Below are 55,999 nucleotides of genomic sequence, written 5' to 3' on the forward strand. Positions count from 1 at the left end.
TATGTAAAGGGCAGATAGTATAGGAATAAAGAATGAGTCAGCCATGAGTCCTGGTCTTTGGGTGCTTACATTTTGATACCATGAGAAATTACTGGTGTTTTTCAAATCTAAGAACAGACATTGGCAGAGTAAAGATAACTGAAGCTCAGGGAATGACCAACATTAACATTCGGAGGCGACTGCTAAGGGTAAGTCTGGTGCCAACCAAGAAGAAGCCTTCCCTTAAAGAGGAAATCCAGCTAAAGATCGTGAAGAATAACTGGATGACTCACCGTCAAAATAGGAAGCTCTCTCTGGTAGGGAAGATGGTGGCATCTAGGTGGCAGAAACCACGAAGATCCCGCTCAAACATTTACCACAGCTTCACCCTTGCTCCTTGGGCTACAGTGTGTGGAGTGGAGGACGTACCTGTTCACTAGACAGGGCTGGACATAAGCAGTGCAGCATTGTGGTAGGAGATCCCAGGCTCCGGGAGGCACTGCCTCACCCTGAACAAAAGCTCTCTCGTGCAGAAGCTCTGCAAACTTGGGCATGTATAAAAGTGGAGGTAATAGCAATCCCTCTTCCACGGAGCTGTAAAATACATAGGGCAATGTTTGGCTCATAAGGAGCACTCACAAAACGTTAGCTATTTTTACTGTCCTTCTATCATTGACTTTAATTATTTGTATATTTGAACTGAAAAATCCCCAGTGAATTTTAGAAGGAAGAGAAGATGCTCACATTTCACTTGGCTATCAAATAAGAGTATAAATCATACATCTTGCATTTTATGAAAACTTTGTTCATAAGACGATAGTTCTTCCATCAGCCGGAGGCTGGCTTCTCTGAACTGTCATATCATTGTCCCCTACAGCGGAACTCCAAATGGATCATGATGTTTCCCATTTGTGTACTTTACCACCAGACTTTAAGAGGAGCATAGAGGGATTCTACTAAAGCCACCAAGTTACATTTTCTTTTACTTTACCAGACCATGGCTCCTATCAGAATTCATGATCCATGTTTGGTATATAAATGTTACTCTAACTTAGAAAATAGATATTTCTTTATTAAGGCAAATGTTGACTTAATCCATGTGTTTCTTTCCTATCTAAAAAAATAAAAAAATACATTTAAAAAATATATGCATTAAAAATTATTTACACAAAGAATTTATAACCAAGTGCTATATCTAGCTTTACTGCAAAAAAGTTCTGATTTTAAATTTTGCAGCTAGTCTTATTTTTTTTTCAGTGACTGGTTCTGTCATACACAAAAAAAGGATCTCTCATTTTCCATAGGCTTTGATCAGGAAAGCAATGGCTCTCCTACTGGCAACACTTAAACAGCCAAGATTAATTTCAAAGACATAAATTCAAAAATAGCAAGACAACTCTTTTGATTTCTTGAAAGTGCTGTCAAAGACAATACAAGATTTTCATCCCGTATATTTTTTTACGTTGATAATACAGTATGTTTCCTTTTTTTGTTAATTCAATACTTCCGTTGCAAAGAGTAAGAATCATTCTAGACGACTCAGATGTTATCACTTAAAAGATTTTCAGGCAATCTCTTAATATAAACATGTTTTGGCACAACAGTTTTAAAAATTATGACTAGTGAATAAGTATTTTCAGAATGGTATTATTTCTATTTGTTTATTTATGTTTACATATCAAACATTGTAACTTACCAGCAAATGCTAGGGTCTTCCTTTGCCATGCTTTCTATAAGATGCGTTAGGTAGGAAGAACATATCAGTAAATGGGGGAGATACTTCCCAAGTTGACTGATGAGATAACTAAGTTGAATAGTCAAGGAATTTCACACCAATATCTCAAGTTCATTCCATACCATCGGCAGCCATCTGAAATGTTTGGGGCTTGTTGGTGGGTGAAGCACAGGAATGGGTTTGAGATACGCCATAGGAAGGTGGGGAGTATGGTGAACATGGCATTGGCTTTGGAGCCAGGAAGACTGGGCCCCAAATCTTGACTCTGCCTCACTGGCCCTGTGCCTTCTGAGCCTCAGTTTATTCACCTGAAAAACCATCATATTAATACCAACCTCACAGAGTCATTAGGAGCATTAGAACATTATAGATGCTCAGTAACTGGCAGTTCTTATGAGGTGGATAATTTTGGTATATTCACGTACAGATGTAATTAGATAGTGTTTTCAGTGTATTTATGTGTAGTGTATGGATATTTTAAAAGGCACGTTAGCAGTCCTTACCCTACGAGGTTGCTACAGGGATTTCAGAAAGGCTGGCACATTCTCCTGTTCCATAAAATTTTCTGTGGTACCAAAGCACACTGGAGAGACCATCACTCTCTGTGCATCTGTGTGCATAGTCAACATATTATCATCAATAATGAAGAGCAGAGCACTTGACTAGAAGTAGGGAGACCTAGGATTTCGTCCTGGCTCCTTCTCAAAAGAGCTCTATGACCTCAGGTCAGTTGCCTTCTCTCTCTGGGCCTCAGTTTCCTAGTTTGGAGATGAGGAAGTCACCTGGAAATCTTCTAGTTCTAAAACTGTATTAGGTACCCGAATCTCTGACTTTCCAACTTAGGCAGAGGTTCAAGAGGAAGAAAACTGGTAGAGATGACTAATGTTACCACTAACTGTTCATCTCATGTCTGAAAAAGTGTGATATTGACCGGATTTTTGCACATTCTCTTAAAAGCTAAGATTAAAGTAGATCAGATCAAGTTCCTTTCCTTGTGACCAAGATGATAGGGAAATGCTGCAAATGTTTCCCTAATCCTAGCAATAGGTGTACACTACGTACAGAATACAATTTTGTCTGTTTACAGTCCTAACCAAGGCCTTACATATGCATTGGGGTTTGGGGTATAGTTTGTGGTCATGGATTCACTGAGGGCACCATGATCTTTGGTAAGTGCTATTTTGCTGTGGTGAATCCCTTCCTATAATCAAACCATTAAATAAATCTAGGTTTAAATGGTCCAACTTCTAAATCTAACCAACCATGGAATGGGCCACATTGGAAGGAAGAGAGCTCTCAGCCTGGAGCTCTCTAGGAAGGAGTTCAATGAGCACTTTGTTAGGTGTGTTATGTCAGTGACTCAGATAAGGAGTGATCTCTAAAGACCTTCTCAACTCCAAAATTTTATGATTCTTCTGGTCCTATTGACTCTTACCAGGCTAATTCTGGGAATGTATGTGATGGGTTTTACCTTCATATTTATATTTAAAAAAAAAGAAGGAAATGAGTGGATCAACCCTGTTGAGGAAGAGAAAAAAGTCAAATCTATACATAGGCTAGTTGAGTTAATTTTAATGCTAATGACACCAATATTCCAGGATTCTGAGCCATGGGGTTCTGGGTAATAAATTTTGATTAAATGTGGGTGGCAGCACTGTGAAAAAAAAGTTCAGTAGAGGTGACTGGCATGCCCAAACTTGGACTTGGCAAACAGGAGGGGGCAAGATCACCTTGCCCGTATTTGTTATGGTACCTGACAATTACCTTCCTGCTCACTTTTCCCTGCATCCTCTGAGAATTCCTAGACCTGACTTGGTGTGTACCCAGCTCAGTGCCCATGGCTCAAAGGATTGTTCTGTAATTTAATCCAGTCCTTCTCCTTTTGGCCTGCTGCCTGCTCCAACTCAGAAGTTAAAAGGTTGCACTTCCTTAAAATGTAGTATTTCCCAACCAAACCTGCATTAATCAACCGATTAGTATAATTACACAGGCACTGCTCGAGGCTAAACACTGGCTAATGATCGCTGGCTTTGTCTTATTCCAGGCTGGTCTTTCTTAATCCAGCTGAGAACTGACCACTTGAAAGGAGGTGCATGGGAAGATCTGAAATGCAGCTGGGACAACACCGTGTCAAACTGTCATAGTCATATGAAGGGAAGCCTTTGCGGCATCTGTCCAGATCGGGTAAGTTGGTGGAGTGGTTTGAACTATGGGGTGTGAAGAGTGACTCAGAATTTAAAGAATGGCATAGTAAAGGAGCTACTGAAGAGGTTTCCTGCCCTAACTCTCCTCTCGGGCTCTTTCAAAGGTTCTGTACCCCCCCCACCCCCTCCTTTTACTGGTTCCCACCACTCAGGTAGGTTTGTGTTGATTGGCCAGGTTGGGTTAAGGAGTAGTACTATCAACATTGGTAGGCACAGCAGCTTGGTCTGTGTGGATCCAAAGGGTTCAGAATCTTTTCAGGACTCACCCTGGCTCCAGGCAGGAGAGCGCAAGGCCAGGGAGATAGGCATCCCTAGAATGATTGTACCTGAAAGGCCAGGTTCATGTTTGCTGCGGTAGGGCAGGATGTGAAGGCCTGGCTCACTCCAGCGTTCTCTCTGAAGAACCACAAATGGGTGGTAACACCATTAGTTGGAAAGTAAGGCTTATGTTTCCGCTCCTGTCTGTTCCTGTCTGGGATTGCTGTGATCTTCTTTGTTTGAAGAAAACTATTTGGCTCTAAACTAAAATATAAGTCTCCATAACCAGGCTCCTTCCCAAGAATACAGGCATCTCTCTCTTTCTGCCTTATCTCCTCTCCCTTCACCTCTGTCTTCCTTTTGGTTGTTTAGATTATGGTACATTTTCAAGCAGGGGACTTACATGTTTCATGAACATTTTGCCAGAGAAGCCTGCATAGAAGGGTTTTGAATCTGCTAGTGAAAGAAGGGAAGCGATACCAGCCCTTGGGTGAGTGGTGACTTCACTGAAGTGTGTTCTGGTACTTACAGTGTGGCTGGGATTTTTCACTCCAAGAAGAGGATTAAATAATAGAGCTTTCCAGGAAAAGAGAGACTTTTATTTTTTATTTATTTATTTTTGCTTATTCTAACTTCTTTATCCAATCCATTCAGAAATACAAGCCTTTGATACCCAGAAACCAATTTCATTTTGTGGAGAAGGCTAATGCTATTGAAAACTACCACTAAAACTATAAGGAATGCAAATAATAATATCCAGACATTTTTATAGCCACTGTGTTGATCCTATGAATGACACAGTAGGGTTTGAGAGGACAGGTATAGATAATATCCCAGTTTTTCATGGAGGAAAGCAGGGCCAGGAAGAGAAATGCCTTGTCCAGGGTCTGATACCTGATAGACAGAAGCACCAAAACAGAGCCACTTTTCTGACTTGAGGCTCAGCATGTTTTTTTCTACACCTTGCTGCCTCTTCCCACATAGTAATCTTTTAAGATTAAGTTTTTAGGCTCGAGAGTTGGGTCCATGGAGTTACTAAAAGGACTAACAAAATGAAGCTTTGAAAAGATTATATTCTCATCCTTCTTTCTCTGCACAGTGTCTGAGTATCAAGGAAAAGGATTATTTGTTAAGACTGCTTTGAAAATTTGCTGGCCCATGAGTACCTGACTAATGCCAGGAGTAAAATCCTGTGTATCAAAACCACACTTTTTTTGGCTTTTCTTGGCTCCTTACTTATCTTAGCTGAGTGGCCAGCTATGTGTGAGTTTACTGGTAGGAAGGCTTTCTGGGAGCAACGACTGGTTATGAGGTTTCTGTTGAGATCCAGGTAGCAACTTTAGGCAAGTACACATCTGTTACCAGCGAGAGGGTGGGAGATAGAACACACATCAAGCTGACTGGCTCTGCCCAAAAGCTTTGTCTTGCAGAGTCTAGACTGATCACCACCTACCTGGATCACCTCTGGAATACTGGGAGAAAATATAACGGTTGTTGTCAGAAACTGGGTCTACGACTGTGGGAAGTCCAGGATCTTGAAGAAAACTAACCAATTTAATGTTTTCCTTCCTACCAAATAAGAATGGATTTAAGGGGCCTTCCTCCCCTCTCTCCTCCTCTCCCACTCATTGTCAGCATCATAAAATCAGCCATGGCTGAGACCTAAGAGAGATCAAGGTATGGTGGATGGCATACTCAGCTGGGATTGCGCAGTCCCTGTTTCTCTCCAGGCTTCATGTGGTCTCAGACGAATGATTTGACTTTGTGGGTTTTAGCTTCTCCATTTATCAAATGGAGAGTTGAACTGCATGGTCTTCGATACTCCCAGGCCTGACATTCTTCGATTCTCTCTAGAATATCAGATTCTGGTCTAAACCTGCTTGACCAAGAATGCCAAAAGATGCCCAAGCTTCTTGTCTTTGATTTGCCTCTGTCTTACCAGAATTGCCATGATGACATGAACAGGGGAGCTGCCTCTCTACCCCATGGTATTTAGAGGTCTCACTGTGATCACCCAGCTTCCCCCCCAATCCCAGTCCTTCCCTCTGCCAATGACCTTAAGCTACGGCAAATGAAGCACACAGACACAACAGGAAACCCCTGATGTGGAGGGCTCTTATTTTAGAGAGGAGAAAAGGGAGACAGGGAGGGTAAGACCCAGTCAGTCCCTGAGATGGGCCTGCATTCTGTGTGTGTGTGTGTCTCTGTGTGTGTGTGTGTGTGTGTGTATTAAGCTCTCACTTGAATAATATCTTCTTTCAGGATTCTCAGAGTCCAGAGGATTAAGTTTACTAACTTAAATCCAGTGATTATCTACCCTGTGTTCCTATTCTATGTCCATTCTAACTCTTCCACCCTGCCTCTTTCCCATAATTAGCTTTATAACTAAAGTTTTTTAGAGAAAAAAGCTGTTAGGTAAAGTAAGAAATAAACGAGCAATAAATATTAACAAATAATGTCTGATTTGAATATGAGTGTAGTGTACAAAATGAGAAACAAACAAATAAATGAAAGTAAAAACAAAACCTCTTGTGATCCCATCACTCAGAAATATCCACTGTGAACATTTTGGTGAGTTTCCTTCCAGTCCTTTTTTTATACATATGCATGCATGTTTACTATCAATATTTTGTCATTGGTATTTCAAATGGGTTTTAGGACTTATCATCACTACATATGCTTTTGTCTTCTATCAGTTGTGAAAGATCTAATTCCTGTAATTCCATATCAATTTGGTGGCTCTCCTTCCTAGTTGAACCCTGTTTGATACAGAATATGTTGCCAAAACTCCTAAAACATGTCAGGTCTGAATTTTAGAACTGACTTCCCCACCTGGACATACTCCAGAGAAGAATTTTAAGGCATTGGACAGTATGTTCCAAAGAGCTCCAGGGTTTTTTAAAAGTCACCCATTGGCTATTACATTTAACATTTATTGAACATCTGCTGTATGTGTCTGCCATTATGGTAAATGGCTTACATGTACTACATTACTTAATCCTAACTCCCTGGGGGTAAGGATATACTTGTTTCCATTTTATAGATGAGGAAACTGGAGCTTAGGAAAGCTACACAGCCCAAAGTTGCAGAGCTAGTAAGTGGTAGAGTCATGCTTCAAACCCAGGCAGTTTGGTTCCAGAGTCCCTGCTCTGGGCTCAAATTTAAGTTACTCACTAACACACCAAGCTGGAGACACCTCACCTGTTGGTAGAAGGGCAGGGTCTTGGAGCCCTGGTGACGAAGGCAGCAGGTATGCTGGAGTGAGCACTGGACTACGAGTCAAACAGACCTGAGCTCCAAGCCTACTCTTCCGACATACCAGCCATGTGACCCTGGATATGTCACTGTCCTGTCTGAGCATCAGTGTTCTCCTCTATAAAAGGGAGATAATAGTATCAGTCTTAAAGGTTGTGGTGAGGATTAAGAATGACAACATCTAAAAGCACCTGGCATGTTTCCAAGCATATAGTAAATGCTCATATATTTAGTTGAATCTGAATCTGAGCATAAAGTTTCAAGTTGAGACCTGGTTTTTAGTCTTAGATCAAACACACTTGGTGTGTGATTTTGAACAAAGATTCTGGGACCTTTCTAGGCCCAAGTTCCTCATCTATCTAAGAGGTGGTTGGACTAGATGATCTCTATAACCCTGTCTAGGAGCTGGGCCTTTAGAGACAGGAATGGGGCAGACGGTGTCTTTCCTTCTCCTATCAGTCTGAAACAAGGCCAAGATTCTCTGAGTACAGTGTGTTTTCCGTTGGCTCCCCTGCCCTGTGCATGTTCTTGACTAGAGCCATGTACTTGGAGCTTTCTGAAATGTCTAAGGTCTGATTAAAATCACAAATATTTCTTAGAAAAAAGGGGTGAGGTTGTGACTGTGGGCTGTATTAGCCCTTCTAGGAAAGCAGGGTCACAGCTTTATAGGTCTCTCAATAATGAGAGAAAATAGCTCCTTGACTTGCTCCAAAGAATACTGTTGGGAAATCACAAAGCCAGATGATTCTTTGGGTCTCTTGTACTGGATCATTTAATGATTCAGTTGGACGACAACCACTTGGGTTTTAACTGAAGGGCTCCTAGAAGCTAAGCCCTGTGGGGAGTGGTAAACTGACAGGAGTCTCACTCTAAAGATGCCTCCTGTCTGCCTCCATCAAGGAAACATCAACCAAGACCTGAAGAGCACAGACACATCTTGTTAGGATCCCACAGAAAGGGTAATTAAGGTTTTTTTTTTTCCTATTTCCCTGACCATGTCTCATTCACCTTGGCAGGTGCCCTCTCCTCTCCCAAACCTCTAAATGAGGAGTGTCCCAAGGCTCAGCTATTGGACTTCTTCTTGCTCTGTGCTCACTTCCCTGGGGAATCTTATTCAGTTTCACAGTTTTAATAAAATCTTAACACTGACAACTCCTGGATTTCTATCTCTAGCTTAGATTTCTCTCTGGGACACCAGCCTCAGAAATCTAGCTCCCACTCAGGCACCACATTCTGACTGTCTGTTTGGCTGCTCTAACTGAGCCATCCAAATTAGAGTTCCTGATGTGCCCCGAACTCCTTCAAATCTGCTCCACCTGCAGTCTTTCCTTTTTGGGTAAATAACAATTCCATCTGTTATAGTTGCTCAGACCAAAGAAAATGAAGCCGGGCTTGATTTCTGTTTCTCCACAACCCACATCCAGACTACCAGTAACATTATTGACTCTGCCTTAAAAATTATATACAGAATACTCCTCACCATTTCCTAGTCCAAGCCATCACCTCCCTCCAAGATTATTATAATAACTCCCTAAACGCTTTCGATGCTCCTACCTTGCCTATCTGAACAGAGTGGCTAGAGGGATTCTGTGAAAATAAACTTTGGATCCTGTCCAGGCTGTCAATAGTTTTCCATCTCGTCCAGAGGAATAGAAAGTGCTTCCAGAGCTCAATGGGGTTTATATAACATACCTCCTTTCCTCCCTGTCCTCCTCTCTCACTGCTCTGCCCTCCTTCCCTCTGCTGTAGTGGCACCTGCAAGAGGGCCAGCCTGCAGGTGTACAGCCCCCTTGCTGTTCCTCACGCAATGGGCATGCTCCAGCTCGGGGCCTTGGTGCTCACAGTTCCCTCTGTCTGGTACCTCTTACCCCAGCTATCCAAATGGTTCTCTTCTTCATCTTTTCTCAGTCTTTCGTGTCACCCACCTAGTGGCGCCTTCCCCAGAACCCTATCTCATACCACACCCTGCCCAAAACATGCCCTGTCACTCTTCCCTGCTTTTTCCCTTTCTAGCATTTATTATCGTCAAATCTATTGCATATTTACTATCGAGTGTATTGTCTGTTTCTCCCTCCTGTTTTGGAAGAAACTCCAAAGGACAGGGGGGCACAGTCCCTGGCATTCAGTAAATATTAGTCGAAGAAATGGGTAGGGTGGCTGGCCAAAGGCTTTATGGAGGAACCTGAGTTTGAGTGACCCTCTGAATCACAGGAGGATCTGAGTGACCAGAGGCTGAGAAAGGGGTGCTCAGGAGAGGAAGGATACTGGGCAGAGCCTGAGTGGAGCCCCGTGGGACGGATAGGACCAGACTAACTGACTCATTCTTTATCAGCCTTTACCTATCTGGTTTTATTTCTTCCAGAGCACCTAGTGTCTGTCTTTAAATAGGTAGCAAAAATCCCATGGCTGTTTGGTATAATAGAAAGTTCATGGATGGAATTCAGAGTCATAGACCTAAATCTAGAAGCATGACCTTGGACTAGCCACTTGACCCCTCTAAACCTCTGCTTGCTCATCTGTCAAAGAAGGAAAACAACAATGGCTTGTGTTCTCACGGCGGAGAGGGGGGCTGTTGTAAAGATCAAATGAGGTAACGGATAGAAAGTGCTTCACACTTTGAAAGCTGGACCATGTAGTAGGGATTAGTGAAATGCATGAGTATATCACTGAAATAGGCACTCAGACTCACATATAGATTATCTACCTCAGTGACGAGGAAAGGAGGAGAAGGAGTTCCAAATTGGTGACTAATTCAGAAACACTTCAACTGGATTTTCGAATACGGGAGGGACATGGGAGGAGGGTTTGGAAGATGTGCCTTCCTGAGCTCATGGCTCATGTCCAAATGAGATGCTATGTGTTCCCTGTGCACCAGGCTCTGGAGATTACGTCTCCTTTCATCCTTACATACCTTTGTGAGTTGGGTATTATTACCACCTTCTTTAGAGATAAGAAAGCTGAGGTTCAGAGAAGTTAAGTAACTTGCTCAGGGTCACATATGTATTTGGTGTCAGAATCCAAAGAAACCAGCTTTGTTTTAAGAGTTTCTTTGTTCTTTCCATAAGCTGCCTTTTCAGAGACCTTAATGCAATGAATCGAGCAGCTGACAGTGCTGCCTCTGTGGCCTGAATTTGGGCAAGTAAATAACACACAAGTCTAAAACATCAGGCGCCCACACAGATAACAGACTCTAAGCTATTAAACATAATTCAAAAAGTGAAAAGGAAAGTCCATGTGCCAAGTATGAATCCAAACTCTTTTCTAGGCCACTGTCTTGTGCTGTGAATGGTTTCTCAAGGCAGTACATGGTAACCATTTAGAAGAAACCAGGATTTTGAGCTAAACTTTCAGTAAGAGCAGAAGAATAATATAGCTGGGGAACAATGCCCACAGGTCTTGCTAAGCATCAGAATTTAAAAGAAAAAAAGCAGTGGTGTAAGAAATGACATGACTAGCATCCCAGTCTAGATTGTATTTATTTGTTTGCTTATTTATTGGAGTATAGTTGACACACAATGTTACATTAGTTTCAGGTGTAAGACATAGTGATTGGACAAATCTAGATGTCATGCTATGCTCACCACAAGTGTACCTACCACCTGTCACCATACAACGCTATCCCAGTACCTTTGACTATATTCCCTATGCTGTACTTTTCATCCCCATGACTTACTCATTTCCTAACTGGAAGCCTGTAACTCCCACTCCCCTGCACCCTTTTGCTCATCTCCCCAACCCCCTCCCTTCCAGCAACCATCTGTTTGTTCTCTGTGTTACTAGGTCTGTTTCTGCTTTTTGTTTGTTTGCTTATTCATTTGTTTTGATTTTAGATTTCACATAGAAGTGAAATCATAAGGTATTTGATTTTCTTTGTCTGACTTATTTCACTTAGCATAATACCCTCTAGGTCCATCCATGTTCTCGCAAATAGCAAGATCTCATTCATTTTCATGACTGAGTAATAATCCAGTGTGTGTGTGTGTGTGTGTGTGTGCGCGCGTGTTTGTGTGTGTGTGTGGGTGGGTGGGTGTGTGGGTGTATCACATCTTCTTTATCCATTCATCTATCAGTGGATACTTGGGTTGCTTCCATATCTTGTCTATTGTAAATAAAGCTACAATAAACATAGGAGTGCCTATATATTTTTGAATTAGTGTTTTCATTTTCTTTGGGCAAATCCCCAGTAGTGGAATTACTGTATCATATGGTAATTCTGGTTTTTTTTTTTTTTTCATTTTTAAAAATTCAATATAATTAACATACAGCGTTATATTAATTTCAAGTGTACAATAGAATGATTCAACAATTCTTTACATTACTCGGTTCTCATCACTATAAGTGTACTCTTAATCCCCTTCCCCTATTTCCCCCATCTTCTCACCCACCTCCCCTCTGATGACCATCAGTTTTTTCTCTATGTTTAAGAGTCTGTTTTTCTGTTTGTCTCTTTTTGTTGTTGTTTGTTTTGTTTCTTGAATTCCACATATGTGAGAGATCATATGGTATTTGTCTTTCTCTGACTGACTTATTTCACTTCTCATCATATCCTCTGCAGTCATTCATGTTACTGCAAATGGCAAGATTTCATTTTTTTTATGGCTAAGTAATATTCTGTTATCTATCTATCTATCTATCTATCTATCTAGATTAATAATTTGGTAGGGGGGGACCTCCATACAGTTTTCCACAGTGGCTGCACCAGTTTGCATTCTCACCAATAGTGCAAGAGGGTTCCTTTTTCTCCACATCCTTGCCAATACCTGCTATTTTTTGTCTTTTTGATTCTAGCCATTCTGACAGGTATGATTTCATTATAGTTTTAATTTGCATTTCCTTGATGATGAGTGATGTTGAGCATCTTTTCATATGTCTTTGACCATCTGTATGTCTTCTTTGGAAAGATGTCTATTTAACTGGATTTTTTTTTTTTTTTGGTGTTAAGTTATATAAGTTCTTTATATATTTTGGATATTAATCCCATATCGGTCATTTGCAAATATCTTCTCCCATTCAGTAGGTTGTCTTTTCATTTTGTTGATGGTTTCCTTCACTGTTCAAAGGCTTTTTATTTTACTCTAGTCTCAATAGTTTATTTTTGCTTTTGTTCCCCCTGCCTGAGGATACATCTAGAAAAATGTTGCTAAGGCTGATGTCAAAGAAATTACTGCCAATGTTTTTTTCTAGGAGTTTTATGGTTTCCTTCTCACATTTAGGTCTTCAATCCACTTTGAGTTTATTTTTGGTTATGGTGTTAGAAAGTGGTCCAGTTTCGTTCTTTTACATGGAGCTGTCTAGTTTTCCCAGCACTATTTGTTGAGAGACTCTTCCCCATTGTGTATTCTTGCCTCCTTTGTTGTAGATTAACTGACCGTATAGGTGTGGGTTTATTTCTCCCGTCTAGATTTTAACTGGTAATACTTATGCAGCAACTCATCTGTTGTCTGCCACATAATGAGATTTAATCAATGTTCACTGAATATACTCAGGTATCTCTATATGTATGTATAACATGCACAGTAACAGGTATGGTTTTGGTAATTATGTATATAAATTTATTTGGATCAATGGTGATATACAGGTGGATGGATACTGGACCCACAAGTTGAAGAAATGCAAAAAAAAAAAAAAAAAAGCCTATAACATGCTGATAGAATACTTGCTTTAAACATTTATGTACCAGAAAGTTTACTGAGCACCTACTGGGTGCTGATGGAAGGAAATGGGAAGCATATCTCTTTGCATTGGTCTCAGCCATAAGAAAAATATACAATTTTAAATAAGTGATTTTTGTAGATGAGAACTACTTGGATTTGGAGGCAAAGAAGAGCCATTGTCCCTTTGGTGTAAAGCACCAAGAGTGTTAGGAGTGAAAGAGGCCTAGGTCATCCTGTGCACTTAGCCTTTTTAGGTTGCAAGATTGAACTGCATAAAGGAAGGTTACACAGCGATTCATAGACATACTTTTAAAAAAATAAAAATATAAACAACCCCTTCCCTAGCCACCTAGAAACCCTGAAAAATGGGTCTTTGCAAGGCAGAAAACTTGGTGGGATGGTGTAAGGCCAAGAGCATGGGCTTTGGATTTCACTCAACCAGGATGTGAATCCCCCTCATCTACTTATTAGCTTTTTGACCTCAGGAGGCTATTTCCATTCAGAACCTCTGGCCCTTGCTTTAGGAGATGAAGACACCTGCCTATGTCTCCCATTAGTACAAAATAAGGTTACGTTGTAAGGGGCTCAGCAGAGTAGCTGGCTCACAGAAGTTCTCAGTAGCTCTTTCCTCCCCGCACCCGCAAACACTCCATCAGCCTCGAACTTCCTCGACACCCCTGGGCAAAGGCACTTACTGCCTTCTCCCTTTCCCTAGTCTACCGCATTCTGGTGTTGGCCAGATGATCTCTAAGGTTCTGTTCAATGATACTATCTAGTTCTATTTTTTACCATATGGCTGGGCTAGCCGGACAGTACATCAAACAGCCTACTTTCTATACATTTTATATTAATGAGCCATTGACTGGGCTTTATGACATTCAATCCTCAAAAGAATACCTTGTAGTAGCAGTAGCTTTTTCCCTTTCTATAAAGGAGCAAACCAAGGCAAGAGGCATAGGGAGAAATCATACTAGACCTCCGGTCTGGCATCCAGCTTGCAGAGAGACTCTTTTGAAAGGGTTGACAACAACATTACAAAACAAAGCCCTTTATTATAACCCCGTCCTTGAAAATCAAGTGGAAACTTCCCAATTTTCACTCCATCCATTCTCCTTCCTCCTGCCCTGAAAGCTTTAGTCATCTTCTCTCTTTTTTGCTGTCCCTTTTAAATGTTGCCATTCTAGGCTAAGATCGTGGCCCTCGTAAGAGTTAATCCAAACCGGAAGGCAACAGGACTGAACACAGAGTCTTCCATACCTGGTTCTCAGACTGAACATGCACAAACAAAGAGGATGCCTGGGAATCCAGCCTTTCCGCCCAAGGCTATGGCCCAGGCTGTGAATTTTAACTGGCTCTTGCCTGATTGTCTTTCTTTGGCATTTAACATAACTTGTCTCTGGATCCCTGGTAAAGCCGATCTCTTTCTCTAGCCTCTGATTTATATTCCCCCCAGAGGGGCTAGAATTATGCCTTACACAGCGGATGTGCACTGAGCTGGAGATCATGCTGCCAGCCAGGTCAGTCGCAGATTACATCAAGCCTTTCCATGATTGCATTGAATTGCTGGCCAGCCTGCAGTGTCTGGTCAGCCTTCTTCCCAGCCTTTCCCTCCTAGATTCACAAAGCCCAGTTTCAACTAATTCTTAATAATGCAATTAAATTTTTGGAAACCAAAGCTGAGTTTCATATTTAAATGTTGACTTTCAGCACACAGGAAAGGTTGGCCAAAAGCAGGAGTGACTGAAGATTTTGGCAAGGAGATTAATTGGGATTTTCCATTCTCAGTAAAGCTGCATGTGTTAACCCATAGGTAATACTCTGTCCTCAGGGGTTCCCAGGGACCAAAGAGTAGGCAAGGCATGAAACTGAAAACCAACACGCCTCATAGGAAATTGTTCTCCAAAAAGAAGAAGAAAAAAAAAAAAAAAGTCCAGTAGAGGCAGACTTGAACTGTTTCCTCTTTTTTTGAAATGTAACAACACCTACCTCTCAGGGCTGTTGTGGGGATGAAATTAGAACATATATGAACGGGTTAGCACAGGGCCTTGCTCAGAGTAGGAGCAATGAATGTATTTATTTGCTAATACTTCAATCCAGGAAAAGGCACTTGTCTGCAGTTAAATGACCAGGTTTTGAACCTCAAGCTATAACTACCAGCCCAGCTGGTGCCTTCCCATTCTGGGTCCCCATTTACCTGTCTTTCTAATTAGAATAATAATCATGACTTCACAGGGTCATGAGGAGAAGCACATTAAGGAATGGCTGAAGAACTTCTTTGTAAACTAGACAGCTTTCTAGACAAAATAAAGTACTGTTAGGTGTACACCTTATCTCTGTGCCATTCTTTCAACTCTTCTCTGTCTGGAGTACACTCGTTCCCCACACCTCCTCTCCTTAACCTGCCATAACCCCTTCCTAACCTAACCCTTGTGGAAGTTTTACTCTTCATTCGTAAGGCAGTAGAGCATAATGGCTAAGGGCAAAGACTTAAATCACCAGGGTTCCAATCCCAACTCTGCTGTTTGTTAGCTGTTTGATCTTAAGTAAGTTACTTAACCTTTCTGTGCTTCAGATTCCTGTCTGTAAAGCGAGGATAACAATAGCATCCCTTTTACAACGTTGGATTAAGTAAATTCACAAGTGTAAAATACTTAAAGCAGTACATACTAAGGACCATATATATGTTAGCTTTTATTATTTCAAAGCTATGCTTATAATTTTAACATTTATTTCAAGAATATGTTCATTCTTTCACATTCTTATTTTATTTTTTTTAAGATTTATTTATTTATTTATTTATTTTTAGAGAGAGAGAGAGAGGGAGAACAGGGGGAGGGGCAGAAGGAGAGAATTTCAATCAGATTCTGAGCTGAGCGGGGCTGAGCGGGGAGTCTGACTTGGGGCTCGATTCCATGACCCTAAGATCCTGACCTGAGCCAAAATCAAGAGTCAGACACTTAAGTGACTGAGCCACCCAGGCGCCCCGACATTATTTTATTATGATGTTCAAATTCTACCCCTCCAAGAAACTTTCCTAGATCTCTTGGCTTGAAGCAATCATGTTCCCATATTCAACCAAAATATACCAGTTGCAGCTCAGTGATAGTCCCTGTCATTGCTTGTGTGTTTGTTGATATCGCTCTCCTGCACTGGCCTTAAAGCCCTGAGTGACCAAGGCTTCCTCTTGTACCTCTGTACGTATGGTCAATGTACATTAAATATTTACTGACTTGGATGGAAGGTATGCAAATGTATACCTAAATATACTGTATATTTAATAACAACCCCTACATAACTCTATTTTAAAGACTGAACACAACTGCAACCTTTTAGCACCATACCTGACACATAGTAAATGCTCAGTAAATGTATTTCCTTGGAAGGATGGAAAGATTACTAAAGGTACCTTGAGTCCAATGAAAGGCTTCAGCTTCTTGGGTCCCTCTCATTGAAAACATATATTTAATGGGTAAGTCACTTATCCTAGGAGCCAGGGCTGCTGGATTAAGATACCAAGGAGAAGAAAAGTAGCTCCTGATCTTCAGGCACTCATATTCAAGAGGAGAGAGAGTCTAGTTGCTAAATAATTACAGGGGCCGTAGGTGCTAAGCCGAGTAGGATGGAGCTTTAGAGGAACATGCCTTCAGCCCCGTAGTCACTGCTCTAAGCCTTAGACTTCCTCGACATTAAATTGCACAGCTAAGTCCATTTGGGATGGCAACACTTTCTTTTTCAATAAGTAGGGAACCAGGAGAAAAGGTTCTATGTTGACTAAAGGAAGAGGGGAGCAAATTAGTAATGAGGGTGGAGTGGATTACATACGGCAGGTGAGACTACAAGCCAGGGGAGGTGACACCATGAGTCACATCTAGAGAGTTATATAGATGTCAAGTGTTGATAAAACAATGTAAAACAAACAAACAAAGTGCTAGTCCCGAAGAAGACCTAATCTTGCACCAACTCTACTTCCACCAAGAGATTTACTTCTTTAGTTCCCAGTTTGCTATCAGTTGAGAAATGAGTTTGGACTGGAGTATCTCTAAGGATCATTCCACCTTTCCTGTTTTTTTTTTTTTTTTTATCTATTTTTTAATGCCTGGCCTGATATGAAAACCAATCCTTTCTCCTAGCTTCAAATAGTATGTCTATTTTGATGAATCCCAAATTTATATCTCCAAACCAGACCTATCTTTCGGTTTCAGGTCTTGCATATCCAACTCCCTACCTTAACATCAGAGACATCTCAGATATAGGATGTTCAAAACCAAATTCTTAATTCCCAGCAACTGCTGCCCACAAACTTCTACTCTGCAGTGTTTCAAACTCAATAAATGGAAACACATCCACCCAATTGCCCAAATCAGAAGCTTGGGATTCGTTCGTAATACCCTTCTCTCCTTTACCACCCACTCCTGATCAATCCAATCTTTCTTTCAGTCTTGTCAATTCTACCCTCAGCGAATGCCTCAAATCTTTGCCCACCTCCCCACCTACGCTGCCATCTCCCTTCCTCTCTCACCACTACTCCTACCGTAGCCTCTTAAAGAATCTACTCTTGCCCCTTTCTAATGCACCTTCCATATGATAGCTGGGGTGCTTTTCTCAAAGTATAAATCAGATCATGTCATTGCCCTCCCTAAAAATCTGAAGTGATTTCTCAATATACTTAGAACCAACTCTCAATTCCTGTCCATGGTCTACAAAGGCCCCTGTGGTCTAGCTCCTGATTCTCCCTCCAAATTAATCTTCTACCAGTCTCTCTGCTTGTGCCATGCTGGCTTCTTTCAGGCCTCTGACCATGCCGGGGATTTACATGGTTGTTTGACCTGTGCTCACTCTGCCCAGTACACTCTACCCCTCACTCTTGGCCTCGCTAACCCATCCTCCTTTTTCAGCTTAAAGCTTACTTTAATAAAGAGGCCTGTACCCTGAGTAAATGATGTCCTTCCCCCACCTCGCAGTACCTTATGTATTTCCTGCATCTCAGTTATCATAATTTATAATAAATACTCCCCTGTGGATTTACTTGTGTAATGCTTGACTCTTCAACTAGACTATGGGCTCCTCCAGGGACAAGTCTGTAATTGTCCTTTGTATATGCAAAGTCTAGCTCAGTGCTTAGCACACAGTAGGTGCTAAATTTGTAATTTCTGTGGTTGCATATTGATCAGAACTGAAAATATCAACAATGCTTATCCCATGCTAAAAAGTCCAACCAAATGGGTGATAAGATAATGAAATATAGTCGACTATGTCCTTTTTCTCCAAACTTTTTAGTTCCTAACCTCTAGAACCTTCCAGCGCTCACTCATTTTCTTTCTAAAACTTCCCAGTTTTTGGAGTTGAGAAGGGAAGTATCTTGGTGTTAATGTTCCTTTGCTTTGCCTCCCCCCTTCCCCCAGACACATTTCGCTTTGTGCAGGAACGTGGCTTCCACAGGTATGGTTGGGTGAGAGGTGTTGGGAACAGGAGGGGTGGAAAGGGAAAAAAAAGGAACCGTATGGGGGAGGTGGCTGCCCTTGCACAGCTTGGACACCGTCCCAGCTCGCCCACGTTGGAGTTTTTTTTTAATGCCATATACATCCAGTATTCTCTTCTTCCCACCTCTAGGAATCCAAAAATAAATGAGCTGTTGATCAAGGGCTTGGTGCTGGCAAAACTGGCAAGTATGGGCAGACGGGCTCCCAATTCTAGAAGTTTTCTCTTGCCATACCACCGCTGACCCCAGCCCCCTGCTGAGATTGTTGAGCACCTATTTCTACTAAGTCCGCTGGGTATTTTTTTCCATGTATGTCCCTATTGTTATAGATTGCAGGAAGCAGGATATGGGCTTTTGAGTAGTTTTTGACTTTAACAAAAGTCTGTTGCTTCATCTGCTGAATTACTGCTTTGTGCTGTTATTATAGTGAAGGCCTTACTTCTCTCCAGCACCCATGCTCCTATTTTCTCTCCTCCTCCCTATCAAGAACAACTTGCTCCAATCCCTTTTTATATTCACCTCATCATTTGTGAATCCACTCTGCATTTGTTGCAGAGATGGGAGGGCTAGATGCAGGGATTCTCTTAGGAGGATGGCGGTGTTGGCCCAGGGCTCCTCCTATCACCCAGGTCAGCCCTTTGGTAGAAAGTTATCCAACCATCTTGTTGTAGTAACTCACCCATCAACTCAATTGCTCGAAAAATGTACAAAAATCCACCTTGTTGATCCTAGAAAACAGCCCTGATACATTTGGACTTTGTTTATACCTTTTGCTAAGACTGAAGTTAACTCAAAACAATCTTTTCCATTTGGGTGCAGGGGAGGGGTAAGGAGGGGCTAAGGTAGAAGGAGGAGGGAGAAAGAGGAAGAAGGTACCAAAAAGGAGGATCTAATACTGGATTTCAGTTCCCACTACTGGGAAAAGGTTCATTTCCAATTCTGCATTTCAAGAACAAAAAGACTTTCTGATGATCTTTTTTATTCTCTTTGGATCAGTATGAATCCTTAGCAGTTAATTTATGTCTTCCTGTACTTAAAAAGTTAAAATATTTCGGGAAGTGAAATTAATATATTTAAGGATGGTTACAAAGTCAAGACAGGGCACTTTAAATCACTGTTCTCCAGACATAATCTGAGTCACAGAATCTGTTAGGGAATAACCTGAAGGGTTTACTTAACTATGATAGTTCACTCATTAGTTTGTCCGTTCATTCAACATTCAACAACTACTTTGACCTGTGCATTATAATATCCTAAGTACTTCTCTACCCCCATTGTCCTTGATTCTCACGAGAACCCTGTGAGGTAGTCCTTTAACAGAAATTACCATTTTAGAGAACAGGAAACCGAGACCCACAGAAGTTAGTCAGTTATGGAACTTTAACTGGAACCCAGATCATCAGATTTCACATCAAATTCTCTTTCAGTTCTACCTAACTTTAATTTAGCCAACATTTCCTAAGTGAGCAATGTGTTGGACACAAGACTCGGAAAACAAAAATGAAGTACTCTTACCCGTGAGGAGCATCTAGCCTATTGAAGAAAGGCAGAGATCAAGGCAGGGGTGTGGGGTGGAGGTAAGTGCATGGGTCCTCGGAGTCTGGCATAGAAAACAGTTGTAGGAGACAAGACTGGGAAATATTTGAGGGACTCAAGTACTTCATTTCTCGATTTGCCATCACCACTATCAAGTCTTCTTAATCTGCCTTCACAAAATTTGGCTTTTATTAATGTCAGAAGTAATCTTTTTCTGTCCCACTTTCTTTTGAACACTTGGCTGGCATTGTAGTGCCAGTGTCTCCAAAGAGTAAGGTTGTTCTTGGCACCCTGATGTTCCCACATTGAACGCTGCTGGACTAACTAACGGTACGACTGCTGCAATCTTGTCTGGTGGTATTCTGCATGTATCATTATATCCAGTTCATCCTTGCCTGGCCACAGAGAGGAAATGGTTACAACTGCTGGCAAATAGGCCCAGCCCTAGGTGGGCTGGGTCTCGGTGACTACAGTGCCATGGAAAGTGGTCTGGATGCAGGGCTGGCAGCTGGAGAGATCATCTGCCCGTTTATCACCCAAAGGTCTGGGATGCCCAGAGGGTTGAGGTGAGCTTGGGCTTATTGTTAAGTAGGCATCATCTATTAGGTGTGCACTTCCTGCTAGGAATGCGGTTGGGTTCTGACATCCAGGCTGCAGATGTTACTGGACACTGTGTGCTCTGGGAGAGCATGATGCTGGGTGATCTGACTGTTCATGGTAGAACCTGTCAGGTACAAGAAGATACAAAAATCAGGTGCAGGCAAAGCTCTGGTCAGCATACTGAGCCCAGCTGGTGATTGTGGGGGTGAAGAGAGCCGAGGCTGTGTGTGTGTCCAGACTCATGGGGATCTTCCCACATTGGGTACTGGGTATTGCTGGATGGTACATTTGAGATGGCTGGGTTATATCTTGTTCTAACCAATATGGGCTGAAAAATGCAGAGACCGAACCTGCCCAAGGGCAGGGGGGTGTCAATGCCTCACACTGATGGCAAAGTGGGAAGTAGGACACAGCATCTGAGAAGAAGCCACAGAGTTTTGTTTGGCTCAGAATCAGGACACTTGGGGCCCAGTCCTGGGTTAGGGACTATCTTTTGCATGACTTAAAGCAAGTTTTAGCACCTTTCTGAGTCTCTGTTTCCTCAGGAGATTGTATGCCCCCTGGGGTCAGGGTCCCATATTGTATTCACGTTTGTTTCCTCAGCATCTAGCACAGTGTCTCCTTCACAAAAGACTATCAGTGAACATGCGTGTTGTTTGAATGAGTGAATGAGTGAGTGAATAGGGTGAGCTTAGTGTGAGGAATGACATTAGTGGTTTCAGGGAAGAGGGGCTTATCAGAAGCATGGTCCTCACCCTCACCCCCTAGATTCTGATGTCTACCGCCATGCCCTTTTCCAAAAACCAGTGATTCAATAATAGTAAACTCCCCAAAGTTCCTAATAGCCTGTGATTCTCTGAAGAAAAACAAAACAAAACAAAACAAAACATTGAATAGTTTATTTTAAAAAAATTTTTGCCTTAGCATTCACTAGCCAAACATGTTATAAGAATCAAAAATACATGTCCGGTAGCCCCCAGAGAACTCCAGAAGGCAGTCTTATCTACCAGGAAAGCTCCGGGGTGGCCTCAGAGAGAGAGCAAAGTAACAAGGAAACCCTTTGACATTTGCAAATGCTGTGAAACACCAACAAACAAGAGACGCACACTAAGACCCAGGGGGTGGAGATAGATCAAAGATTTACATATCTGCCTAATCTCATTTGGGTCAACGTGCTCCGCAAAGGTACTGTTTGTTGTTGTGGAGACAAGTGTCTCCCAGAGTGAAAGGTCTTCTAGAGTGAGTGGGCTGCTCTACTTTTGCTCTAGGTCCTAAAGATGTGGGCAGCATTAACTTGAGGCCATTCAGACCTATGAATTAGGCAACTAGTTGCATTTAAAAGACTTCACTTAGGGCTTTTCAGTGTCGTAGGTGTGTCCTTGTGAGATAGATAGATAGATGACAGATAGGTAGATAGATAGATAGATAGATAGATAGATAGATAGATAGATAAAGATGGATAGATATATATCAAACTAATACACAAACATAACATAATTTGGAAGATAAGGAAAAAAATAAGGGAGAAAATCATTCATAATCCCGCACTTTAAGACAGCCAAAATATTTTGTTTATTGTGTATTCTTGTTTATATCATTTATTTTCTATGAAGAGTATTTTTAAACATAGTTATAAATATGCCATATACGTATACATATATATATATATCCTACTTCTTTTCACTTTATCTGTTACCGTATTTTCCAATTCCAATCTTTAAAAATTAGTCAGATTATACTTCATCATTCTCCATCCAACATCTTTTCCCTCAAGTCAGTCACAATGGGACATAGAGGTTGTGCAAATTTTTTGTTGTTAGATATAACACTTAGACACCTATATTCATTCAAAGACTTTTCCCCTATATGTTTGAATTTTTTCCCGTATGTTGTATGCACCTCAAAGATGGGTTCCTAGAAGTAGAATTACTGACTCCAAGGGCTGGACTGTTGGTGATTCTGGAGACATGTGACCAAATGGATCACCGAAAGCGTCATGCTAACCAAAATGTAGTATGACAGGATTATCTCACTGCATTTCATCAAGAATTATTTAAATGTCAACCTCCATAGTGAACATAAGTATTGGTCCAAAGATTTTATAACCACTTGGCAGAGAGGATGATAGATGTGGGAAAAGAGAAAAAAAGGAAGACACGCTTAAAACTCAAGTACAGCATGGGAACTAGACACCGTTGGTAACTGACAACTGGTTAGAAATGAATGAGGTATTCTGAAGTAATGTACATCAATGTAATACCAGCCTTCAGCTTACCAAAGTGGATACAGCAGCAAAATAAGTGATTCAGGGTGGACTGGTTGACAGGAATCGACTCTACCACTAACTTTGGGGGTGGTCTTTGCAAACCATTTGCAAAACTAATAGGTTGAAGGCTGAGGAGAGTTTATAGTGTCAGATCCAGATGATGAAGACAAAGTCACAGAGTCATGGGGTCCAGTCAGCTGTTTTCCCTAGACACCCAGAGTTACAACACTGATGGGATCCACAGTTCTATCGGAGTTGTACAATGAAATAGCAGACATTCTGGGAAGCTCTTGGGGCTCCTCCAACCTCAGTTATGAATCCTCAAGCTCTGTGTGTCTCATTTGGATGGATGGTGAAGATTTTTTCAGGGCCGTTTCCATAGAGAATCTCCACAGAAAAATGTTGAATAAGCCTACCGATGAGGTGGCTTGGGTCATCTACCACTATAATGACCTTTGGCCTTTGGTGCCTCCAGACAGTTCTCTATCCAGATGATGACATGCAGAAATTAGTTAAATTGCTTTCAATTTAGTAAACTAAAAGAATAAAGGCAGGTTCCCTCATTTTCCAGACTCTATTTTGGGGGCAGGACCTCTCAGATTTCAAAAGAAGCCTGGGTCACTTTTTGGAGGCTTCTAGTATGGGGGGGAGAAAAGAGAGAAAGAGAAAGAGAGATTATATGTGTGTGTGTGTGTGTACAAATATCTATATCTATATCTATATCTATTTATCTATCTGGTTTTTTAACGCAAAAAATGAGAAGATAGTACACAGAACAATCCTATACCCAGTTTCCCCCATTATTAACATTTCACCTTAGTATGGTACATTCGTAACAATTGATGAAACAATATTCACACAGTATTATTAATTAAAGTCCATCATGTATTCAGGTTTGTTTAGATTTACCTTCTGTCTTTTTCCATTAAGTACTACTTTACATGAAGTTATCATGTCTCCTTAGGCTACTTTTGGTTGTGGCAACTTGTCAGACTTTCCTTGTTTTTGATGACCTTGACAGTTTTGAGGAGTACTGGTCAAGCATTTTGTAGGACGTTCCTCTACTAGAATGTGTCGGATGTTTTTCTCATAAAGAGACTGAGGTATGGGAGGAAGACCACAGAGTAAAGACCCATTTCACCACCTTATATCAAAGGTACATACAATCAACACGGTTTATCATTGTTTGTTTGTTGTTTGTGGTTTATCTTTGTTGATGTTGACCTTGATGTCCTGGCTGATGTACTGTTAATCTGGTTTCTCCATATAAAATTACCTCCCCCATTCCCCTTACCATACCACAGTCTTGGGAAGCAAGTCACTATGCCCAGCTCACACTTAAGGAGAGGGGAATTATACTCTCCCTCCCTCAGGGGAGAATATCTACATAAATCATTTGGAATTCTTCTGCATGGGAAATTTGTCTCTTCCATTCATTAATTTTTCCCATAATTTATTTATATCTGTGTAAACTTGTGGACATTTATTTTATACTTTGGGTTATAATCTAGTATTATTCTATCTTGTCACTCAAATTTTGCAGCTTTGGCCATTGGGAGCTCTTCAGGTAGCTCCAGTGTCTCAAATATCCCCCAGCAATGCAGGGATTTTTTGTGTGTTTGTTTGGTTTCTTTTTTTTTTAGCAAATCCTTATTTTATGGTACAATCTGGGCATTAGGTGTGCTCATTGCTACTGTGGCACTATAGCTTCTAGTCCAAATATATTTAAAAATTTACATTTTAAACACCAACATACACACAATTACAGTACAATCACACAATTCATGACAATTCCGGATGTAGTAACAGCATGAAATCACGGCACCATGGGAGACTGGGAGGGCTCCTACACTGGGTCCTGCGGCAGGACCCACACACAAAACTTGTGTGTGAAGTCTTCTTTCAATCCTGTCAGTGTACCACTAAGACTGAAGCAGAACCTCAGTGGAGAGCATGTCCAAAGTCCAACTCTGAGGACTTCTCTGAGTGTAAGGCCACAGCAAATGGCTCTTTTGCAGGGATGCCCACCTTATGTCCTCTTTCCATGATAAACTATGGAAAAAAAAACCAAAAAACAACAATGGATTTAGAATCAGAGCATCAGAATTCTCGATCTGGCTCTATCTGCGATTCAATGGATGTGGAAAATGACTTCTGTCTGGGCCTCAGTTTCCAATTCTATACCATTGATAGCACTGGATTGGATTGTTGCTAAGGACTCTCCTAGTTCTAACATATTATAACTCAGTAGTTCTACACTGGGAGAGTGTAATTGACTCGTCTCCTTGTACGTGGACAGCAATATACCAGAGGATCTAAGCCAAAGGAGAAATCGTGATGGTAGGGAGGTCACTGCTAATAAATAGGGGCTGTTTTATTACTTCCTGAGGATGCCGAGAGGTCTGTTAAAGACCTTATTTCATTTAGACAATCAGGCCTGAGAAACTTCAGGAACCTTTTGTTCTAAAGAATGGAGATCAAAAAAAGTATAGGAAATACTGATTTAAAGTATCTCTTTTATTGCCTTCAAGTTTGTTCTGGAAGATCAAGGCTTTTTTTTTTTTTTCTTTTGGTAAGGGCAAACTCCTCATCTGTTATTTCCTCTAACTTCAAATAATTACCTTTAAGGTAGTGATGGCTGATCTACCTCTAAGTTTCTTACTAGGAATCTCTCTCTAGGTTTTTTTTTTTCTTTCCTTCCTTTGTGTGTGTGTGTGTGTGTGTGTGTGTGAGAGAGAGAGAGAATGTTATGACATATTTTTCACATCCACATGGGGCCCAGTGGCTTAAAGACTGCCCAGTTTACAAGTGTCATCTCCTTCCTATCATTGACTGGGACAGTTTCCAAATACAAACAGAAGGCAAAAAAAAAAAAAAGGAACGATAATGCTGAAGAGACACTTGGGAACTGTCACAGCTGATTATGAATGCTGGAGATCAAAGGTACAAGGTCTTAGAACCTGTCTCCTCCAGCTCAACGTTAAAAATCTTCAATTGGTTTTTGGACCCACTCAGCATAACCCCAGACTTTGGTCTACAATTGGTTAAAAATTGATAGAGGTGAGGATTCTGGGACTGCCTTCTTTACTTAGAAGTTTAAATTTTAACCCCTGCCCCCATGCCAGGTACAGCTCCTTTCCATGCCCCCCCCCAACCTCAAAGTTATGTAAAGATGTATTTTGATATAAAGGTATAGAATTTAGAACAGATAGACATCACGCAAATCATCGGGGTTATTTCTTCACACGGCTGAGGAAACTGAGTCCTGATAAGTGGTTTTGCTCCAGGTTCCGTAAGGGAGTTCCAGGCAGAGCTGTAATTAGAAGCCAAGGTTTTTTTGGCAACAAATCCAGGTTTGTTTTTTTTTTTTCCTTCCTACCTCACACCATGCCCCTGCGAGTTACGTGTTTGTGTGCGCGTGCGTATGTGTGTGTGTATGTACATATGTTACATAGACATCGACATGTAGGAAACATGCACCACGCATCTGTAGTCTGACCTCAGGGAGCAGGGTAATGACTCGAATTTCAGGCAGCTGAAAGCTTTCTGCGGGTGGAGGGTGAAATAAACAAGAAAAGCCACTGTGGAGATGTGAATGGAAAAGTACCGAAGCTCTCCCTCCCTCCGCACATTCTTCGGCTCTCCAACTCTGCCTGCCAGCCAGCCGGCTTCAGATAGGCTTCTGCACGGTCAGGTGTACAGAGGGCGGTGTGGAGAAGAAGGGGAAAAAAATGCAGGCACAACACGCAAATCAAGTTTTTCCACTTCTAGCCTTAGGTAGTAAAGACAGCTAAGTACCGGCAGGCGGCCGCAGGGAGGGTGGGCCAGCTACCCAGAGTTTACAAACACTCCAGTGCTTTCCTCTCTTCATCCCTTCCTGGTCCAGCTGCTGCTTTCCTTCATGCTAGAGTTTCATAGGAAGTGAAAACCCTGCTATTCAAAACAGTGATCCAATGCAATAAACAAATGATTAGGCGCCCCCCATCACTTCTCTATTTTAAGGTCCCGATATTTATCTCCATTTTTAAAAAGTGAGAAAAGTGTGGAAATCAGTGTTTTGGGGGGAAAGTCTGAGTTGGGCTAGAAAAGGTTTCTAAAGAAAAAAAAAGTCTCAGAATAAAACAGGCTGAAAGCAGGCAGCATATGGATCAAAATTAAACGTTGACACTTCTTTTTCAGAAGGTAGTAGCTGGAAATCGTCTTCTGTTTTTTCTTTTACTGTCTCAAAACTTTCTGCTCAATTTCTCTAAAATATACCAAGAAATCTCCCTTCTTTCTCCAAGGATAGTATAGGGAGCTTGTCTACAATAACTCTAAATGAAGGATTTGAGAGAAAAGGAATAGGTAAAATTTTCTGCATCGGGTGGACAGCATCTCCCACACCCATCAGAAGGAATGTCGAGTACGGTAGCACAGGTAACAAACATCACCAAACCCAAATGTCTATCAAAACTCAGTAGTAGCGGGCGCCTGGGTGGCTCAGTTGGTTAAGCGACTGCCTTCAGCTCAGGTCATGATCCCAGGGTCCTGGGATCGAGTCCCGCATCGGGCTCCCTGCTCTGCGGGGAGCCTGCTTCTCCCTCTCCCCTCCCCCTGCTTGTGTTCCCTCTCTCGCTGTCTCTCTCTCTGGCAAATAAATAAATAAAATCTTTAAAAACAAACAAACAAACAAACAAACAAAAAACTCAGTAGTAGCATCATGACCCGGAGTTCGTTCTGAGGACCAATTTGCAGTTAACGAGGAACCCAAAGCAGCCTTGCTTTCCCCAATTCTGCCAGAAAACAGGACACCCTCCTCCAAAGCCAGGCAGTCAGATCACCCTCATTCTCTGAAATGATGCAGGACCGTCAAACGAAGACCCATTTTCAGTTGCGTCCCGGGGTCACGCACGCCTCTGGTGAGGGCCAGCCTGTCCTCTCAAAAGAGAGAAGCCTAGGGGAGTTGCGTGATTGATCTGCAAGGTTCCTTCCAGTTCTCAAAGCTATAATCCTGAGATGTGATAGCTTAAAGATCTACCAAGGTACCAGAAGCTCCTTGACAGGTGAAACCGACTTCCTGTTGGGAGCCCCCTTAAAAAGAGCACAAGGCAGTATTTATTTATTCCAAGGATAGCTTCCTTTTCAGCTTATGACTGAATTGTGGGGAACTGGATGCAAAATCTGTTCCTTTCCCTGAATAGATGTAATATTAGGACCAGGCTATTTTATTTGTAACAAAGCTTATATTGACCCGGCAGCTGCATTCAGGAACCTATTACTATGCCCAGTCCACTGGGCAGAGGGGCTGGCCTGGTCCTCTTTTCTGAGTATTAATAGCCAGTGACCATTAAATCATAGCACCGGTTGATACATAGTCCCTCCAAGTCTGCAGGAATCACTCATAAGACCCCAGACACGGAAACTCTCTTTAGAGCTTCTTAAGGATGATTTAAAAGAATTTGAATATATTCAAGTCAATCCTTTCTTTAATCCTATAACATAGCACTGCTGGAGTGAGGGAGCCCACACGGTGATGCCAACTGGCTACTGATGGGGAGAGATCAAGAATGAGAGAAAGAAGGACAGTCTGGAAGAAATTCAACTGGTATAAAATTTGACAGTTACCCTCCTAGGATTTGGAAAGAGATTGAGAGGTGGGTGCACAATTTTCCTCACTGTTCATTCAGTAGAGAGAAAGGGATCTACCTAAAGTCCCGAGCTTTAGAATATTTTCAATATTTTTTTTCTTTTAACGGCATCCTTCTGATCAGTTTCTTTCAATGTAAACACTGATTTGGCAAAAAAACAAAAACAAAAAACAACGTCATAGAAATATGGGACTCTGGCACTTGGTCCAGAAATAATGTGCTGAGAAGGTTTGAGGTCCCTGGTGGTGGGTTTAATTATCTATAAACTAGGCCTGGTGGGTTCTCCCTCCAAGGGCTCCCTGCAAAGAATTAAAAAGGTCTGAGGTACAAGAAGGGTGAATTCCTTCCCAGCCCCCATTCTGGCTAGTTCTACTGCCAGTGGGAGCAGATTTCCCTCTGCTCTGCAGCGCCCCCATGGGGCTAAGATTGGAGTGGCAAAGAGAACGCAGAGGGACAAACTGTTTAACGTTGGGGTTGGGGGGGCAACGGCAGGAGACCAATGAGGCAGGCAGGATGGCAACTTTGATTAGAAAAGTGACCAAAAATCATAAAAGTAATCTCCATCATAGGATCAATAATAGGGCAGAGCCATACATTTCACATTCCAAACCATATATAGATACACCTGAGAAACCTTAGTTCTTACTGCTCTCAAAGATAGAAAAAATATCATACATATAAATGTACGGAGAAAATCACTTCAGCAAAATCGGGGTATCGTTTTGAATCCAGTGGAATTCATTTAAAACTCTGAAAAGGAAGGGGAAGGAGACAATAAAAAAAGCAGATAGTCCGCCTTCTGGCAGAATGAATCTGCACTTGACAATATCATGTGTCTTTGGGGGTAAAATGTTCATTTCAACAACAGTGACAGGATTAGGCCCATGTATATTTTTCAAAAATCCTTTACAAGACAGGCTTTTCTGCAGAGGCTGCAGTAATCCATCTGTCAATAAGTATTAAAATATTCAGATTTCATAGGAACAGACACTTATGCATATTTCCTAAGCTCCAGACCTTGTGGAAAATAATCAACCCCTTTGGACCTCTTCTGGTTCTAAAATTCCCAACACAGCCTTTCAAAGGTGGTGGCGGTGGGGGGTGCATTGACAATAACATTTTCAGCAACAGATCTGAACTTCTTACGGACTTTTCCTGGGAAAGAGATCCCAAATACCCCAGGAAACAGCCAGTAATCTTTCGTAGCTCTGCTCACTTCTCCATTATAAGCCCAAATTCGAGGTTGGGAGAGGTAGATTATTTGGGGACCTATCTTTTTTGGAAACTAACATGTGCAGAAATTTTGTGGAACCTTTAAGAACTCATCTGTAATTTAATGAGTCGCCTGAAGGACTCTCATAGCCAAGGCTCAGAACAGCCTGACCTTTGAAAGCTGCTTCTGGCCCAAACATTTTGGGTTAATTCTTGAGGAATCTGAAATATTATTTTCCCCTCACACCCTTCTTTTAAGAGAGAGACATAAAAGAAACAAGAGTCTCCCTCATTCGGGGATGAGTAGGAGGGGAAAAAACCCCAACCAACATTTAAATAGGGAAACTGGCAGTTCTGAATAAACAAACCAAGGCCCATAATGAAATGATTCTGCACTGCATTTGCCTTTAAAAAGAAAGGAAAGAAGAAAGAAAGAAAGAACGACTTCCCCCCTTCTCCTCCTCCTCCCAAGTGAGCTCCGAAGCTAAGGAGCCTGTGCCGCGTGCCGAGCGCTGTAGTTGTAGCACAGGCTGTTCTAAATACACGCAGTTTCTGTGATACTGGCACGGCAGGCCTTGAGAATTCCCTCCGGCTGATCTCTTAAACACAGACAGAAGAGATTTTTTTTACAACGACCTTGAAACGAGCGGGGGGTGGGGGTGGAGGGGGGGGCGCGGGGGATCAAGACCTTAAGAAAAAGCAAAACACAAACATGTATTTGGCTCACATAATTTTGTAGAACACATGCGTACACATACCCAAATACACACACGTTTCCTTCAACCAAAAATTTCCTAACAGTCAACAGTAACAGACAGAGTAAACCCACCACTCGCTGTCCTGGAAAGAAACAAACCAAACCAAAACAAATCCTTTGAACATGTCCCTCAAGTGCAGGAGAGCCTCCTCTCAGTAAAAAGTCCAAAGAGAAGGAGAAAATTGCACCCCCCCCCAAAAAAGTGGGGGTTGGGATTGTTACATGCGATCAAAAATTGAAGCTGCTTTCAATAGTATCAATATTTAACACATCCTCTTTAAAACGCTTGAGAGATTAGATAGGGAAAAAAGGCACACATACACGAAACAAAATCCAACCGATGCGGGATCCTACTATTTACGTAACACCACAAACTTACAAAAGGCAAAAATCAGAAGCAAAAAAAAAAAAAAAAAAAAATCCGAAAATCATCACACAACCAACCCAAAAATCCCAACCAACCACATCAACGAGGAAAAAACAAAACAAAACCAAAAAACGTCCCAAATAAAATAAAGCAAACGAACCCACCGAAAACTGCTTGGCAAATATTTTTCTCGTGGTGCCTAATATTCTAGCTGGAAAGAGCTGTGGTGTTTATTGTTTTTTGCTCTTACTCGCCTCTAAAGCTACTATATATAACAGACTTTTTCCAACGGGTCGAACCTCTCGCTCCCTTTTGTGTATTTAGCTCGAGGAGCTGAGTTTATGGGTAAGAGAGGAGGAATTAGCCCCAGACCCCGGGAAAGCAAAGCGCACTCCCCCTCTTATGTCACCGAATAGCAAATTAGTTCTCAGAATTCCAGAGGCCGAGCTTTGCTACAGCGAAGACGCCGACGTCACAGAGGGGGCGCCCACGTGACGCTGGCGGAGCAGGCCGTACCATCGTGCGGGGCCCCGGGAGGGAGGGACGCCGTCTGGCCCCTCGAGCCTCGAACCGGAACCTCCAAATCCGAGACGCCCAGCCGCTGAGGACCTCGAAATCTGCCGGAAACTGGAAAAACACTGTGGCTTTGAGGGCTTTCCGTGGGCGCAAAGAGGCAAAAGTCCCGGAGAGCTGACACCGAGTCCTCCCCTGCCACGTAGCAGTGGTAAAGTCCGCAGCTCAAATTCCGAGAATTGAGCTCTGTTGATTCTTAGAACTGGGGTTCTTAGAAGTGGTGATGCAAGAAGTTTCTAGGAAAGGCCGGACACCAGGTGATTATTGCTGTTGCTGCTGCCGCTGCTGCTGCTGCCGCCGCCGCCGCTGGTGCCGCTGGTGCCGCTGCCGCCGCCGCTGCTCATGATCATTATTTTACCTTTTAATTCTTTTTTTTTCCGCTCTTGCCAAATGCTTTGGCTCCAAGTTTCCTATGTGTATCTATTGATATAAATGTATATGTTTATTTATTCTAGCTGTCAGGTGTTAAAATAAATGCCGAAGATTAGTCCCACGTCTCTCCCACTCTAGGATATAGATTTTTATATATTTATTTTATTTTTGTTGTCTTTGAGTGCATCGGCCGGTTTGGGGAGGCTTTTGCCACCCTCCCTTGTGTTGTTTTGGTTTTGGAAAAGGAGGTGGAGGAGAGGAAGGAGGGGAATTAGGGGGCGGCCGGAGCCCAGAGGACGAGACAGTGTTTGGGGGGTGCTCCGGGCAAGTCTGGGGGCTGTCTGGCCCCAGACGACGGAGAGGACGCGCGCTCGCGCTCTCGCTCTTTCTGCTGCTGCTTGCGTACGGCTTGTGATCTCGCTGGATTCGGGCGGCTGTTTTTTCCCTCTTTCCTCGCTTGCAAACTGCCTTCCTCGCTCCCTCGCTCCTGCCTCCCCTTCCCTCCCTCCCTCCTCTCCCTCGCCTCTCCTTCCTTCTCCTCTCCCGTCCTTCTTGGTGACTCCGGGAGGCGAGGAGGGAGGCTGCCCGCTCGCTCGCCCCGCTGGCTCCCTTCCACCGGCCTCGCTCCTCTAGATTCCCTGCCTCGGAGCCGAGATTTGGGAGGAAAAATGCAAGCGAACTCCTCGGGTTTTGTTTCTCGGCCCCCCCCCCCCCCCCCCCCGCCAAGCCCAGTTGAAGTATCGTTTCTACTATTTCCTTTTAGAGCCGCGATCTTCCTAACGAGATCCGAGTGTTTTGGTGTCCCCTTACCCTGTGTTTTGGGGGAGGTTTAGCTTGCCTGGGGGCGGGGATGTTGAATACTTTGAAAATTATTCTTTCTTGGTTGCAGTCGAGGGAGTCGGGAAACCCCGCGCGCTCCCTCTCCCCATCCTGAGGAGAGAGGCTGGTGGCGGGACAGGGATTTGGGGGGTGGGTGGCAAAGGGGTGCGCGTTTGCACCTGCGGTGCCGTTTAGCGTGCGGGGACTCCGGGAACCTTCACAGGACGGCCCAGCCAAGCGGGAAGGTGGCGGGATTTCTGGCGGTCGCGGTGTTTGTGTTTTGGGCGCTGCGTGACTCGGTGTTAGCTCCCAATGGCTGTTCCCCCGCCTCTCCTAAATTTTGTCTTATTTTTTCCCATGGTGCGAGCTTTGTAAAAAGACAACTGCAGACCGGAGAGTAGCCGACGTCAGGCTTCAGGTTCCCGAGGTCCTTGCACGGGGCGAGGGGAAAAACAAACAGCCCCAGCCCGCGTTCCTACGTGCAAGACCCGGGAGGAGAGAAGGGCACGCTGTGGCCCTGGATGAGGGAGCCGGCGCGGGAGGAGGGGGCGCGGGCGCGAAAGGGAGATCTTTGTGAGTGATTTTGCAAAAACGGATTGCGAGATTGGTTGGATTTGCAACCTGTGGCTCTCCTCGAGGGAGTAAGAATGGGGGAAAGCGGCGGCGGCGGCGGCCCGGGGCGGGAGCCGGTGGGGAGTTGGAGCCTCGGAAATGGGCTGCGCTCCTGGGCAGCGGGAGCTAGGGGCCACCCCGCTGCGAGAGGTAGTGACCGTGGTCAGTGTCTTGAGAACTGTGGATTGCGTTGCCTTTTGATGCCGTGTTATTGGAACTCTGGCGAAAAATGGATCTAGTGTTACAATAATGAGTTTTAAAGGTCCCCCATGGAAAACAAAAACACAACCCAATAGATTAAAAAAAAGAAGAAGAAGAAGAATGAAAAAGACCCCTTTTATGGGGTGCCCCCCTTTGCAATGCTTAAGAGGTGGTGGTGGGGGTCCAGCAGCTGAACCGGGAGAAAGACCCCAACTAGGGTACTGAAAGTCCAGAGCTGTTACTGGGTTCCTGACCGCCACAGAGAGCTGGTCATCTCCCCCACCACCAGTAGCCACAGGAAACTGATTTAATCTTTTATGGATTTTTTTCCCCTCATTCAGTTTATAGTTTCCAGGAGGAAAATCTTGTAACTCTTTACTTTTTTTTTTTAAGTAAAGTATCAATAGATGCTTTTTTTTTTTTCCTGTCAAAAACAAAACAAAACAAAACCAAAAAACAAAAAAACTGGGCAGGACAGAGGGAACCAGGGAAAGGGCTGTTTAGAAATACAGTTTGTGGCTCTGAGCAGTGCCACCAGCTTCCTCTACAGAGACTGCCAGTTTCCCTTTTTCTTTGCAAGGTGTGTGTGGTTTTAATAAATAACTTAAAAAAATAAGAGGGGGGCCGGCAAGACCTGTCAGGAGACAGGTATCTATTTTGCTCACTATTTACTACCAAGAGCCTTTGGCACTGGAACAGAGCCTCGTAAATCTGCAGCCCAAGTTGAAGTTCATCTGGCCCTAGTCCACATGCTATTCCTGGAGGTAGCAAACATGAGCTCAAAGGAATGAGGTGAAATCACATTCTTGCTTTAAAATATATACCTTTGGGGGGGGGGTATGGAGAAAGCATATTGTCTCTGGGGGTAGGAGGAAATGGAAAGAGGGCACTAGGAGATGGGCATTCCCTTGCAAAAATGACTCCAGTTGGGTCCTCAGGCTGAAATAGAAACCTGTAGATGGGAAATATTCCCCCTCCCCCCACTTATAAATAGAAGTTTCCAATATCCTATTTGGAAGACTTTCCAATACTGCAGGCCCAAGCACTGGCTGATTTTTAAGGGTCTGTTGATAGTGACAATAAGGCCAGAAGCTGTTGGTAAACTGGGCAGCTTGAAGGAGAAGGAAGCCAGAACAGGGAATTCTCCAATTGGCCTTTTCTTCTGTGCTCAATTGTGAAGGGTTTTACCCCATGCTTTCTTGAAAAGACTCTCCAATTTATTCTGGGTTTGCTGGACAGGGATGGGACTCTAAACTCTTAAGCTGTCGTTTGCTGAGCCTTGAAGAGTTCCAGTTATTGGTTGAGTAAATGGTAGCCAGGACTAGATGTCAAAATCCTTCCTTCCCTCTCTCCCCTGCCCAGTAGCCACACTCACAACCCACTTTATTGTGAAAAACTTGAAGGAGGTAGTGCGGCAGCGCCACCCCTTGGTGGGTGAAACTCTATTTGCAAAAGTCAAATATTTGAAAAACATTGTGAAATGACCTTAGGAGGATTTTTTTTTCTTTAGAAAGGGGAGATAAAACTAACTTTAAAAAAAGGACGTTGTAGCTGATTTCTCAAATGGGGTGGAAAAGCGTTGCTTTCCAGCTAGGAGAGTGTCATAAGAGGCAAAGAAGTTCGAGAGTGTGTGTGTGTGTGTGTGTGTGTGTGCGTGCGCGGTCGGGGAGGGTTGCCTAGTTGGCTTGAAGTAGGTGAGTTCTCCAGACGGAGGTAGCCTCCTTCCCCCTTGGACTTGACTTCTCAGAGCACCTGAATTCTGTTGCTAGTCTGACACTGAGATAAGCAGGAATGTCTCGGTGTAAAAACAAACCAGTGATGGGAAGTCCTGTAGTTTTGCTGGCGGTGATGGTCGTGTCTACTGGGGGCTGGGTTGGGGACGGAGGTTTGTGGCGTGGGGCAATGGTAGGCTGGTCCGTAGCTGGGTTTGGAGCCTTCTGGGAGTCGAAGTAGTGTGGCGCGTGCCGGCTTCCTGCACTGCGCAACAAGTGGGAATGCCGCCGCAGTGATCCGAGCGAGGGTGCTGTGTAGTGGCGGAGCCGGCCCCTTTCTCTTCGCCCCACTGGAAGCCAGGAATGGCTCTTCCCAGTTCTCCCCGCCTCCCAGTCTGTGACCAGCAGCCCCGCCAAAAGACAAAACTCAGCCCCCCTTTCCCCACCCTCCGCCTTTAGCGAGCCCTGTAAACCTGGGCGGAACCCTGCCCTTGGCCTCCAGGGCCCCCTTCCTCCGTGGGGATCAAGAGTTTATTCCCGACTTTCTTTGCTGGTCGACCAGTGTTTGGCAAGAAGCTCTGCTAATACCTTCTGCTTTTTGAAGACAAGAGCACCCTTTCCTTCCCTTCTAATACATTCGGCCTTTCGGGCTGGAAAAATCAACGTATAATACATGAACCCTGCTCCAGAGACCGCGTTGTGGTTACTAGAGGAGTGAGCATCGGGAAGAACGGAATTACATCCAGTAAATTAAATGTTTTGCAGCGTTGCTTATAGAGGCCAACCTCCTCCCGCTAACAGATCCAAAAAAAAAAAAGTGGGGGGCAGTCGGTTGTGGAAGGCTGTGGCTGCGCGGTGATTTTCGAACGGACTGAGTCTGCCACCTAGTGGTAGATCCTAGCAGAGTTCCCCCCCCCCCCCCCCCCGCGCCTGGGGCGGTGGACCGACCCTGTCACCTTCGGATCTCCAAGTATCCCTACTAGGTGCTAGGACTGACAGAGGAGGGCAACATCCAATGAGGATGACATCTGACCTCCAAAATTTTGGTAAGGTGGATGAAAATTCGGAAGCCTCTAGATGCTTGCCCTGTCCACGGTCGCTCAGCGAGCGGCATGTGCCTCCCTAAGAGAACCTTAGTAAGATAACCCGTTTTGAACACACTATCTTTCTGTCACTGTGGTGTCTCCCTGGGTGAAGTGGGTAGTGGAGGGACGCTTGGAGGCTCTAGGACATAAAACTTTACAGTTGAGAAAACAGGCAGCCTCATGAGGGGGGGGCCTGTTGCTGGTGAGTTAGTACCCTAACTGGGACCAGATTTTTACCTTCTGAATTCCAGGCCAGTGACTTAAAGTCAAAGGCGAGTGTATCTCCGCTCCCTTGAAGTATCTAAGAGACAGGAGCAGCAGTAAGAGAGACCCACGATTTTAATGTCTCACATCAGCGAAGCTGGGAACAGCTCCCCAGATGTCTTGGAGGAATTCTAGAAAATATGGCATAAGATTTTCAGTGACAGATACAGGAAGCCTACCGCAGTGCTGAGGGGTGGAGGTCCCAGATCTTGAGGGGTGTGCCTGGGTTAATGGATGATTAAATCCCAGTCCCTAGACTTGTAGAGCCCGAGGCTCACATTTGGATTCTGAAATCACCCTCTTCCCCTTCCTTCCAAACTGCTTAGTGGCTTGGCGAGAGATCAATGGGTGTGTGTGTGTGTGTCGGGGGTGGGGGGATGGGGGTCATATGGACAGGCAGGGTGTAATCCTCATAGAATTTGGGCCACAATAGCTTCTTATTAAGCAAAGTTTTATTTTTTCGGAGTTCAAAACTTAAGATGGCAAAGGCGCGTAGGGGTGCCGGCGACCCCTAGCGACGACCGCCGGCGCGCACACTCTTGGGAGATGCTGCGGTCTCCACCGCCCCGGTCCGAGGAAATCGAGTTCAGCCTCTCCCACTGCGGGAGCAGTCGGAGGCCGCGTTGGAGAAACGCGCCTCTGTTCGGGTTGGAAACGAATCTGGGGATGTGTTTGAAGAGTGGTCAAGTTTGACTCATCGCTTTCCAAGGACAGTTAGTGCTTTCCATCTTCATTAACGTGAATAAAGACCTTGGCTGACTTTTGTCCAGATCGGATTTTTAAAGGCATTGTTTGGTTGGGGACATCATGCCGCTCCCCTCCCCCGGCTGCCTTTTTGCAAAGGCAGAGCCCAGTCCAGCCTGGATGGCCGAGATATCTTTGCTCGGGGACGTGGTTTGCTGGCATTGTCTGCTTCTGCTGGCTCTTTCTGGAAGGCTGTCGCGAGCTGGGCGCATGGGGAGCGTCCCTTCTGCAGCTCCTCTTCAGATCTTGATGATAAAACACATCCCTCTATTTTATTGCATTTCCTAGAAGCTTGCAGGCTTGAAAGAGCTCTACTGGCAGGAAACGTGATAGAAATAAAGTCAGGACATAATGTCCCCGAACACCTCGGTCACCCAAAGCGACTGCCGAGGCTACCGCGTTATCAAATTCGCTTTCATTTATTGTCGTCTCCTCCGCCCTCCCGCCCTCCAGTCAAGAGAGCGAAGAGTGTTTCACCCTTAAAACAAAAACAGCGGCGCGGTTTAACCCCACCCCCTACCGCTGGATCACCGTGGCTAAACTGGAGCAGCTAGTTAGCTGAGCCGCTGCGCAGAAAGGGAGCGCTCGGGCAGGAGCCCTGATGCTGGTTTCACTACGGCAGCTCCAGCCTTATTAAAATTCCTAGTTCCTACCCCTAAACAGTGCTTTGCACTTCCAGATTCTTCTTTGGATTTCTCGGCGAGTTATTGGAGTTATTAGATTACCAATAATCCAACGGCGGGCCGGGATTAGAGAAGGGACGCGGTGGGGGGGGGGGGGGGGGAGGCTGTGCGAAAGGCATTCTCCAAAGCTGGAGACTGTGTCTAAAGTAGGTCAATGGGAAGGAGAGGCGGGGCTACATGCGGGTTGTCGGTTTCAAGCCTTGATGGAGGGCTCTCTCTAGTGTTTAGCAGCGGTAAGACATGATTAGGTTTGAGCTCCCGGAACCACGGGAATCCTAATTTCCATTAAGTGCATGTACGTAATTTTAACTTCCCTTCCTAGATACTCACCCCATTCCATATTAAATTTCAACCTTCGCTTTCACCTTTGTTCCACCCGGCGAAGGGGTAAGAAAGTCTCAAAGTAGGACTTTATGAGGCCGCCGAGGCCCAGTCTTTACCGACGGCCCTGACCCCGCCTCCGCCGCTGATGGGATGCGCGGCGCAGTGTGACGCCACCCGCCACTTTTAGGACTGGACTGCGGCCTTAGGCGCCGAGTCTTTCGAGCTCCCCGCCCCGGAAAATTCCTCTCGGAGCCCACTACTAGGACCCATTAGGAGAGGGCGCCCAGGGGTTATAATTCCAAGGAAGGCCCAGAGAAAGCGAGGCGTCCTTGGAGCGCGCCCGTGCGCGCTCGGGTCAGCGCCCCGGCCTCTGCGGAATCCTTACCGGGTCTGTACGGTTTCGGGGAAATCGGATTCCGAAATCCCGAAACCTGGCCAGGTTCGGCCTGGGAGCTCCTATTCTAAAGACTTTGGGCGGAAACCGAGGCTAGCAGCGTTCCCCGACTTGCCAACGTAGGCGGAAGGGGCTTTCGGTTTGGTTTTCCTACAAGTCGTCTGGCGCGCGCTGGATGGAGACCCTCAGCCCTAGGGACTCCCATCTTTTTGACCTTGACGCCTGACCCAACCACCCTCTTAAAGGGGGCGGAGGCAAGCTAAAAGCAAAAAGCAAAAATAAATAAATGACGCATTAGGCAAACAGAGGCCAGAATTGGGCAATTTGAAGTCATAAAATGAACCTCAGACTGGACCCGAATTCCTAGGTTCTAGACTGGCTCTGCTACTAACTTGTGCGACTTTCCCCATTTATAAAAACTGTTAGGTGTAAGGGTTGGCCCGGGTGAACTGAGTCCTCGATCGGGCGCCGGCGAGGGATTTAGGGGAAAGTGTGCCTATTCCCCGCGAGCCTCCCCGGGCGCGCCCCGCCTCCCCCGGGTGAATCCCCGGCGGCCCTCGCGGCGCAGGCGGCGATCCTGGCGGCCGTCGAGGGCCGGCAGCTTCCTGGAAAGTTACTTCTCTTTGGAGCCGGCGATAGACAGAGTGTTCTGTGAAATCCGCTGAGCTGAGATCGACTACATTCCGGGAATGAGAGGGCTGTGCCATTCCCCTCACTACCCCCTGCCTTGACGGCGTAACAGGGGAAAAAAAAAAAAAAAGCACACACAATGTTAGCTACCGAAGTGCACGAAACGTTTTATTTGAATGTAGCCAAATTAAGGGCTGCCACGATCTCAGCACGGGGCCTCCGACGCGCCTGCGGGGGCTTCGCGACAGATGGGCAGCGGTGCCCGCAGAACGCCCGGGGGTGGGCGGTCCCTGGCGGATAGGTACGGTAAGGTCGGGGTGGGCGAATCTAGCCCGGGCTTGCCGCGGAGCGCAGGGCTCGGGTTTGTGTCCCTTATGCGAGCGCGAGAGGAAACGGCTGCTTAGTGCCCGCCGAGTGGAGGAGCCAGGGGAAAAGGATGGATGGGGGCTTTCGTATTGGCTCACTCTAGCTCTTAACCTCGCCTCTCGTCCTTCTCTCACCTCTTTTCTTGTCTCTCCGCCTTCGCCTTCTGCTGTCTTCTCTTCCCTCTGCCTTTTTAAGAGGGAAGGGTCCCTCTTTTTTCTTCTCCAGCTCCTTTAAAAGATCTGCCTTCTCCTCAAGGTGCCTAATTGCAAATCCAGAGATTTTTGAAAAGGCAGAAGAGAGAAAGTGTGTGGGTGGAAAGACCACGTTTAGGTCTGGCTTGGTGGTTACTGCGGCTGGGGCAGGATTGGTGATCCCGAGAGTCCAGGTCTGGGCCCTTGCAGTTGTCAGTTTCTCTTGACAGCCCTGCTCTCTTGGCAGGTGTTTTCGTGTTATGAGTATTGCGCGTGGCATGGGTGGGATGGCTGAAGCTAGGTGACGGAGTTTGTCCAGGACTTTGCTGGAGATTAGCTTTCAGTCTTGGGCGAGGCTTATCCGGTGGAGCCTCAGTGACCTTCTCAGTTAATCAGGGCTGTTATAAGGATCCCATACAGTAATGGTTGGGAAGGGGCTGAGTGGTCTGTAAGAACCAAAGCAGCTGCTAGGTGCTTCCACACTTGCAGCATCTAGAGCGAGGCATGGTTTCCCACATCCACCATAACACACACTCACTAACTGTGGCGTGCCTCTGAAGCTAGAACTAGCTGAAGAAGGAGTGGACTTAATAGGGATGTGGACCTCAGCAGATGTGCATTTGTTTTTGCCCAAGCCAGGCAGAGGCAGAGGATGAAAATGGCCCAGCCCCAGGGCCAGGCTGACAAGTAGACCCCTGGGAATGGGGAATGTTTTGTTTGTTTGTTTCAATCTGCATATGGAATGAGTCATTGCCACTTGCCGAGGTGAAATGGCAAATCTGGGCTTCCCATGGTTCCAAAAGTCTGTGACTGGGAATTCACAAGCGAGCTGGTGGTTGAAGCTGGCTAAAGGACAGCCTTAGGTATTCCAGAAGTGTTTAGGGATGTCTTTCATGGGGGAAGAGGAGATGGTTTATAAATGAAACTCTCATGTGTCTTTAGCATTCTTTTTCAACAGAGACAATCACTGAACTTTGGTTAGGACCGATCTAGTGTATCTCTCTTTGCCCATCTTGAGTTAGGATGGGAGAGGAGGAAATAGGTTCTTTTGTCTCTTTCTGTCCTCTCCCTTCAGCCATCCCCTTCCCTCATCCTCACTCACTCACATGCACACGCTAACCTTGAAGCCGATGGGATTGAGTGACTGGCACTTGGGACCACAGAGAAATGTCAGAGTGTTTGGTTACAGACTCAAGGAAACCTCTCATTTTAGAGTGCTCATTTGGTAAGATTCAGCAGCCTGGAATGGGGGCAAAGTGTTTGTGTGGGGGAAAGAACTTAAAAATGAGATTCACCCACATTAGGGTGCTGTCTTGCATGTTCTACAGCACGTAGGCTGATTTGGAAAAGGGACAGGAATTTGAGCCAGAAGACCGAGGGCTGGGCCACTAACCATCTACGTGGCCCAACATGACCTCCCTGGCCTCAGGCCCCTTTACCCGGAAAATAGCTCTAAAGAGCTATGCTTTAAAAAAAAAAAGGTGGGGGGAGTGGAAGAGGATTCAGATATTGTTTTGTTTTGCAGCCTACGTGTGATCATAAATGAGAGTCTTCCACCTGTGCTTTGAAATTATTTTCTTTTAGAGAAACAAAAATTTGGAGCGGGTGCATATTTCCTGAGTGCTCCCTGGCCATTTCTTAGCTAAAGCACGCAGTTAAATCTTTGACCAGCAGGGAGAGCACAAGCTTGGAAGTTTGTAGCCTTCTATCTAGTCTTAGACCCAGGAGGGAAAGAAGAGGAAACTTTGAAAAAGGCAAAGATACTCAGGGAAAGCATAGACACGCCATCTCTGGGTGTATTCTGCAGATCCTGTATTTAGTCTTAAATGTTCAGACAATCAGGAATTATTGCCTGGCTTTTTGTCCTACCCAAGCCACTTGAACCCCTGAGCCTCAGTTTCGTCATCAGTGAAATAGGGATACGGATATTGACCCCAGTAGACCTTGAGAAATCATTCTAAGACTCGAAAGATAATATTTTAGCAGGTTTTGGAGATTGTCCAGAGTTCTTAGGCCCCTGAAGGACCATTCTCATTGATATTGAAAGAACCACTTTTCTTCTATTTTTCTTCCCATGAACACAAGTGGCCTTTGGATGGTATGCATTTTCTACTTTGACAAAGGAACTACATGTGTATGTGTACGTATAATTAACGTATGCAGTTGTGTTCCCAGTACTCAGGGCAAAAACATGACTATCGCATAGCTTCGGGTGCCTGTTGTTGCCGTAAGAGCAGAGCTGGAAAAATGTTTGCTAGCTTGTGGTAAAACCGCTCCAGCTGGCAAGCTGCAGCTATCAAAGGAAAACTAAATACGTGTGTCCTAAAATAAGACTATAGTGGACAATCTAACATTCATGGAATCAATTTCTGTTTGCTTTTTTCTCTTCCCTGCAGATTTTAAGCAAAATTTTGGACTGTGAATCAAGGCATTGGGTAAGTAAATCTAATTATATGCTTTAAAATTTTGTGGACAAACTGTTTCCTTTGACTTTGCCGATGCATGTGTTGCTGTGAACTTGGCCACTTTTCGTGAGATGAGAGAAAGGATGGCCAGGTCCCTCTCCCTCACCCATTTACCCCTCTGTTAGACTATCTTAACTGTGCTGTGATCATTCATACCCTCACTCATTTCTTAGTTCCGAGCCAATGTAGCCACCTACTATGCACCAGCAATGTGCCAGGAGCTCGAAGTACATTCAGACAATTGTAAAGCCTAAAAGAGGAAGAAACAGATGGTGGCTGGGATAATGAAATGAGATCCTGACAAGAATAGCTGCGATTTTTGAGAACCTGCTATGGACCAGGCACAGATCTCTAAATTTTACAACCACATAGGTATTACTCCTCCCATTTTGGGAAACCAAAGCCCAGGAACAGTAAACAATCTGCCCCAAGTCACACAGCTAGCAAAAGATAAAGCTGGCGTGCTAACCTTCAAATCGTGGTTTCTCACCCTCACTGCCTCTCCGCACTTGGCGGAGTACTGGGTATGTGGGAAAAGCACTCTACAAATATTCATTCACTTCCGCTTTCCCCAAAAGGGCTTTCTATTCCAACTTGTTAGAGAAAGATTCTTTTTCCCATCTTACAGATGTGAACAGTAATGCCCAGAGATGGGCCCACAAATGGGTCAAAGACCCAACACAAGGGACCTTGGTGTGTTAGCAGGCTGCGCCACCTGTCTTCACAGCCCTGGTAGAGCAGGAATCAGGTTCTGGAGAATTCAACAAGATTTTGACCCTTTTCTTTCCAGGTGAAGACAAAATGGCATCCCCGGCTGACAGCTGTATCCAGTTCACCCGCCATGCCAGTGACGTTCTTCTCAACCTTAATCGCCTCCGGAGCCGTGACATCTTGACTGATGTTGTCATCGTGGTGAGCCGTGAGCAGTTCAGAGCCCATAAGACAGTCCTCATGGCCTGCAGGTGAGGGGCCGGGAGGGGAAAGACGGTTGTATAGAAGGGCGCGATGGTGTGGGCAGGTAGCAAGGCAGGTCGAGTGGGCCTTTTGCTGTGTTTAGAATTACGTCTAGTTTGTCTCCAGACCGCCAGCGCATCTGGCCTGGTGGAGTAGGTTCCCAGGAAATGAATGAATGAACACACGTTTGGAGAAGAAAGAGTTTCTGTTCTGTGGGAAGCGAGGGAGCAGAAATGGTAGACTGTCTCTAGAAAGGATGTGTTTGGAACAAACACGGAGAATAACTTCAGTTAACCAGTGAAGAAAGGAGAAGTGAAAGGGGGTTTTTCAGTATTTGAAGCAAGTGAATTTGAAGTCTTTTGCCCTTTTACTCTATAACTGCATGTATTTTATCCTGTGGCTATCTTTCCATGGGTGTTTCAGGCTATGTGTGTAAGTTAGGGAGAGAGAGCCGGCCGATTCTTCCTAACTGTTGAGTGTTTCAAGTTTTTGGAGCTAGTTCACATTACATCATCTCCCTGAATCTCTGCAGTGGCCTTCTGTGTTATGGAGGCATAATTACTTCCCTTTTATAGACAATAAAACGAAGGTACAGATAAGTGAGCTGATGTAAAGTCGGGGGTCTCTACTGCCAGAAGAGAGCTTACTCAAGCTCTACAGCAAACGCCTGTGTTTTAGTAGTGATGAGAACAGAGGTTTACAGAGATATAAAAGTAACAGAAAATGCTAACCTAGAGCTTACTCTGTGCCAGGCATGCACGACCCTGTCAGGTAGACTCTATTGTTCCTGCTTTGCAGGGAAGGAAACTAGGGTGCAAAGAAGTTAAGTAGCTTGCCCAAGGTTGCACAGCTACTTACTGGTTAAAGTCTGGCTCACTTCTGGCAACCCATTCAGAAAGAGCAGCATTGAGATGCCAGCCCGAATCCTGACTTGTAATTGAGCCTTCTTTCCTCTACCAGACAACATGGTCCCTGGAGGCATGGCTTGAGGTTTGACTTGTGTCTCCTAGGAATATTGACCTTATGGAAGTCTGTGGGCTTTTAGAAAATCAGTAGACTGTAGATGTAGGCACCATTTTATTTATTTATCGCCGATACCCAAGTTGTTTCTAAAAACAGACAATGACACTTTAAAAATAAGGATCATGTGTTGGAATAGGAAGAGAAATGCTTATTCCAAAGTTATAGACTAAAAATGGTTACTGCAAATGAGTGCTAAATTTCACTCTGTGACTCTGAGAACATCATTTACCTTCTGATCTTGGTTCCCCCACTTGTAGAGGGGAGAGTGATAATATCTACCTTGCAAGGTTGTGAGGAACACAGGATAATGTATGTAAAGTGCTTAATGACTCTCTGGTATTTAGTAAGCTCTTCGTAAATGGCAGTTATTATTAATTGCTGTGGAAGTTCTGGAGCGAGGCCCAGGGAAGAGGAGCTGAGCCTTGACACTGACTATAATTGATTGCCAGTTCTGTCCATTCTTGTGACACGTGTGTTTGTGTTATAGTGGCCTGTTCTATAGCATCTTCACGGACCAGCTGAAGTGTAACCTGAGTGTGATCAACCTGGATCCTGAGATCAACCCTGAGGGGTTCTGCATCCTCCTGGACTTCATGTACACGTCCCGGCTCAATCTGCGGGAGGGCAACATCATGGCCGTGATGGCCACGGCAATGTACCTGCAGATGGAGCACGTTGTGGACACTTGCCGGAAGTTTATCAAGGCCAGGTGAGCTGCCATGGAGGGAGAAGCCCTTGGGAGTGGAAGACATCTGAAATCCTTGATAATGCATGCATATCCTCTACAATATGCCACAGCCTACGTTTCCACTAGCTTTTGCACACTTCTGCCTTCTTAATTCTTGCTCTGCTATCCAGATATGCCCTGTGCATTCATTCCCCTCTTGCTTTCTTCGTTCGTTGGATGGGCCCTTTCCTCCCACCCATCCCGCCAGGCCAAGCTTGGAAGCGGGCTCCTCTGTGGACGTTTTCCAATTGCCACTCTTCCTCCCTCAGCTCTCCTTCTGTATCCCTAAGCCATCTGCCTGTCCTTCAGACCTTCCTTCCATTTTCACTATTTGCGTATGTGTTTTAGTTCTCCTTTAGACTTCTATTATAATGATTTGCATATGTGCCTTAGTTCCCCCACCAGACTGTGGGCTGCTTTTCTCATCTTTTATGTTGCCCCGCTCCTACAAGAGAGGACATTTATTGAACTAAATTGAGTTCACTGGGTCTAATCCCGTCCTTGAAGGCCAGTCGGACATGGCCATCATTTAAAGGGGGGGGATCCTGAGAGCCCACAAAGTGAAGGGCTTTGCTAAGTGGAACAGAAACTTGGGGCTTTACTTTTTTAGCACCATTTGATTCAGCTGTTCTAGGGTGATCGCCTCCCTTATGAAACAGGAGGGTTTCCAGCCTCTGTTTGATCACCTCCAGGATCCAGGAACCCAGTGTTCCCAGAGCCGCACTGACTACCTCGGACCGTTAGAAAGCTCCTCTTGATGGCGAGTTGAAATCTGGCCCTCTTAACCTTCACTCATTGGTTCCAGCTCTGTTAACTGTGATCATGGTGAGCTGGCCTATTTTTCCCCCACATAACGTCCCTTCAAGTATGTGCAGCGAGAGCTTGTTGTCTCCTGTGGGTGATAATGGTAGCGAGGTTATCATTGCGGTCATTTTCGAGTACTTTCTCTGGGTCAGGCCTTGTGCTTGGAGGGGTGAAGCAACTTGCTCCAGGGCCCATTGCCGCTAAGTGGCCCAACTGGGACTGGAAAGCAGGTCTGGCTGCTGCCGGTCCTCCAAAGAAAACTCCTCCCAAGACTCTAGGCAGCTTACAGGCTGAGTCCCTTCTCCCATGGGCCACCAGTTTGTCTGTGACTCTCTGAACATGCATTGTGTAACTTCTTCTTTCCCTGAGCCTCCATTTCCATGTGTGTAAAATGGAGACAGTAATGCCTTTCTTCCTTTGCAGGATTTTGCATGGATGAACTAAGGGCTCTGAAAGCTTTACATTCTGTAATATCTGAAGAATTACAGATTCACGCACATATACACAGAATGTGGCTTAAACATGTGATCGCATGTCTAAGCGGGCACAGCTTGTGGGGCTGACTCGCTGCCCTTGTCTGGGTCCAGTCTCCCGCACTGCGGGCTAGCTTGCTAGATTTCTAGCATAAAAGCCTTGTGACTGCAAGGATTTCCCTATTCCAGAGCCACATCCCTCATGTCTAGCTGACCAAGCACAAATGTGGCTACCTAACACCAGTGTCGCTCAGAAAGTCCTCTGTTCAGCAGTTCTCATTTGGAGGCCCGGGTCTCCTCTCTGTTTTCTCCTGCAGTGAAGCAGAGATGGTTCCTGCCATCAAGCCTCCCCGTGAAGAGTTTCTGAATAGCCGGATGCTGATGCCCCAAGACATCATGGCCTATCGGAGTCGTGAGGTGGTGGAGAATAACCTACCGCTGAGGAACGCCCCAGGGTGCGAGAGCAGGGCCTTCGCCCCTAGCCTGTACAGCGGCCTGTCCACCCCGCCGGCCTCTTACCCCGTCTACAGTCACCTCCCGGTCAGCAGCTTCCTCTTCTCTGACGAGGAGCTGCGGGATGCCCGGATGCCTGTGGCCAACCCCTTCCCTAAGGAGCGGGCCCACCCCTGCGATAGTGCCAGGCCCGTCCCTGGCGACTACAGCCGGCCGGCCCTGGAGAGAACTCCCAGCGTATGCCACAGCGGCATCTACTCACCCAAGGAGGCAGCCCCAGAGGAGACACGCAGTGACATGCACTACGGCGTGGCCGAGGGCCCCAAGCCTGCCGCCCCCTCGGCCCGGAATGCCCCGTACTTCCCCTGTGACAAGGCTGGCAAGGAGGAAGAGAGGCCCTCCTCGGAGGATGAGATCGCCCTGCATTTTGAGCCCCCCAGTGCACCCCTGAACCGCAAGGGTCTGGTCAGCCCCCAGAGCCCCCAGAAGTCCGACTGCCAGCCCAACTCGCCCACGGAGTCCTGCAGTAGCAAGAATGCCTGCATCCTCCAGACCTCTGGTTCACCTCCAGCCAAGAGCCCCACCGACCCCAAAGCCTGCAACTGGAAGAAATACAAGTTCATTGTGCTCAACAGCCTCAACCAGAATGCCAAACCAGAGGGACCTGAGCAGGCCGAGCTGGGCCGCCTCTCCCCTCGAGCCTACACCGCCCCACCGGCCTGCCAGCCACCCATGGAGCCCGAGAGCCTTGACCTCCAGTCCCCAACCAAGCTCAGCGTCAGCGGGGAGCACTCCACCATCCCACAGGCCAGCCGGCTCAATAACATCGTCAACAGGTGCTTTCAGAGGGGGTCTGGGCCTGGGGTCAGGGCTTCCCACGGGGGCCACTTCTTCCGATGGACGCAGGGGCTGTGTCTGTCCTTTCTTGCCTGAATACTGGGTATATTATGGGTGTGGAGTAAGTATCCACTGACTGAATTGGCCTCGGTAAGGAAGCATATTAACATCAGGGATCTCAGGGCATACGCTGTTTGGAGGTGGGCTCAAGGATAACTTTGTGGCCCCGAATCCAGAGGGAGGTGGCCCAGCTCTGGCCTCTGGGTTCACCTGAGCATGGGAAGGAGGGGGCAGCATCCAGGCCAGGTGGAGTGCTCTACCCTCTCCAGCTGCTGAGGCTCTCTTTCCTCCTGCCCACAGGTCCCTGACAGGCTCCCCCCGCAGCAACAGCGAGAGCCACTCACCGCTCTACTTGCACCCCCCCAAGTGCACGTCGTGCGGCTCTCAGTCCCCGCAGCATGCAGAGATGTGCCTCCACACCGCTGGCCCCACATTCCCCGAGGAGATGGGAGAGACCCAGTCTGAGTACTCGGATTCCAGCTGTGGTGGGTCCCTTCCCGGGGAGAAGGAAGGTCCCTGCCTCTGCTCTGTGGGGTTTGCGTTTCCATTTCACTTATGCTCTTGTCACTGATTGGGAGAAGTCCCCGACTGGAAGGTCACTGGCCCTTAAAATCACCGGCCCGTCCCCCTGCTCTTGACCTCTTGAACCAGGCTGATCTGAGCAAGGGATGAGGTATTGGAGTTAGTCTGGGGTAACAGAGAATGACCCCCTTTTCACCTGCACTGTAGCCAAGGTAGCCTGGGGGAGCGGCTCTAACTCCCAGAGCTTCCTCAGTCCCTCGGGACCCAACTGCCAGGACTGACCTGGGTCGGCCCCCCCTGCTGGGCCATGCGTTCTGTAAGGACAAGCCCCTGACCTTCCTCGTGCCTGTGTCTCCCATAGGTCCGAGGGAGTTTCTAACATGGAGTAGGTGCTCAGCTGACGTTAGCTGAATTAGGTTAGTTGAGCTGAATTATTAAACTGAAGTTTTGGACACTCTGTGATTGGCATCTCCAGTTTTTATTAGATAAGAAAGTCTGTCTTTTCCCTCAAGCTCTGGCTGCGGTAGGATAGCCCAGTCATGCCTAATCGGGGGTGAGCCCCCGTGACATGTCATTTTCAAAATGTTCTAACAGAAGGGAAAAATCAGTTACTTACACCGTGAGATTTGGCACAGGGTTGTGGACGTGTAGTTGGGAGAGCAGGGACTGTCCCCGTCTGTCCCCCTGGCTATTGGCCCTTTCTCTGCATCCAGTCCCTTTTCTCTGGGCTGCCGTTTCTACTTCCATCCTTGTTGGCTCTCCCAATATCATAGAAGTGTTTGGGGGACATGAAATCCAGAGAGATACAGGGTGACCCTGTTCACGGTTACTTCCTCCTTCAATGGCCTCCACGTACCATTGGATTTTATACCTCACATTCCTAGAACACTTTGTGGTATACAGTATGCTCCTGTGAGGTGGGCAGCCTGGGGGTTGACTATCCTGATTCTGGAGATAGAGACACAGATAGGCTCAGAGAGGTGAAGGGTCTTGCTTGAGGGCCCCTGTGTATGGATGTAAATAAAACAATGAACTGAGAAGAAAAGTCAGTTCTCAGAGCTCTCTAGAGAAGGAGGAGCCCTGCTGAGCTTTCCTGAAGTTGGCATAGGCCATATGGGTAGCTGTTGGTTTGAGTTTCCCCTCTGTACCTTAATATTCAACTCTGTCCCCTTTCTCCTCCATGACGGAGACTCTAAATGCTCAGAAAAATAAAACTCACACAGGCCCGGAATGTCGGGTGGGTGGAGCTTGGGGGTTCCATATGGCCCTGAGGGCAACTGCAAAGGGGAGTGGCCTTAGAGCCCTACCTCCCTTCCCTTTCTAACGGTGGTGTCCCGTCCCCCGCCCACCTCCGACAGAGAACGGGGCCTTCTTTTGCAATGAGTGTGACTGCCGCTTCTCTGAGGAGGCCTCACTCAAGAGACACACGCTGCAGACCCACAGTGACAAACCCTACAAGTGTGACCGCTGCCAGGCCTCCTTCCGCTACAAGGGTAACCTCGCCAGCCACAAGACCGTCCACACGGGTATGCCCCCTCCCCCCGCCCCCCGCCACAGCTGGGCAGGGTTCCTGGGAGCAGGATGGGGGGAGGACCCTAGAGAAAGCAGTGTGGGGCCTTGTTCCCCCGGCGGGCAGGGAGCAGGCCCTGCTCTGATCTGGATGTGGGCCTAACCCTGTCTTGTCTTTGCCTGGCAACTCCTCCACTCCCTGTGTTCTTTGTCTTTTCTCCGAGGCACTCTGTCCTGCTTCTCTAGCGTTGTGCGGCAGAATTGTTAATCCCAACGCACAAGTGAAGCAACCAAGGCTGAGAGAGGCAAAGTAGATAGGGTTTTTGTTACCCCAGAAAAAAAAATTAAAAGCCTCTTGATTTCCTCTCAGGGCTTGCTCCTTATCAACTCACATTCCTTTACCAGGTAGCTTCTAATAACCCGACTGTTGTCCACAGTTGACCCTCTCTTGGTGTCCATTATCCCAGAAACTTTCCACAAAGGAAGGCTCAGCCCTTCTATTGGCTTCCCCAGCCTGAGCATCTACTCTGACTCAGGCCCCAGGCTTCTTGCAAATGGAATCCAGCTGTCGTTCCCACAAGCGGAAAAGCATGTTTTTTCTAAAAGAGAAACTAGAGCAGCCTGATTGTGTCTTCCTGGTGAAGGGCTTGATTCCTGAATCAGTCTAGTCCTAGGGAAGAGCTGGAAGAGACTGACTCTGTCATCTAAATTCACCCCTCAAGTTCTGGAGAGGGAAACTGAGGTCCAGAGAAGGAGAGTGACTTGTCCAAGTCTGCAGTTAGATGATCTTAATGACACAGCTGTTTCAAAGGCCTCCTGGAACCTCCCCCCACTCCCTGTCCCACCCCCAGTGTTGTGTCCCCTCTGCCCCAGCCTGCTCCTTGACCCTGGCTGCCTGCAGCCTGTGGTGGTATGGTGTGTGCTTGGCAAGGGCAGGAAAGTGATAAGCCCCCTGGATCCTCTCTCAGACATCTTCCAAAGGAGAGAAAGCTGAGGTGGCCCAGGAAGGGCAGTTTGCTCTGAGATCCAGGGACCTGCGACTGTGGAGACCTCCGTCAGATATAGCTTTCTTTGTTCCCTTTCTTTCGGGAATAGGTGAGAAACCCTATCGTTGTAACATTTGTGGAGCCCAGTTCAACCGACCAGCCAACCTGAAAACCCATACTCGAATTCACTCTGGAGAGAAGCCCTACAAATGCGAAACCTGTGGAGCCAGATTTGTACAAGTGAGCAGGGCCATGGGGAAAAGACCCCTCAGCCTCTGTGTGCTGAAGAGGGGGTTCCTGGGGGAGGGGGCCACAGCCCACCCCAACAGAGCCTCTCACGCTTTGCTCTTCCGTTCAGGTGGCCCACCTCCGTGCCCACGTGCTCATCCACACTGGAGAGAAGCCCTATCCCTGTGAAATCTGTGGCACTCGTTTCCGGCACCTTCAGACTCTGAAGAGCCACCTGCGAATCCACACAGGAGAGAAACCTTACCATGTATGTGAGCCTCTTGTGGCCATCAGCTGGCCTGGGAGGGGCTTGGCGGGGAGGGGCAGGCAGCAGAACTGTTTGCTCCAATCTCAAGCACACAGTGGGATGACCACTGAACTAATGGCCCTAAGACCTGGCTTAGGGCTGGTTGTCAGACACGCTGCTGGACATTGGCTGTGTCTCAGTTTGCTCATCTGTAAAGTGGGGATACTGGGCTAGGTGATCTGGGCCCTAGGAAAGAGTTCCAAACTATAGATACATTGATTTGGGGATCATTCATTCATTCCACACTAATTAGCTTCTTACAGTATGTCTCTATGCTGGACTAGATGTCCACTTAAGAGGACCTAAGGTGTTTGAGAAGGGGCAGCCATAGGAGTGGGAGGAGAATCAGAAAAATGTGGTGATAGAAGAAAAAAAAGGCAGGGAAAAGGCCATTATAAGAAGGAGCAGGTGGCCAGCTACACAGCAGGGTACCATGAATGGGCCATTGGAATCCTCGTGTTCTGGAGGAGGGTTTCAGCCAACCATGGCTTGCGGGCTAATTTTTGAGCATTTCATGAGCTAGGTTCTAATATCTTTAAATGGCTACAAGATGGAGAAATAATATTTTGTGACATGTGCAAATTACATAAAATTTAATTTTCAATGTCCATAAGCAAAGTTTTATTGGGACACAGCCATGTCCATTTGTTTACATATTATCCATGGGGACTTTCCTACCACAGGCGCAGAGTCATCATTGCGATATATTCACTATCCGGCTCTTTCCCGGTTAAAAATAGTTTTCTATCTCTGCTATAGAGGGGAGAGATACTGGCCGGGCTGCTGGGATATCTGGTTCTTATTCTGACTCTGACGCCAGCCCTTTTTAGGGCCATAGGCAAGCCTGACCCTCTCTCAGGGGACCACGATTTTCTTTCTGTGTAAAAGGATAAGGATGCTGTAGGGGAGCAGTTTTCAGACTGGGCTCTTTCAGTCAACCCCACAGCCTCTTTTACCTTTTGAGTTTCTATTGAATTTGAAAAGAGAGTCCTACGGTTTACAGGCGTGGAAACCCCCGTGACCAATGACCCTGCTCTGGGGGGTTTGTGGTATCACCGTAGATAGTGACGGACACAAGAACGAACCGATGAATGGTTAACCCATATCACAAATGGGAACCTGCAAAATGTAGGTATTTTCATCCACTTGTTTATCAGTCCCTGAGTATCTTCTCACTTGCTTTTTGTTCTTGGGCACATTAGTTTTCCTCTCGATACCCTTATTTGCTCATCTGTAAAACGAGCCTGATAATAGTACCTGTCCCACGGAGTCGTTGTATTCAGTTAACAAATTCGCTCAAGTGTCAGGATAGTCTTTGGCACACAATAGAGTACAATAAATATTTGCTAGAAGTTTAGACGCACCCATGTCGAGTTAGGAGTGACCTGCAGAGCGTGTCGACTCAGTCCTTCATTGAAGGGAAAGCCAAGGCCCGTGGAGAGAAATGATGTGCTTGGCTGGGGAAGAGCAGTAGCAACACTTCACCGCTTTAGAAAACAGCGAAGGGACATTTGCACAAAGCTTCCTTATCGCTTAGATGGAGCCTGAATTCTTAACCTGGCCTTCCAGAGGGAAGAGCCGCCCAGATCCCTCACAGGGAGAATCTCCCTCTCTGGGTCTCCGAGCAATGATACGTTCCTGGGGTTGGTGACAGCTAACAGTTTGCCTCTGATTTTCCTTCAGTGTGAGAAGTGCAACCTGCATTTCCGTCACAAAAGCCAGCTGCGTCTTCACTTGCGCCAAAAGCATGGCGCCATCACCAACACCAAGGTGCAATACCGCGTGTCCGCCACTGACCTGCCCCCGGAGCTCCCCAAAGCCTGCTGAAGCATGGAGTGTTGATGCTTTCCATTCGAGTCCCTTCTCAGAATCTACCCAAAGGATACTGTAACACTTTACAATGTTCATCCCATGATGTAGTGCCTCTTTCATCCACTAGTGCAAATCATAGCTGGGGTGGGGGTGGGGGGAGGGGGCGTGGGGACTGGGGGCCAAGGCAGCTCCCCTTCCCCCACTGCCATAAAACATTAATAATATTGCTTCTTCTCCTATGTGTAAGGCAAACCATGTCAGCAAAAAGCAAAATCATTTTATATATCAAAGTGGGGGAGTATGCAAAAGTTCTGACTTGACTTGGTCTGCAAAATGAGGAATGTATATGTTTTGTGGGGACAGATGTTTCTTTTGTATGTAAATGTGCATTCTTTTAAAAGAAGAGACTTCAGTATGTTATCAAAGAGAGGGCTTTAATTTTTTTAACCAAAGGTGAAGGAATATATGGCAGAGTTGTAAATATATAAATATATATATATATAAAATAAATATATATAAACCTAAAAAAGATATATTAAAAATATAAAACTGCGTTAAAGGCTCGATTTTGTATCTGCAGGCAGACACGGATCTGAGAATCTTTATTGAGAAAGAGCACTTAAGAGAATATTTTAAGTATTGCATCTGTATAAGTAAGAAAATATTTTGTCTAAAATGCCTCAGTGTATTTGTATTTTTTTGCAAGTGAAGGTTTACAATTTACAAAGTGTGTATTAAAAAAAAAAAAAAAGAACAAAAAAAAGCTACCGAAGGAAAAATGTGTAGTTTTGTTCTAGTTTTCAGTTTGTATATACCTGTACAACGTGTCCTACGGTGCCTTTTTTCATGGAAGTTTTCAGTGATGGACGAGCGCGCCATCCCTTCTGAAGTGTAGGCAGACACAGGGACTTGAAGTTGTCGCTCACTAAGCTCTCTTTGGGAATGTTTGTCTCATCACATTCTGCGTCATGCTTGTGTTAGAACTACTCCGGAGACAGGGTTTGGCTGTGTCTAAACTGCATTACTGCGTTGTAAAATATAGCTGTACAAATACAAGAATAAAATGTAGAAAAGTCAAGTGGGCTCTTTCCAGAGGTCTTTCCTTGTGTTGGGATCAGGACTGGAATGCATCTGGTTTCCTCGGCTCTGAATCTCGCGGGAGATGCTCATGGAGAGGAGTGGCTGCTGGGGTCTCGGGCAGGCTGAGGCTGGGGCTGGCTCCTGGACACTGGGCAGGGACCCACTGTTGACTCCCAGACTGGGACGGGCTGCAGGCTCCAGACCCTGGTCATGAGGCGCTCCGGCGGGGGGTGTGGGATGGACCGCCTCTCACCTCTCTTTCTGGCTGGTTCTCGCTTCTGTCTGTTTTTCACTCAGAGCTCTAGGCTGAGCTTTCATGATTTCCCTTCTCGCCCTTCTGACATGAAGGTATAGGCGTCCTTTCCTTCTCTGTGTCTTGGAGAATTTGCCCATTCTGTGAAGGCTCCTCTGCCTCCTGGCTTCATAAACAATTTCTCTCTGCTGGGGTCCAGGGGACAATATGAAGTCAGGTCTGGCCCCATCATACATTTCTCAGCCTGGTACCTGCTGTGTGATTGACAATTGACAGGTATGTATAGACTCAGAAGCTTTATGAATGGCGACCAGCCAAGCAAACCTCCATCCCTGGAGAAGTGCTCTTTGTCCAGAGAATTTTGGTGGAAGGCAGCCATTTCCTCCTGTGTGACCTGGGACAACCGTTTCCCCTTTGTGTCCCTTTCCCAACCTGTCCAATGAGAGGATTAGATTAACTACATCATTTATGAGTCCATGAATCAGACATAAGTTCACCCTAGCTTGCTTTGGCATCCAGTTTTGTTTCACCTCAAAAAGCCCCAAGGTTCAAGTTTGATTGATGAGACCTAAGAGCAGTGAGGACAAGTGCGGTCCTGGGCCCCGGCCCAGAGGAGAAAGTCCGTACTTGCCTTCTTCTGGTTCCTGGGTGGCTGTGGGGCGGGGCCGTGGAGCGGAGCCCCTCCCTGGGCCCTTTGGCCGGTGGTTGGACAGAGGTGGCCCCTGGCAGGGCCTTTGCAGCAGGCTCCAGGCATGTGCTGAGAGGTTTGTGGGGGCTGAGCACCCAAAGCCCCAGAGAGAGCCTCACAAAGTCACACGACCCTCTGCCAGCCACATGGCCTTTTGGTTCAGGTTTCCTTTCAAAATGACTTTAGAGGACTTGCCAGCTCGAGGCCTCAGCTCACCCTGCTCTTTGAAAAGGGAGAAGATGATCCCTCTGCTCCCATAGAAACTTGGCAAAAGAACTTACAAAACAGACTGCTTCAGAAATGACAATTCACAGGCCGGAGGGCGGCTGGCCCAGGCCCCTCTGTTCCCAGAGGGCCTCCGAATTCGTTTATGTGTCATTACTGTTTAATAGAGAGACGATGGGCCCAGGGCAGACAGTGTGGGTGGCGTTCAAGTTCAAACAAAATGGAAGATCAAAGAGTAACTGGAGCCAATCGACAATCAATAATAAGTAAAAAGCAAACATCTCTAAACAGATAAGCTAGGCCAAGGACATACAGAATTTTTATTTAAAAGGCAAGCATGACATGAATGTCACGTTTTACAAATATGTAACTTATAGAACGGGGGGGCGCATGATGTTCTTCTCTATATTGTTGGAATTTTGGAGGAAAAGTTTCTGGAGACCAGGTTGGTGGTTGGAGGCAAAATGTGGAGAGGCAGGGAACTTAGAATCAAGCAGAACTACTAAGGAGCTGGAAAGGATGAGATAGTAAGGATCACCTAACTCAAATCTGTCATTGCCCCATGAAGGGACTGAGGCAGGAGAGATGAGGAAAGTTGCTTACTGTCCCCTCTCTTGGTGTGGACTGTCCCCTCTCTTGGTGTGGACCTTTGTATAAATGACCACATTCAATTCTCACAGCCACCCTTCAGAGT

General features: G+C 45.7%; 1 protein-coding gene and 1 long non-coding RNA gene across 5 annotated transcripts; one reads left to right on the plus strand and one right to left on the minus strand.

The window, feature by feature from the left end:
- Positions 1-22,400: 22,400 nt before the first annotated feature.
- LOC123863522 (uncharacterized) lies at positions 22,401-31,438 on the minus strand. Its single transcript, XR_006795576.3, has 2 exons — positions 31,094-31,438; positions 22,401-25,018 (listed from the first exon to the last, which is right to left on the minus strand). It is a non-coding gene; the product is annotated as an uncharacterized LOC123863522 (long non-coding RNA).
- Positions 31,439-31,534: 96 nt separating this feature from the next.
- Positions 31,535-54,137, plus strand: BCL6 (BCL6 transcription repressor). 4 transcript variants are annotated; one of them, XM_045903165.3, is made up of 10 exons: positions 31,546-31,759; positions 42,296-42,334; positions 43,155-43,326; positions 44,829-45,050; positions 46,663-47,634; positions 47,996-48,180; positions 49,576-49,743; positions 50,822-50,952; positions 51,071-51,208; positions 52,931-54,137. In XM_045903165.3, the coding sequence occupies exons 3-10, from the start codon at positions 43,166-43,168 to the stop codon at positions 53,072-53,074; spliced, it is 2,121 nt and encodes a 706-aa protein (XP_045759121.1). In that variant the 5' UTR covers positions 31,546-31,759; positions 42,296-42,334; positions 43,155-43,165; the 3' UTR covers positions 53,075-54,137. The 4 variants fall into 4 exon arrangements, with proteins under 4 accessions (XP_064438676.1, XP_045759121.1, XP_045759123.1 ...); XM_045903167.3 differs by lacking the exon at positions 31,546-31,759 and adding an exon at positions 31,792-39,643; XM_045903166.1 differs by lacking the exon at positions 31,546-31,759 and adding an exon at positions 39,650-41,124.
- The last annotated feature ends 1,862 nt before the right edge of the window (positions 54,138-55,999 follow it).

This window comes from Mirounga angustirostris, unplaced genomic scaffold, assembly GCF_029215605.1.
Source record: "Mirounga angustirostris isolate CCGP_5_RB_7025 unplaced genomic scaffold, mMirAng1.0.hap1 SCAF_1, whole genome shotgun sequence".
NCBI lineage: Eukaryota > Metazoa > Chordata > Mammalia > Carnivora > Phocidae > Mirounga > Mirounga angustirostris.

What these genes read in the sequence shown, in the direction of transcription:
- BCL6 (XM_045903165.3), top strand. Translation starts at nt 43,166, where the DNA reads ATGGCATCCCCGGCTGACAGCTGTATCCAGTTCACCCGCCATGCCAGT. An exon ending in ACAGTCCTCATGGCCTGCAG is followed by an intron (nt 43,327 to 44,828) that starts GTGAGGGGCCGG and finishes TTTGTGTTATAG; the next exon opens with TGGCCTGTTCTATAGCATCT. An exon ending in CGGAAGTTTATCAAGGCCAG is followed by an intron (nt 45,051 to 46,662) that starts GTGAGCTGCCAT and finishes TTTCTCCTGCAG; the next exon opens with TGAAGCAGAGATGGTTCCTG.